Source organism: Papaver somniferum, chromosome 7 (genome assembly GCF_003573695.1).
Source record: "Papaver somniferum cultivar HN1 chromosome 7, ASM357369v1, whole genome shotgun sequence".
Lineage (NCBI taxonomy): Eukaryota > Viridiplantae > Streptophyta > Magnoliopsida > Ranunculales > Papaveraceae > Papaver > Papaver somniferum.
Genome location: NC_039364.1, coordinates 250,983,700 through 251,055,788, shown reverse-complemented (window position 1 = coordinate 251,055,788; position 72,089 = coordinate 250,983,700). Strand labels below are relative to the sequence as shown.

Sequence of the window (72,089 nt, the reverse complement as noted above, 5' to 3'; positions counted from 1 at the left end):
TGATAAGAAGCCACAAAAACAGATAGATAACAAAGAAGAGCAGGAAAAAAAAAATGCTAGGCAGTGGCTGTTTTTGGTTAAATCCTTGTCCCTAATGGAGCTAGGTGGAGGTTCTAGCCTTCCTATGTTCCAGGGCATACATAAATGGAATAGAAGGAGAAGAAGCTTGCTAATGAGCACTAAATTCCTCCATTTCTCAATTAGCTCAATTTACAAGAATTATAACCTAACATTCCACCTCTAGCAGTGACTTAAGGCATGATTAAACACAAAACTAAGCCTAAACAGGCACTAAACATGACTCATTACCCTAAACAGTGAATTAAAACAACATCAAAAAGAAATTACAACATAACTAAACACTAAACACTAAACATAACAGTGATTCAAACATGGAATTAAACCTAAACAGGATACTAACATAACATTTGCAAAAAATCAAAACAATTAAAATTAAACTGACCTAACATATAACATGAAATTAAAATTAAACATTTCTGAAAATTAAATTGATTCTAAAAGAACTTCATTGAAACTTAAAGCAAACAGAAATAACAAAAAACAATTGAGAATTAAAATTAAACTAAACCCTAATTTTACTGAGATAGAAATTGAAGAAACTAGAACTGAAATTAAACCTAATTGGAGACTTGGCTAGTCCAAGCACACCCCTCCATACACACACCTCACTCTCTATTTATAGCAGAAAATACCCAATTTTTATGAACCTTAATTTTGAAATTAGGGTTTTGAAAATCCTAAAATTACTCACCTAATCTTCAAATTGACGTCGACCCATCCTTCTTTTTATCTCTGTGCTCCTTCCCATGCCTTCAATTTCTCTCTAGGCTTACCTAATTCACCAATTTCTCACGCCTAGGGTTTCAAGAAAGAAACGTGAGGGATTGATGGAATAAGTAGCTAGAAGGAAGGGGTAAGTGATGGTGATGTTCGGTGGAGTTGGTGGTTTGGTGGTGGCAGAGTAGGTGGTGGCGGACATGGTGGAGATGGTGGAAGTACGGCGGTTGCAGGTGAAGGAGAAGGTGGTACGGTGGAGTTGGTGGGAATGAAAGAGAAGAAGGAAAGAAAATGTTAGGGTTTCTCTTGTTTTTGGCTTATATATCCTAGGGTTATTTCGGTGTGAGGCGGGTTCATCGAACTTTGATGTCTAGCGAGGAGATGCGTTGGATGTGAAGATGGTAGGTGGATCCAACGGTGGTATGGGGGCATGTATTGAGAGACCGTTAGATGCATAATACATCTAAACCAATGTCTCAGATTAGAACTAGGTGTTGTGGTGTGAAGTAGGACCTTCCAGCTTGATGTACCGGCGTTGAAGCGACCACTGGATGCATATGTGGGTTGATCTGACGGCTAAGAGGGGAAACATGCTTGGGTTGGAGATTGGGCTTGGGATAATTCTGAGCCCATGTCTTCTTTAAGAACAAATTCTTCCTTCTTGAGCCCATTTCTAGCCTTTTGGTCTTGTGCGCAACATTCTTCGCGGCATCCTTGTGTGATTCCTTTTGGCTTCCACCACTTTTCTGCTCTATTCCTCTCCGCAAGTCATCCAGACTTTATTTATTACCTAAAAATGCAAAATTAAGTAAGAAAAATATTTATTCTTGAAAACAATGAAAATACAGAATATGGGATAAAATGTAAAATTAATGCACAAAAGATGAGTTAATTGCCAACAAAAAGGGATAAAAATATACAATATTTGGCACTCATCAAATACCCCCAAACCTGAATTTTACTTGTCCTCAAGTAAAACAAAACTAAGGAAATCCTACCTATACCACTGTCGCTGGTCTCTCGAATGCATTTAGCGTATGCACTAAGCCTTTTAAACCACTAAGTGTCCCTAGTGGACGAGTTGAAGTCTCGTGAAGGTTTGCTTAGAACGTACCTACAAAGTTCTAGGTCAAAATATAAGCTCAGATTCCATCAAATGTGACATGTGCAAAACAGTTTAAGCTCACAGCAAAATGGAGATGTCAATCTAGCTATTAAGGCACAATCCTAGCACTGATAACAAATAAAGACATGTGATAAGAGTGTAAAGTGTATCTACACATGTGTAAAGAAAGATCTGAAGTTATGACTACTAATCACCAAGAGATAGTTTCTCAGGCTAAGAACCGAGGTCGAAATCTAGCTAGTTGTCCGGACTTTACGAGAATTGTGAATGAGTTGGAGGTATTTCACAATTACTCGCGTTGTACATCAATGGCATACACCCTCCTTGCTTATTACAATGAAACAACAAAATGACTATTTACATGACTCTTATTTACATTGACTACTCTCTTTTATTTTTGGAACAAGAGATGATGGAATTGATAAGTACTTGATTTTTTTTTTTTTTTCTGATATTTTTTTTTTTTTTTTGAATTTACATCGTTTTTTTTTTTTTTTTTTTTTTTTTTTTTTGCAGACACTTTTGATACATATACAAAAGGAAACAAAAGATTACATGACACTTTGCAAGAGGTAGCCCTTTTTGATGCACCCAGTTAAATTCGATGGTTGTCTTTCTTAATGTAACCTCCACCTTCTATCCCAACCAACCAAAGAACAAGCTAGTCAAGTTTCGTTCAGTATTCTAAAGTGATTGGCAATCGTAACTTCCTATCAAACACCTTGAAGATCGAGGCCATACATGTATTGGTAGATCGTGCGCGTGCAAATTTCTTATCACTATGTGAATTGTGCTAGAATCAGGGTGCCTAAATATCTAGACTAAGACTCCTAATAATTACATATTTGCATAAGAGTCAACATTTCAAGGTAAATGAGCTCCATTTTTATGATTTTTTTAATTTTTTAATTTTTTATTTTGATTTTTTAATTTTTTTTCAAAAAGAAGGAGTTCTTGTTTTCAATTATGGCAAATTATCAAAGTATCTACTTTTCACCCCCAAACCTAAACTAAACATTGTCCTCAATGTTTCAAAATATGAACAAAATTATAATACAACATATGAAGAGGATCATGTTGAGTAGAGAAAAAGGAAAGAGAATACCCGATTTCGGCGAAAGCAATATTAGAACTCCGTTATTCAAGGCAAGAATCCAACATATGTCAGCCGAGATCATATTGGATTAGCAAAATATATACAAAAGGAACAAAAGGTTTTTAAGAAATTTTATCTACTGGATTATATACAAAAATTCACCATACACCAAAAGTCTAAAGAGTTGAGGATCAACCCAAAAGACAAAGTGTAGACATTTCAACAGCTTCACACATATTAACAGGAAAGAAACGCAAGTGAAACTGTGAAACAAAATGAGCTACCCCCAAACCTGGATTTTTCAACGGATAAAATTTTGGAAACAAAATCTCGCAGTTTTGGGGGTTCATCATGCACAAGGTCTAGCTCGAAATGAACTTTGCTAGGGACGGGCAAACATGCTAATTCCAACTGTGGTTCCTCAGAGATATTATACTTAGATGCAAAATAGTCCAAAAGGACTTGGGAAGCACACAGTTCCAATCCTAGATTAGGAATTTTCAGAAAAATCGGTTTGACAATATGGGTACAAACCAAATCTAGGTTGGGTGGAAGGCCATCAGATTGTGACTTAGGTAGAAGAATAGGCATATCATTATCAATCAAATCAAAATCTCCTAACTCATCTACACATGTCACATCATGCTCACAATCATCAATCAAATTGGCAAGATCACAATCAGAATCATCAACATCATCAACAGATTTATTCTCGTGTATCGGCACATCAGGGGAAACATCACATGGAATACTAGAAGAAATATCATGCATTAAGGTCGGGGCAGAGAAGCCTAATGTATTTGAACCCAAAGGTTCCATAACATTTTCAGTATAGACATGTTCTTCTAACATAACATCATAATCATCATCATCATCATGATAGGGATTTTGCAATCTAGGATAATTTTCAATCCTAAGGTCGGAGCTATTACAAGAATAAAACTCTAATTCATGGGGGTGACTCATATCATGTGGTGTTGTTCCTGTTTCCCTAACGGATTCCCATTGATGGGTTTTCTCTGCAATCTCGGCTAAAAAATTCCATGCATCATCCACAGATTTATCAATAAACTCACCATTACACATAGACTCAACCATGGTTCGAGATTTAAAGTCTAGTCCCTCATAGAGGATGACGACAAGTCTCCACTTCTCAAATCCATGGTGCGGACATTCGCTCAACAAATCATTAAAACGTTCAAAATAGTGAAAAACAGTTTCCTCATCCAATTGGACAAAACAATTGATACTTTGACGAATAGCGATGGTCCTATGATGTGGAAAGAATTTTTTGAAAAATAGATCTGTGAGTTGGTCCCAAGTGTTGATTGATTGTGGTCTCAAACCGTAAAACCATGTTTTGGCCCTTTCCTTTAAAGAAAATGTAAACAAACGCAATTTCAGAGAGTCTTCGGACATATGATCAGGTTGCATAGTCCGACAAATTTGTTCAAACTCTCTTACATGAGTATAGGGGTTCTCAGAATCGAACCCTCGAAATATAGGAAGTATTTGTATCATGCTTGCATTTATTTTAAAAGGGTTATTGGTTTGAGGTAATACAATACATGATAATGGAATTTTTATTGACGGATACATGTATTCATGGAGAGCACGAGGTTGACCCATATTGAAAAGACACAAAGCCCACTATTTGGTTTTAATGGGTTGGGATTTTTGGGAAAATTTTGGTTTTTAGGGAAACATTTGGAAAAGAAAATTTGGTTTTAAAATGGGAGCAAAGTAGAAATTTGGTTTTAAAATTGGGAGCAAAAGAAATTTTTTTTTTTATTTTTTTTTTTTTTTGGTTTTTTTTTTTAAAAAAAGAAAATAAAATTTGGTTTTTGAAATGGGGGCACGCCCACTATTGGTTTTGTGTTTGCTTTGGCTCCGCTTGGTTGAAAACTTTTGGTGGAACTGAGTCCAAAATCTCGGCCTAGAATTTGGGTACTCGGCCCACTAACGAGTTCAACTAGCGTGATCGGTCACAAGCTCAGCTGGGTTTAAACCCAGAATACAAGATACAAGTCATATTTAAACAAGCTCACAAAAATTAAATACACAAGCCCACAAATTAAACAAACAAGCCCACAAATAAATTATTACAAACCCAACAGAAAATAAGAGAAGCCCAAAAATTGGCTTTAATATTACAAGCCCACAATAAAAAAAAATTGGAAGCCCACAATTCGGGTTCTCTTAAATGGGTTACCTTTTAAGCACATCCCAGCTGCTCTGATATTGTTGCAAAAACCCAGTTGGGCTTTGGTTCTTTTCCTTGGTGGCGTCCCAGCAGAGGAAAAACAGGTTCAGAACAGCAGGTCCAACAGCAAATGAAGTGAAGCAGATGCAGATGCAAATGCTATGCAGTGAAATGCAAAAATAGCTAATAAAACAACAAGAAAAACACAGCACCAATCCCCGGCAGCGGCGCCTAAAACTTGGTGGACCCGGGAAAGCATATAAAATTGAAGTGAAATGAAAACGGGCCTACAGTAATACCGCAAGTGCACGGTCGTCGGTTGTAGCTCGTGCAAGTACGGGTCGATCCACAGAGACTGGGTGTGTTTTGTAGTGTTTAGCTATTTTGGGCTCTAAAATGCTATTGGGCCTTGAAATGGACTATGGTCTTAAGGTCGAGAACATGAAAATATGGTCTATTGGTCTCAAAACCTTATGTTGGGCTTATGAACTCTTAGCCTAACCCAAGAAGTAAATGTGGACTGGGCCCTTAACCTACTAAACTTTTAAACAATAAACTGGGCTTGGGCCTCAGTTAATAGAACTCTAGCTGGACCTCAGACTTGGAGTTGGGCTTGACTAGGCTTGGACTGAACTGGGCCTCAGAGGCTTTTGGGAGCTAGGCCATTGGGCTTAGCTGTGGACTGAACTGGATTGAGCTGTGAGCCAAGCTCAGTTGCAGCAGCAGCAGTGGCTGTAGCACAGGGTAAGAGAAGCAAGCTGGAGCAGCAGCAGGAGAAGTTGAAATGGAGGAGAATTGGAGTGGCAGTGAACAAAACAGTGTGAACAAGATAATGAGTAACAAAACAGTGAACAAAAACAAAACAAAATGGAACAAAGTGAAAGTGACACAAAGGCAATTAGCCTAAGGCAAAGAGTGAAGAAAGAACAGGGCACAAAAATGACATGGCAAGATCCTAGGCATACAATTAGAGTGGGAAGAAAACCAGTTTGCTCACAGTCACTAGTGAGCACTAGTTTCTCCCCACTGCTCAATCAAAACAATGCTTCAAAGGCTTTAGCCTAACATTCACACAAAACAGTTATAAAAACAGCTATAAAAACAGTGATAAGAAGCCACAAAAACAGATAGATAACAAAGAAGAGCAGGAAAAAAAAATGCTAGGCAGTGGCTGTTTTTGGTTAAATCCTTGTCCCTAATGGAGCTAGGTGGAGGTTCTAGCCTGCCTATGTTCCAGGGCATACATAAATGGAATAGAAGGAGAAGAAGCTTGCTAATGAGCACTAAATTCCTCCATTTCTCAATTAGCTCAATTTACAAGAATTATAACATAACATTCCACCTCTAACAGTGACTTAAGGCATGATTAAACACAAAACTAAGCCTAAACAGGCACTAAACATGACTCATTACCCTAAACAGTGAATTAAAACAACATCAAAAAGAAATTACAACATAACTAAACACTAAACACTAAACATAACAGTGATTCAAACATGGAATTAAACCTAAACAGGATACTAACATAACATTTGCAAAAAATCAAAACAATTAAAATTAAACTGACCTAACATATAACATGAAATTAAAATTAAACATTTCTGAAAATTAAATTGATTCTAAAAGAACTTCATTGAAACTTAAAGCAAACAGAAATAACAAAAAACAATTGAGAATTAAAATTAAACTAAACCCTAATTTTACTGAGATAGAAATTGAAGAAACTAGAACTGAAATTAAACCTAATTGGAGACTTGGCTAGTCCAAGCACACCCCTCCATACACACACCTCACTCTCTATTTATAGCAGAAAATACCCAATTTTTATGAACCCTAATTTTGAAATTAGGGTTTTGAAAATCCTAAAATTACTCACCTAATCTTCAAATTGACGTCGACCCATCCTTCTTTTTATCTCTGTGCTCCTTCCCATGCCTTCAATTTCTCTCTAGGCTTACCTAATTCACCAATTTCTCACGCCTAGGGTTTCAAGAAAGAAACGTGAGGGATTGATGGAATAAGTAGCTAGAAGGAAGGGGTAAGTGATGGTGATGTTCGGTGGAGTTGGTGGTTTGGTGGTGGCAGAGTAGGTGGTGGCGGACATGGTGGAGATGGTGGAAGTACGGCGGTTGCAGGTGAAGGAGAAGGTGGTACGGTGGAGTTGGTGGGAATGAAAGAGAAGAAGGAAAGAAAATGTTAGGGTTTCTCTTGTTTTTGGCTTATATATCCTAGGGTTATTTCGGTGTGAGTCGGGTTCATCGAACTTTGATGTCTAGCGAGTATATGCGTTGGATGTGAAGATGGTAGGTGGATCCAACGGTGGTATGGGGGCATGTATTGAGAGACCGTTAGATGCATAATACATCTAAACCAATGTCTCAGATTAGAACTAGGTGTTGTGGTGTGAAGTAGGACCTTCCAGATTGATGTACCGGCGTTGAAGCGACCATTGGATGCATCTGTGGGTTGATCTGACGGCTAAGAGGGGAAACAGGCTTGGGTTGGAGATTGGGCTTGGGATAATTCTGAGCCCATGTCTTCTTTAAGAACAAATTCTTCCTTCTTGAGCCCATTTCTAGCCTTTTGGTCTTGTGCGCAACATTCTTCGCGGCATCCTTGTGTGATTCCTTTTGGCTTCCACCACTTTTCTGCTCTATTCCTCTCCGCAAGTCATCCAGACTTTATTTATTACCTAAAAATGCAAAATTAAGTAAGAAAAATATTTATTCTTGAAAACAATGAAAATACAGAATATGGGATAAAATGTAGAATTACTGCACAAAAGATGAGTTAAATGCCAACAAAAAGGGATAAAATTATACAATATTTGGCACTCATCACGTGGCGCATTTAGGGCGACCTGATTGGTCGATGGAAAGGGGGCCGACAAGCATCATGGGGCCGGACTCATTATAAATGCGTGTGGCGCATTTAGAGCGACCTGATTGGTCGATGGAAAGGGGGTCGGCAGTTAGCATGGGTCCGGCCTCATTCTAAATGCGTGTGGTGCATATAGAGCGACCTGATTGGTCGATGGGAGAGGGGGTCGGCAAGAAAAACATGGAGCGTGGCCAATGGCCACAGGCGGCGCCTATTGGAGCGGATTGGCCGGCTATGTGGCGTGGCCGCGCCTCTTTTGTCATTTCTCTTATTTGCCACAATTCCTCTTTTTTTTCTTGTTTTCTGGTAAGGACTTTGCTCCTACTAGATGCATGGAGGATCAGTTTCCTAGTTTACCTAGGTTTGGCCTCGACCAATAGGGTTGAGATATTTGCACAAGGCGCAAAAGACCTAATTTTTTGCAAATAGGTAAAATTAGGTTAGAAAATTGAATTTCATGAGCTGATACAAAATTAAACAGTTTTCGATAAACTATTTGTGCGTTGGCACAAGAAATCTCTTTATCAGAGAGCGGTACAACTTGCGTGTTCCTGAGTATTTTCATGCAGATCTTAATACTGACGTTTCGAGAAATTCATGCTACTCCGCTGCGAGTGTCATACCAATATTAAGAGTTCATCTGGGGAACATAGCATAGGAAAATACTCGACCGACTCTATATTAGTGAATAATGCAAGCGGGAGTTTAATAAAATTTATAGAATATTTGGGATTGTTGCTACATGCACCATTCTGGATAAATTTTATATACATACACTGAATTGCTCAATACATATATAAGTAAAGAGGCTTGGGCACTCATCACTCTTAAATGGCTCGGCTTCTTTGCATAACGACAGCGCGTTTAATACAGGGTTTTACAATCTTAGCCCTGAACTAAAAACCACCATCAACATTAAGTTCCCTGCTTAGCACGTAACAGTGACATTGTTGCGGGGTAAGCACTAGATGGTGACAGTCAAGATTAAAATTGGAAAGATAAAGCAGGTAAATATTACCAGGAAAATTCTAATCGTCCTTCAGCAACGGGACCGCGCGGCCAATGATCTTCGTAGTAGCGTGTTGCTAGCTCGGCTATGGAGCATGAGTGCTATGGGCCCAACTATCTATTCCCATTAATGGAGCAAGAAGGAATCTTTCTTCTGGAAACTCTGTTCATATAAATAGGGGTATCATCCCTTTTCCGTTTTTGTTGATCGTCTGGCTCCATACTTTCGTCTGCGGCAACCGGCTCCTCTTCGTCACTATCAGCAGCTCCATCACGACCGTGCCAATCATCGGCAGCAAGGTAAGTACATCTTGTTCTCTTATTTTAGCTGTGAGTGTAATATCCATGAGTAGTTGATCAAACTTGGATATTTAGCTCAGTGTGAATGACGTTCTTTGTTAGCAGCGGTAGAGCGAGCAACAATGGCAACAGAGCAATCTTCAATAGTTATAATCAGCAGCAAGGCGAGCCAGGAGAACTCAAGGTAGGTGCTCTTTTCTCTTTTGTGCATGTAGCCAACAATACCATCGATCTTCTCCAGAATGTGTAATAAGGTTCTGTCTCCAGAAGAGCGAGTATCTAACCTCTCCAGTGGGTATCAAAATTTACCCAAACTCCACTGCGCTCCTAGGATGGATTGATGAAATATATGTTCGGCAATGATCATGTCAGGGCTAATCTTGGAGAGTGTAGCTGCGTTGTTGATCCGTCCTTGACTTTAAGTTATTTGGTGTCTGGACTGCTGAGCCGGTCTGGAATGCTTATTCTTTCCTTTCTGATTGCGATGATGATATGCTGTGGATGCTTGTATGGTCGAAATCTTCCAGAGCCATTGGGTGAAGTAGGCGAGCTGAGAGGCGTTCCGTTGCCGACGTGCTGCTATCAAGTCTTCAAGAACTTCATTCCAAGCGACATCCTTCAAACCATATTATGCATCTTGGACTATTGTATCGAATGGGATTCGATGATCAGTCCAAAATTACACTTCTGTCTGGTCATAGATCCGATGACGTGGTCGGATATGTGAATATCTCTGCGGCGTGCTTTTGGGAGTCTTTGTTGCACATGTACTGCTTCATGCTGAGAAATTCCTGCGCCTCGTAAAGCTTCAACAGTGACGATGTTAAGATCAGAAATAACCTGGTTGAGGGAAGTGAAGGCATCCCATGCTGGTAATCCCCATGTGTAATTATCCTGAGCTGTGTAATTATCCTGAGCCTATTTTCTCGTGGAAGATGTGCTTCTACTGCATTCGTTGTTAAGGTGGTGAGTGCGTTTAAATTTCTAAACCTGAAAGAGGCTTCAGTCCCCAAGTGTAGCCTACTTTGATTGTATCACCTTGAATCCACGCCTGTGGGATATGATACAAGCTTATTATACTCTCCTGGATGCGATGCTGGGATGCTTGGAACATCACATGGACGAAATATACTGGATAAAGAAGAGGTAGAGGTGAGAGAGTTATGTTGTTAATCGTGGCTCCCCCTGTTTCTTCAAGAAAAATGTTTCAAGCGTGTCTATGGAGTTATCTCATCAATCTTTGATTGTTGTCGGGGATGGACTGCGATGAGCATCCCCCACAATGACACTTCTCTTTAGTTACTGAAGTTGTTTTCTCTTAGTAGGTTTGGGATCCGTCGCGGACTCGTAAAGTGTGCATGCGCCTTCCAGACAGAGAGGTGATGATATCCTTACGCTACACCTTTTAAGAATAGATGACCTTGTCGTGGCTATGACTTTTTGATTGACCGTGTCTTCTGAGATTTGACAGTGAAGGGATTCCTTGTAGAGCCTCAGTCCCCAAGTGTGGTTTACATGTTTCTATCTTGTATGGCTGGTGGGTTGACCATGATAAAGATATCACCATCTTGCATCCGTACTGGTGACCCTATTACTTCTTCCATGTGAAACTAAAATATGGAGAAGTACGGATTACCTTTGTAGTGGTTGTTGCTATGGTGAAGCTCTGGCTGGTATCCACAAACGAGCGGCAAAGGTTCTTGGCAGTAGCTGTGATCAGAAGAGACTACATTGTCGTGGGAACAAAGTAGGTTGTATGGAATTGCATGGGCGTCCATGGAAGCAAAGGGATTGGCTGGATGTGTAAGCGAGTAAAACTATCCATGACCATGAGCTTTTGCGGGATAGGACAAAAAGTGGCCACAACTACGAACCTTGGATGGATGCGATCACGATCCTTGAAAGGGAGGAATGTGTAGGCGACGACACGATCTTTGGCAGGATGGAGTGGCGGCTACGGCACGATCCTTGGAAGGAAGGAGTGGCGGCTACGACATGATCCTTGGCAGGAAGGAGTGGAGGCTATGGGAACGAACCTTGGCAGGAAGGAGTAGCGGCTGCAGGCACGAACCTTGGCAGGAAGGAGTGGCTTCTACGGCACGATCTTTGGAAGGAAGGAGTGACGGCTACAGGCACGAACCTTGGCAGGAAGGAGTGGCAGCTACGGCACGATCCTTGGAATGAGGGAGTGGCGGCTACGGGCACGAACCTGGTAACACGCAAGGATTTGCTCGGACATTATGGCCCAAAAGAAGGATTTCTACTTTTAATATAACTCATGTCCGTGAGGTTATTTCTTCTTATCCTTATCTTTTCTTATTTCGGTGAAGTAGCTCTTCCATGATTCTCTGCGTGCGGCAGCTTGCCTATTGTTGCTTGTGTGCGACCTTGGTGTATTGACTTGATGAAAATTTCATATTCGTGTCTTCTTACCAAAACGACCGCAAAATCTTCGTACGATATCATAATGAGGTGATTGACCTCTCATTCTTTTGCTAAGAGAAAAATCTACTTTTGCATAGAGAATTTATTCATTCGGAGTCCGTTTGGTGGGTGAAAAGTACCTGACACCGAGAATTCAGAACTTTCCAGGAAGAATTATGTAGGTTTTCAACTGTCACGTAGTCGAGAGTTTCAGCTTCTATTTATAGATCATTCATAGGATTGATGTGCCCTTTTATAATGTTGTAGAAGACTTTCATACGAATTGTTTGGTATATGTATCACTCCAAGGTTCTTCACCAATTAGCACCATTTTTAATTTTTCCGGAGGGCAGTGTAAAAACGTTTCTGAGGGAGTTCTTGCAAAACGACCCGTAACCTTTCTAAACCACATGCCATGTCCGTGGGTGACACTGCTGATGAGGTGTATCTCTTTGTGAGTTATCTGTTGATGTGTTGGTACCAGCAGTATACTTGGAAATTGAGGGCTTCAATTTTGGATTTCTTGACGTAGTCATCGAGATGCTTGCTATTTTGCTGGAACATCCCGGTATAGGCTCTTCCGGTAGGCAATTTGGAGAACTCTTCAGCATTACCCGCTTCCCTGGGCAAAAGAAATATGGGAAACGTGGATCCTTTTGGTGCAGCAACTTCTCGAATCTTCCTCTGCGTGAAGTTATCTCGGCTGCGGATTCTTTCCTGACATGATGGTGCGGGCACCGTTATCTTCTTGAGGCTGCTCTCTTGACGTGTCGTCTCCAGTAAATCTGAAGATGTCCTGGGCTTGCTCTTGCTTGGGCCGGAATAATAGGCGAACCCATATGAATGATTTGAAGATGTGTTAAGCCTACTTTATCATTATAGATGTACGAATTCCCAGAATTGCGCCATGGTCTGGATCTATACATTTTGCTGATGAAGTGATAGCGGATACTCCTGACCATAAAATAGTAGTAGTGGTGGAATGGAGATAGACCCTCGCTTTTGTGATCTCTGCAGGTGCCTTTCTAGGACTCCACTGGTGTTGAGATTTTTCGTCGACTATCTCCATACTGGAACAACGACTATGCGAATCTTCCTTTTATCTCCCTGAGTGTGGACCCTGGAGACATTAATATCAGTGATAACTTTGAGGCGATTTCGGCTTGGTCCATATAACACTTATGGTGTTGCAGATGTGGCTGCTCCATTCGGACCTCGAGAGAAGCCATTGTGCCTTCCTAAGTAGTAATCACGTCTTCATGTGTCTTCACGCGGCTTTATGGTCCTTTTATCTGGGAGATTTACTGGTGCTCAGCTATCCAAGGCATTTCCAGTAGCATTGCTTGGAATAACATTTTTGTGAAGCTTCTTACCGAACGGAACACCGAAATTGAAATTGGTTTTTGAACCTAAATTGAGTTTAATGATTGAATTGGATCTAAGATCCACCCTTTTGAAATTGAGAAAATGGAATGAATCTTGAGAAACTGATTTTGCAACCGAGAGATTAATCTCCCAATGTGGTCGTCAGTTGTTTATGGGTAAAAACTGATTCTGCTGGGAATGGTAAATTTGGGTGTGCCGCCGTGAAACGAATTTAAACCCTAAACAAATGCACTGCACGGGAGTAATTTAGATTCGAAAGATCAATCTGTACAATTCTGGCCTAAACCAAGAAATGGTCGTTCTAGACTTGCTTCGGTCACAAAGTGGAGGAGAAGGGTTGATCTTAGGGAGGGAAGCGAAGAAGGTGTTGAGATCAAAATATTGAATTTTGAGGGTGTGTCTATTTTAGGACTTGTATCAGAATTTGGAACTGGCTTGCGGAATGTATGCTATCAGTTCTTGGTGTTTTTTTGGATACTTGTGTTGTTAACCAAAACTCTGTTGTTGGTTGAAATAGGTTGAAAACCTATTTATACAAGTCATTGAACACCCTCGATCTCGTAGGAAGTGGAGACAGTTAAGTAGTGGAGAAGTGGGGTTGTGTAGAAGCGGTTCACCATCACGTTCCCATTGTGAGGGGAAACTGGTCAGCCTTACACCCACTATTCTCTTACTGCTATTTAACAGTTCGCGCTTTCCTGACACTTTCTTGTAATGGGCGCGTTGCACGCCGCACGCTGTAACCGCCAGACCAATACCCTGATGAGTATCCCCCAGTTTGTGACATGTTTGATGTCTCGAGTGTGTCATAGAAAAATGTGCAACAAGTTGCTGAGTGGGTCTAATGTGCAAGACCTAGTTATTCTGACCAATCACACGCAAGCTAGGCGGCATAATGGCATAATGGCGCCTTCATAGTGGCATAGTGGCAAAGTGGCGCCTGCTAGTGGCACAATGGAAAAGTGGCGCCTGCTAGTGGCACAATGGAAAAGTGGCGTCTGCCAGTGGCTAAATGGCGAGGTGGCGCCTTAAAATGGCGTAGTGTCAAGGTGGCAAAGTGGCGCCTGCCAATGGCATAGCGGCAAAGTGGCACCTGCCAGTGACGTAGTGGCGAAGTGGCGCCTACTATATCTTGGCATATTGGTGTTAGATCCAAATATGGCTTAATGATATTAGCTTTAGTTGCCACATCGAACTTAGTGCCTAGGTGATGTTATTTGGCATGGGACTGCATAGCGGTCTTAACCAAATTAGGGTTTGGCATGTCAAAGACCTAATTAGTGTGTGCGGCTATGTTGACGCGACGACCACTAGGTGTTAGCGCGGTTTGGCCTCATTCTAAATGCGTGTGGCATTTAGAGCGACCTGATTGGTCGATGGAAAAGGGGACGACAAGAAGCATGGGGTCGGCCTCATTCTAAATGTGTGTGGCGCATTTAGAGCGACTTGATTGGTCGATGGGAAGGGGGCCGGCAAGCAGCATGGGAACGGACTCATTCTAAATGTGTATGGCGCATTTAGAGTGACATGATTGGTCGATGGAAAGGGGGCTGGAAAGCAGCATGGGGCCGACCTCATTCTAAATGTGTGTGGCGCATTTAGAGCAACCTGATTGGTCGATGGAAAGAGGACCGACAAGCAGCATGGGTCCGACCTCATTCTAAATGAGTGTGGCGCACTTAGAGTGACCTGATTGGTCGATGGAAAGGGGGCCGGCAAGCAGCATGGGACCGACCTCATTCTAAATGCGTGTGGCGCATTTAAAGCGACCTGATTGGTCGATGGAAAGGGGGCCGACAAGCATCATGGGACCGACCTCATTTGTGGCGCATTTAGAGCGACCTGATTGGTCGATGGAAAGGGGGCCGACCTCATTCTAAATGTGTGTAGTGCATTTAAAGCGACCTGATTGGTCGATGGTAGAGGGGGACGGCAAGAGAAACATGGAGCGTGGCCAACGGACACAGGCGACGCCTATTGGAGCGGATTGGCCGTCTATGTGGCGTGGTCGCGCCTCTTTTGTCATTGCTCTTATTTGCCACAATTCCTCTTTTATTTCTTGTTTTCTGGTAGGACTTTTCTCCTACTAGCTCCATGGCGGATCAGTTTCCTAGTTTACCTAGGTCTGTCCTCGTTGAGATATTTGCACAAGGCGCAAAAGACCTAATTTTTGCAAATAGGTAAAATTAGGCTAGAAAATTGAATTTCGCGAGATGACACAAAATTAAACAGTTTTCGATAAACTATTTGTGCGTTGGCACAAGAAATCTCTTTATCAGAGAGCGATACAACTTGCGTGTTCCTGAGTATTTTCATGCGGATCTTAATACTGACACTTCGGAAAATTCATGCCACTCCGCTGCGAGTGAACAGTAATTGTCATGTCATACCAATATTAAGAGTTCAGTTGGGGAACATAGCATAGGAAAATACTCGACCGGTTGTACATTAGTGAATAATGCAAGCGGGAGTTTAATAAAATTTATAGAATATTTTGGATTGTTGCTACATGCACCATTCTGGATTAATTTTATATACATATATACTGAATTGCTTAATACATATGTAAGTAAAAAGGCTTGGGCATTCATCACTCTTAAACGGCTCGGCTTCTTTGCAGAACGAAAACGCATTTAATACAGGGTTTACAATCTTAGCCCTGTACTAAAAACCACCATCAACAACTAGTAAGTGAACCGAGCGCACTGACTTGAAGTGCTAGGATCAAACCTAAATTCATAAAGTCCAAGGCACTCGACTGGGTTACACCTTGAGAGCGTACTTCTTGGTGGATCAAATGGATAAATTATAGAGACTAAGCGAACTTGATGTGTAATGATACACAGAATTTTTGGGATAGCTAGGCACACCCACTATCCTATGTTGGGTGATAATATGTAAAAAAAATGATGAATAAATGAATGTACTAATTTGATGAATGTTTTGTAACGAAGAAGAATTCCTACATCATATTTCTCTCAATTGCTTACAACTCAAATTTTAGTTGATTTCTTATTTATTCTGTTTTAAAAATTGAATAAAAACCCCTTTGGTGACATCTGACAACTAAAACTCACTGCTTTTCGTGGAAAGAAATCCTATTTACTGCTATATTATTCATTAGTACAATACAAGATAAATGAATTAATTTGTTGTATGAATCACGCGTATTATGATACCATACATGGTGGCTAGAAAAAAAGAATTTTGCTGAAGACTGCGTTGTGGATAACAGGAAGAGTGATATTGTTATAGTGGAATTTGTGGGAGTTGATAACAATTTCGCAGTATATGAAGTTTTCAACTATGTGTCGCTTCCCTAGAACCTTGCTCGAGTTGCAACACATAGCAAATTTTATGGTTTTGAAGAGGAGGAAGAGGTTGCTACATCTGAAGTTGAGGTAAGTAGTTTTAAGTCTTCTTCGTCTGAACCAATTTTTGGATCAATTAGAAGCGTAAGCTCAAAATCCAAAACTAGGTGTTTTTTTCCCAGATATGCACCCTAAACTCAAATATGAAAAGTTTGTCGAAAACTTTAAACGATCCTAAAAATATTTCATCAAGTAGTCTTATTGAGTCTCTCTATGTGAAGGGAAAAAAATTTCGTTATTGATCGGCATGATATGCTCAATTTTCTTGCGTATAATTATAAACACCTTAACATAGAGGAAGTGTAACGCGAGTTTTTTTTCCATGTTATTCTTTGTGATCTGCAATGTGCTTTTGTTTTGTGACATTGTTTCCTCTAGTTGGCATGTCCTCTTTATTTTTAGTTTTGAATTTGTTATGTTGTTTTTGCTTTGGCTTTTAGGATCTTCTTAATATGTAATCGCTTCAGGTTTTGGTAGAGTTGCAAAATCAAGGAAGCAGTGAAGAATTTGAAGAACTGCAATAACTCTTAGGCTTCTAAATTCACACTTAAAACTGGTATTCAAGTTGCGGATTGAAAACGCGGGGGTACCAAGTACACAACCAATTTTTCGTGAGCAATCTAAATGGACAAAACCTAATACAATTGCAAGTAGGGAAACTTAATGATCCTTGACAATACATATATAGGGTTTATATCTCTAGCTCTTCTCAATCAGTATATATAAGACAATGAGTCCGGGAACCTGATCGTTAAGAAGAGTACTTGGACGATCTCAAAAATCAATATCAAAGATCAATCTAGTTATATCCAAACAATCCAATCGAAATTCTATCAAGTAATTAAACTTGTTATCTATCTCTCAAGATACGAGTTCTACAAGAACTAGCCTCGTAATAGATCACAATTAGATGGACGTATCTACTTAGATTGAATGCGTACGACTTGCGTAAATCCAATTATAAGGATAAAAAATATAATACGGAAAAGGAAAAACAGAAGGCACTAGAAGTTTTATTAAGGAGGAAACCGCAACTGCAGGAAAAACCCCGGGACTTCGTCCAGATTTGAACACCAAGCTGTATTAACCAACTACATACACTAGCCTATTATCAAACTTCGAACTGAAATGTAGATGAGACCGAATCAACCCTCCAAGAGATTCAGTTACAACCGCGCTCCTTACGTCTCTTGAACCTCGCAAAGTTCTACGCACTTGATTCCCTTAGCTGGCGTCCTTTATAGCCTAAGAGTTGCTTCAGCCGCGGTGAAGACTTTTGATACCAATCTTCCTCTAACAGATAAGCTTATTTGATTTCCGTTTAGATCGAAAGATCAAGGTGTGGAAATCTGTTTGTAATAGACAAGCTAGAAAACCTCACAAATCCGGAACTTACGACCCCCAAAGAGCAGCTTAGATTCTTAACCACCTCTCAAGAACAATCTTCAAAAAATCACTAAAGATCAATTATCAGATATCTATCTTGAGGAATCAAAAAGTCTGAGAGGAATAGAACTTTGTGATTTTATCTATCTTTCCTGAAAAAGATTATGAAAACCTTGATAATAGCAAATCAAGATATACATGAACTACCAAGGTAAAGGATAATCGGACTTGGCTTCACGAATCCCCAAAGCGAAGTCTTTTGTTCGTAAATCTAATTATGTTTCTCAGATGAAACCTAGGTTCGTAGAAGATGAGATCCGTGGGATATCTATAGGATAAAACACATTAGCGCCCCGCTACACTCAAGAGTGATGCTATAGCCCTCACAGGACGGATATCTCCGGGATAAAACACCCTACTACACCTACTACTAGCATATGTAGTCGATGCTCAACTTGAGCTTGGCAACTCCGAAAAAAACCGTAAGGAAAATCCCGAAAGCTTAAGAAAACAATACAAATATTTTCCCTTTGGGGGTCTCTCTAAAATATAGAGAAACCCCTTTCCCCTAGACTTTACAAAAGTAGAGAATTTGTTTATATAATGGAATAATACAACTTAAAAAGAGGAACTCCCTGATGTGGGACTAAAGAGTTTCATTCACAAAAGAAAACAATAAATTATTATTTTTCTTAAAAACTTTAAAAAGCAATTTTCTATTAATTGTTTTCCAACAATCCCTTTGGGGGTCTCTCTAAAATATAAGACATAAAGTGTTAGGGATTGATTTTCCCAGTTGAAAGAGCATCTCTATTAATAAATTTTCAAGACTGAGGGTTGCCTAGAATTCATGCTAAGATAACTTGGGAATCAAGTAAACACTTTAGGTCTTGAAAATACAATAGAAGAATATACATTGTGTACCGTTTCTGGAACCGTGTGTAATGACTTGTTCGGTGCAAATATGTCATGTGAACAATAAGCAATATGATGTTCATAATAACACTTAAGAGTTTAATCATGATGCGCACACACAAGTGTTTTAGAGATAAATGAAGTCTTAGAAGTGTTTAAGAGAGTCATAGAAATGTTGAACATATTTTAAAAAATAAGTCTTTGAGTATCTGCTAAATTTACTAGGACAGTTGGTGAGATGGTTCGTGAACTTTAAGGCTAGTTCACGAGTCAGAGAGCTACGGTTCGTGAACCGGGTTTGCCAACCCTTACTCGGCTCGATAACTCAGATGGACACAGTTTATAATTTGGGTTTGCCAACCGTTCTTGGCTTATGAACTCAGATGGACACAGTTTGCCAACCGGGTTTGCCAATCTTAAGCCTTTTATACCAACATTAAAAAATCAGTTCACCACAGTTTTCCAACTTGGTTCGTGAACTGTTCCCAACTGAACTTGTAGTTTACGAACAGGTTTGCCAACCTTCCTGTATTTCTGAAATCAGATATCAGTAATATGCAAGTGGGTTTGCCAATCTATCCTGAACAGAAATATCATAAGTTCATGAAACTCTCTCTTATGATGTTTGAAATAGTCCCAAATGATAAAGTCAATTGTGTAGGCTATTTTGAATTGATCCACAAATTAATTATCAAACAATAAATTGTTTCTAACAAATATTGTTAAGGACCTTTGAACCTATGCTAGAATCATATTTCAAATTTTTTTACAAGACAAGCATGATTCGAAATTTCTTCTTTGTAAATCCAATAGATAAAGTGGTAAAATAGTGAGTAAAATAGAATGGTTTAATCTTCACTTACCTGATACAGAAGTTCTTCAAATGTCTTCGTCGATCTTCAGTCTTCGAGGGTGATGTCTAATACTCAACTACCAAATTCTAACCTAGTCCGAGACCTGACTTAGTAGACTAGAAATCAAGAAATAGTTTTGATCATCTAACATTGACAACAAGCTTGAGATAGAAAACTTGTGGGTTCAACCGAGCATTGATCTAACACGGATAAACTAGCTATGGAGGCAAGAAAATCGTCACTTTTTAGTACCTGGAGTGACGATATGATAAACTTTCTTGGTTAGGTCATTAAGATTAGAAGTAAGAATGAAAATATCAGGGACTATAGAAGATATTAGGAATGTTGTCTGAAACTCATAACATGGAGCTTGTTCCCGTGTGATAGCAAGGCAACATTCCAGTTTTTTTTGGATTTGTGTTTACTTTCTATTAGCTTGTTTTCTGATTTCCTTTCTGGTAATATATTCTATCTGTAGTAAGGCAAAAACTGATTCTGGAGAAAAAAAAGTAAAAGTGGGTAGGTTGATGAGAAACGAGTCTAAACCCTAAAAAAAATGTACTACACATGATTAATTTTAGATCGAGAGATCAATCTATACGATTCTGGCCTAAACCAAGAAATGGCCGTTCCAGTCTTGCTTCGGTCACAAAATGAAAGAGAATGGTTGATCTTAGGGAGGGAAGCACAGAAGCTGTTGAGATCAGAGAGACATGATCTATAAGATGTGGTTGTTTATGACTTGTATCAGAATGTAAATCTTTCTTGTAAAACGTAAGTTGTGTGTTCTCTTTATTCTATGGATACTTGTGTTAGTTGTTGATCGAATAGAATACAAATCTATTTATATCAAGTCATAGTCGAACACCCTGGTCTCATAGGAAGTGGGGGTTGTGGAATAGTGAAATAGTGGAGATCATGTGAAGGTGGTAGAATCGTGCCCCTACTATGAAGGTAGGATTGGATGGTTGTGTACCCACTTCTCCTTTACTCGTTAACAACTTGCTCTTCATGTCACATTCTCATAATGGGTGTATTGCACACCGCATGTTGTAAACTGCTAGACGAATACCCTGATGAACATCCCCCAATTGTGACATGTTTGATGTCTCGAGTATTTTTGGTAAAGAGTGGCTCTTAGTCGTGATTTTCATGACTAAGGTATGCCTATAAGGCTAAAGCCTACTTGCACGACTAGGCCTACCTATATGGTAAAGTCCATATGATATGGAGCAAGTCGTATAACGACTAATAATTAAGAGTGGAGCAAGTCCTGCATGGTAGTTGCTGAGTGGGCCCACCACCATGACATGCGATAAGTGGTCATGAAGAGTGGAAGAATGAATACATGATTATTCCAGCAACTAACATATATCGTGGGTCTTTTTTATAAAACCTACATGTAAAGAAATATTTCGACCAATCATGTGCAAGCCAGGAAGCAGATGGTCATAAGTGACAAGTCAAGTCGTATGAATGGGACTTGCCGTGAGTAATACTCAAAAAATAGCAGATGGTGCTTGTAGTTAAATAAATAATTAAATTATTTATAAAATCGATACTCCAAAAATATCGTTTGTAAACGATGCATGTAAAGCATCATTTTCAAGCAAGCAACTCAAAAATATTCGATGCATGTAAAACATCTTTGTATAGAGCCGGCTTGAATTAGTCGCAAATTACAAAGCTTTAAAGGTGGAGTGACCGCCCCTCTTTGGACGTCCATTGGTGGTTGTGCATGTATGCCATGGACTACGTGATATGTCCATTGAGAAGAAACACGACTGGTAGCAATCATGGCACCTTATTGGTCGCATAAATTTTAATCTAGGCCAGATAAATTGGTCGGCTAAGTGGGACGGCTGGGATTGAACTGGGACATATAAGGGTCGTCGTTGACCTAATTAAGACACTTCCTATCCGCCCGACCAGCCTACATTGGGTTGGTGATTCAGAGCCGAGCAGGTAGGCTGCGCGCATTCTGATTGGCTGAAATAATAGGGGTGCTAGGTGATCACCATAGAGATTGCTTGATCATTCCAGGAAGGAGCCAAGATTGTTGAATATACCGGTCAAGTCGTGTGGTCGTGATCATTTGGAGGCCGACTTGGACAGCCTAGATTAAATTCTTTATATAAAGAAGCAGCTCGACTAGCCTACTTTGGCCAACGATTTGGAACAGAGCAGGTAGGCTAGGAGTGATGTGATTGGTCGAGGCAATAGATGGGCGACCGCTCATCACAACAACACCCTATTTGCCGAGCATGTAAGGGTTTAGGTTAGTTAGTTGAGCCGGCCAAGTCGTGTGGTCGTGATCAATTTGCGACTGACTTGGGCGGCCAAGATCTATTTCTTAAAAAATTAAACACTTCGACCAGCCGACTTCCATTAACAATTTAAAGCGGAGCTTGTAGCATAGAAGCAATGTGATTGGCCGATAGGAAAGAGGAGCGCGTGGATGCCAACATGGAGCAAGGCCGGTCGGTCATAGAAGGCGCGAGCTAGGGAAAACCGGTCGTCCAAGTGGCGCGGTCGTGCTCCATCCGTGACTGACCTAGTCAGTCACAGCTCTTTGTTTATTTTTCCCACTTCTATTAGGATTTTACTCCTACTGGCTTTATGATGGGCCAATTCCTAGCTTGCCTAGGTTTAATCTCGACCAATAGGGATCAAGATATCGTGCATGCTTCATTTTCAGGGCAAAAATCCAATTTTGTCAGTTGACACAAAATTAGGTCAAAAAATTGAATTTTGTGTATTGACACAAAATTAATCAATTTAGGTGAATTTTGTATGTTAACACAAAATCATTAATTTTTCACTCTTACGAGTAGCGTGGCGATGGTCTTATTGACACAGCTTGCACGCCTCTGATCAAGTACCTTTATGCACACCTTAATTCAGACTTGAGTCCACGTTACTCAGCTAAGAATGAATATGAACGTCAATAGCTCAGCTAAGAGCATATCATTAAATAAATACTCAATTGGCTCTATACTAGTGAGCAATTCATCTAGGAGCGTGAGTTTTCATGATAAAATATTAGAACACCTGGGATTATTACAACATGCACCAATACTGTTCTGATAATTTTACATGTTTATACTACTGAACTACTCAGTGGGTACAGTGAATACTTTATATACATATATGCAAATATTTATTGAGTTCAGCCAGGTGAAGCTTGCAAACACATCCGTATATATATATATATATATATATATATATATATATATATATATATATATATATATATATATATATATATATATATATATATATATATATAAGAAGACATGCATAGGCACTCCCCAGGTTTCCAGTATATCTCCTAAATTCGTTACAGAATGCAGATACATCAAAGTATAATATTTTAAATACCGGAGCAGTAATATCAATTTTACGGTTTTCGCCATAAGCTAAAAACCACCATCAACACTATCTTTAATCGCAAAAAAAAAAAAATGGGAAAGAAAGAAAAAAAAAGTTGTAATTGCTTGCTCACGACTTATATATTTCACAATATATTATCTTTGTCGAGGGAAAAAAATCAATAAGACAATGGTCACTTTTTTCGTAGACGGGAGATTGGCGTTTTTTATGTAGCTTAATAATCCTTATCTAAATCTTCACCGCAACATAATTATAATATTCTATTTTATAGTGTCAAACTTAAACAATAACCACATGTTCCGGATGGACCATGACAAAAATGGAAGCTAAAATTCAAATGAAATACTACTATACTAGTATACATAGCATATGAAATATGTGTCATTGGTACTGATTTTGGGTTTTTGGATCACTGTGCTCTTTGGGAAATCTTAATCATGGGGATGAGACACATACGAGGTTCTTGGAAATTACACTCCAATAAATATTCAAATAAAAACTTTTCCTTGAACCGACAACTCCTATCCTCAGACTGGCTCATTGAAATTCAGATGTTTTCGACAACATTCACAAAAATATTAAGACCTTAAATAACAAAATAGAGAGCATCCATAGATCTGGAAAAATTTCCAGTGACATGGAGAAATTAAAAAATCTCCAAGCGGTACTAGGAAAATGGTATGAAATCGAAAATTATTTCTACCATCAGCTCTCTAGAGATAAACTTTTCAAGGAATATAATCAGAATACTGAATATTTCCATGTATCTGCGTCAAATATAAAAAAATAATGTGATCAATTCTCTTAGAGAAACATCCGATCTTTGGATTTCTAATAGAAACTAAATCAACTCTCTCCTGGTAAATCACTTTACCCAAATAGGCTTATCACAAATCAACAACCATGACATAGATCTATCTAACATCATTAAACCTTGCATCACCGAAGCTGAAAATAATTCCCTCATCGAAATCCATCCAAAAGAAGAAATCTGGAATACCATGTCCAATATGAACCAGTGGGGCGCTCCAGGTCCAGATAGCTTTCAACCAGGATTTTTCAAAGATAATTGGAAAATTCTGGGGCCGAATATTATCTTTTCAGCACATTTTTTTTTAAATCCGGTATTCTTAAGTCGGATTTCAACTATCCTTTCATAACCCTTATTCGGAAAATAACCACTCCTCAAACCCCGGGTGATTTCCGACCTATAAGCTTAAGTAATACAACATACAAGATAATATAATAAAATCCTAGCGAATCGGTTAAAGCCGCTTCTCAGCAAATTAATATCTCATAATCAATCGGCCTTTCATCCTGTGAGACAAATTACATACAATATTATAATTTTCCATGAGCTTATTCACTCGATGAAAATATCTAAAATAAAAAAGGAATATTTAGCAGCTAAAATTAGATCTCTCAAAAGCTTTCGATAGGGTGGAGTGGATTTTCATTAAAAAGGCCCTATTTGTTTTTGGCTTTAATGAAAATTGGATAAATCTCATAATGCAATGTATTTCAATAACCTCATTCTCTATCCTTCTAAATGGCTCACCCGGACCAAAATTCAACACCTCCAGAGGATTAAGGCAAGGTGATCCTCTATTTCCTTACCTTTTCCTCATCTGCATGGAAATCCTATCTAGGCTCCTTGAAAATGCGATAGTAGATAAAAAAAATCCGGGTTTCATATCAACAAAAATGTCCCTAATATCTCACAACTTTCTTAGCAAACGAATGTTTCTTATTCACCAAAGCAGATCTGGGGGAAGCTTAAAATCTTCCAGAAATCTTATCTTTATTTGGAGATATCACTGGTCAAATTGTAAATCTTCAAAAATATAGTGTCTATTTTAGTCCCCGCATTTACCGTAAACATGGAAAAAAATAGCCAAAATTATAAAAGTCCTTTTGATGACTAAAGATGATAGATATCTTGGTACCCCTTTCTTCTTTGATAAGAACATAAAAGCGAATTTTCAGCCTCTTCTCCAAATATATTACTCCACTCTGCAAGGCTGGAAACCTAAACTCCTCTCTCAAGATGGTAGGATAGTTTTAATAAAATCCATTCTCCAAGCCTACCCAACTTATCAAATGCAAGTTTTTGCTCTTCCAAAAGAAACCTTGGATCTACTGGACCGAATTCAAAGAAACTTCTAATGGAACAAAGATGGGCAAAAAAGACAGGGTGGCTTCATCAAAGCTTAGGCTAGTATCTTCAAGCCTATATCTCAAGAAGGTTTAGGCATTAAAAACCATCACCAATTCAATATAGCGCTCCTTACAGAACTTGCCAATAGACTTATTACTGAACAAGATCAATTGTAGGTCCAAATTCTTAAATCTAAATTTTTCCAAATACCTATCTATTAGAATCCTCTAGAACTTCGAACTTATTGTGGATTTGCATGAGTATCCAAAAAGGTTTAGACATGATTAACGGGAATTTCGTATGGCAAGTCAAAAACGGAGATTCTACAAAAATATGGGAGGACCAGTGGATACCTAATGTCAACACAATCTCAAAACCAACTAATTTACAAGAACCAGCACCACAAATGGTTCAAGAGTTGATAACAAAAGAAAATAAATGGGATAAGGAAAAACTGAACAAATAAAATTAAAGAAAAAATCAATAACTCCAAAGAGAAAAATTCAAGCAATAACTCCCAAGAGACAAGAACAAGATAAAACTAGATGCAAGCATCATCATTCAGTAAATTTGTCGGCTAAGAATATCTACAACTTTATGGTAAAGCAATATCAAGATAATGATAACTTAATGGATTTTCCTTAGAATTTCTTTTGGAAAATACAGGTAATTCCAAGAATAAGATTATTTATTTGAAAATTATCGCAAAAATCCCTCGCAACTTCATCTAGACTTGGAGCCCATAATTCAGCTATCGACCCTCAATGTCAGATGTGTAATTCTCAAGAACATGAAACTGAACAACATATCTTCAGATCTTTTCCTTTTGCTAGAGTTGTTTGGTTCGGATCTTCGTTAGAAAATATTAACTCGAGAAGTAATACGGACTCGATTAATTCTTGGGGTTAAAGGTTAGATATCAGACCCATATTTGGCACAGTTCGCGGAAAAATAGCCATCATCTTATGGTTCATTTAGAAACATAGATGTTCGGTTGTATTCGAAAAAACCAACCCATATATGATAAATCTAATTGAACATATCAATAGATAACTGCAATTTAACATATCAATAGATAACTGCAATCTACTCCCCCTAAGATTATCCAAAAGGGAAACCCACATAAAGATACTTTAGTTAGATATAACTGGTTCAACATAAACATAGATTGGATAATCTTTATAGATGCATCCTTTAAGAAAGAAGACTCTTATGTAGGTTACGCTTTTATTCTTTACTCAGTGGACCATGAGACTTTCATGCACATATCAGCGGGGTCGGATTGGGCGTCTTCGAATTTTCGTGCGGAAACAAAAGCCTTGTTAAAAGAAGTTACATTGTTAAAAGAGAACATTTTGTCAAGTGTTTCCATCGTTACCGATTGCAAAGTTCTGCAGACAACACCAATGCAAACACAGAGATCCCTTGGACAGCAGAAAACACTTTGCAGAAAGGCAAGAAATTTTTGAGAAATTTATCCCAAGCCCAGGTGAAATCTAATCCTTTAAAATCCTAAGTCATATGAGGCCCACGTCGCGCGGTAACGAAGACTCCCCTCTACATTAAAAGTAAACACCACCCACCTCACCAAATTGCACCAAAATTCCCTCTCCTCACCAAAATTCAGAGAAATTTTCTCTTTTTCCTTCAAATTTCTATACCCAATTTATATCAAATATTCCGTGAAAAATTAAATAAATAAATAAATAAAAACAGCCGCAAAAAAAAACTGGCAAGATTGGAGTATACCCATTTTATTCCCATCCAAATTAGTATGTTAAGGGATGTCTAAAATGTGTTAAAAGACCAAATTGCCCGTACTAAAAAATCATGCCGACTAAAACATATTTAAAAAAATCAAAATCTTTCTTCAAAACTCTAACTATACATGATGAGATCAAAAAAAAAAAACGAAGAATCAAAACGGATCGAAAGTCGGCAAGGTTTTTTTTGTCGACCTTGCCGACTAAAATATAGTCGGCATGGTATAAGGTTGAATACCGTGCCGAATTTTCATCTATGAAATCAACAGTTACAAGGTCGGCACGATATTCAACCTTATACCCTGCCGACTATATTTTAGTCGGCACGATATTCATCCTTATACCTTGCCGACTATAGTTTAGCCGGCAAGGTTGTGAAATTAAAACCCTGTCGACTAATTATGCATTTGTAATACCTTTCTCCGTATGTCAAAAATCTTATAGTCGGCAGGGTATTTTTTGTCGACCTTGCCGATTTTTCATACTTTCAGAACTGAAAATGTTGATTCCTTCTATAATTTTGAGTATAAAATCTCCCAGTAGATCTACAATCCCATATTTATAAGTGTTTGGGTAGTACGATTTCATTTCCGTTACAAGTAGAAATCTCAAAAAAAAAAAAAATCTGAAAATCTGAAAAATCTACCCATATTCATGAGTTCAATCTAAAGTAAAACCTAATTCCAAAAATTCAATCAACTAATTAACTAACTAAATTAATTACCCTAATCATATTTATTAGTGTTAACTAATCAAGGGTAGATTAGCCATTTTTATAAATATGTGGTTAAGGGGCTTTGTGTTTTACTTCAAAATGACCATATTTTGTCTCATTTGGTATACCCCAATTAATTTGGGTATACCCCAATCAAGCCAGGAAAAAAACAAAACCTAACTCAAACAAAAACGCTAATGGTGGCGCAAACATGAAATTCTCTCCGTCTTTCTGTTCTTCATTGTTCGTTGGTATTTTTTTTTTCTTTTTTTCTGATCGATCATGTGCTCTGATTCTTCGATATAAAGAAGAGATGAATAGCCAAATCCAATTATGTATTGGTAAACCCTAACTATTTTCTGTCTCTTTATTTCTCCGAATCAATGGGGCAGAGAAAACATCTGTTAGGATTTGATACCATAATCTCTTTCCCTTATCTGTTCTCCATTAATCTCTTTATCACTCTCACTCGGTTTCTGTTTTTTACTTTTCCTTGATTTTCACTAAAAAGGTATGAGCTTCGACTACAAAAACCTAACCCTCTTTTCCATTTTTACTGTCACATTCTTTTCTTTTTCATTCACTCGATTTCGTCCATGAGTTCATCATATTTTGATAAGATTATTGATTAATTTTATTTTATCTTATTTTGTAGAAACAATTTTTTACTTCATCTAAGGAAGAAGTCAGGCGCATAGGTTTCATCAGGTAAGATTTTTCATCACATGTCCTACTTTTTTTCTTACTGAAATTACTTTGTGATGGAAATTTATGGTGTTTATGCTCTGATTGTTATGGTGTGCACTATGTTAAGGTGTTTATGCTCTGATTGTTATGGTGTGCACTATGATTTGAGTTTCAATATGTCCACTATGATTTAGGCTTGAATGTATCATGTTAATGTTGAAGTTCTGTTGTGGTTGTGGCATCACTTTTCACGTGCAGTTTTTTTTCTTTCTAACTTTTATCTTTCAAATCCACTAACAGCTGATAAGTGCGGCAAAAGGATTCACAAGTAAAGGTGTGCAAAGGAAGCAAAGCCCCTCCAATATTGTGAATGGTTGTTTTGGAGCTATAGTGATACAACTGCAGATATTCTGCATTATTTTAGGAGGAATCATCTGTTATGAACTTAGCCTGGAGTAGGTTTATTCTTTTCGTTCTATAATTTCTTTATTCTCTTTGGTAATCTAATAATGGATGTATTCAGGAAAACATCATCTTCAGTATCCGAAGAATTGCCCAAGAAGTAACAAAGAGGGAGGAACTTCCTGGACGTCGCCAAGAGGTACAGGCGCACAACTCATCGGTAAACGCTGGCTTTGTCTCATTCTACAGTCATGTAAATATCGATCGCGACTCCCAACACTTATATGTTATTGAATCTGTTTGATTTTATCTCATTTTTGCAGTGGACACTCTTTTTTCTTCTTTTACGGTAAGATCCATCGTTGGCACATGCGACAAAATTGTGGCGTTGGACTGTCTGTTTGTAATCCCGATTTCATCAAGACAGGACATTATTGGGTAGGCATTCGTGCTAGAACATACCACTCATCTTCAGTTTATTCTTAATACACTTCCTATTATTGATACTGCATTATTAGTAGAAGTAAAAGTGAGTCTTAGCATAGTTGTTTTCCCAAATACAATTCCATATTAGTGATATCGATTTTTTACCGAGACATAGTTGTCCCTGAAATTTTACCGAGAACAGTTGTCCCTGAAATAATGGTGCAGTTCTCGATTTGTACATCTGTGAACAAGTCTATTACAATTAAAGAAATATACCATCAAATTAGAAGTTGATTTCAATGTAAATAGAGTATGTATACATGAATTACTTGGAAATACATTATTTAAAAAATTAAGTTTTTTGTTGACGATGCCTCTGTTTGTTTTTGTGATTAATTAGAACAAGTGATGTATATATATTCTATGACGTGAAGTCGGAGCTGATAAACATGTTAAGGGAAAAATTCAAGGTTGAAGCACTCAAACAACATAATGAGCTGCTCTGGTGGTTATTGCTGTTGTACCATCTCCTTCAGCCATCGCTGATGCCTAATTAGAAGTAGAAGAAAGCTGGTGCCTAATTTGAAGCAGAAGAAAGAAATGCTTTGATTTGAAGCAGTTGCCACGTTCAAGCTAAAGCAGACACTAAACTATCCGCTAGTTGCTTCTAATAAAGCTTTTTTTTCAATGATTATTTTCATATTCATGGTAGTTTTAACGTCATAGCGCTGGACACAGAGCCTATTTAAAAAACTATATGTCTTCATAGACATGCTGCTGGTGCGTCTACTTAAACAACCGAACGACTTCGACAGGCTGGTGCTGCTGCTAAGGAAAATAAAGCTTCGCTCTTGGTTGTGTAGAAATTAGTGTGTAAAAGGACTAAATGTAGATCTTGGTTGGATAAACAAAGACGATAATGTAATTAAATTGATAATGTTAATCTAAATTTTGAAAAGTAATTAAAATAAGCACGTACCTATTTTCATGCTTGGAACATTAAGTTGTTTTGTGTAATGAACTAAGGATATGAGTCGGATGACTTATTTTAACGATGACTATTAGCGAAACCCAATTTTATGCAGAAACTTAGTGACATCAAATCTAAATGCATCGGGATCAAATTGGGACGTGGCGAGGCGAAGCAGAGCTTTACCAAATCAAATCGGGACGAGGCGACTTTACCAAATCATATCGGGGCGAGGCGAAGCGAAGCTGAGCTTTACCAAATCATATTGGGACGGGGCGAGGCCAAAGCCGAGCTTTACCAAATCATATCGGGACTGGGAGGCGAAGCCGAGCTTTACCAAATCAAAAATATGGTAAACTATGCCATTCTATTTGTAGTTGTTGATTTAATTGGTGAACCAGGTTTGTGAAGCCTCCCGGGCGTAGCACGGGCATAAAATCTAATATACAAATAGAAAACATAACACATCAGCGGACTACATTGCTACGGAAAGATAAAAAATCTTCGAAATATGTCTACACAATTGCAACAAAGAGTTCAAAAGTATAGCATTTATTTCAATGTATTTGATAAAAATGAAATTGTAAGCTTATTGTACTATGTTTGTTAGTTAACATATTAATAATCTTTTTATTAAAAAAAAAAAACACGAGTCAATATCTCAAATACAAACTTTAGATGGTCGACACGTTTGACCACCGTCAATACCCATGTAAACTTTGGGTGGGGTTGACTTGCGCCAAATGTTAGAGATGGGTTTACTTTAGACGTCTTGGTAGCAAATAGAGCCGCAGGAGAATCTAATCCTTTAAAATCTTAAGTCATGTGAGGTTTCACGTCGCGCGGTGACGGAAACTCCACCCTATGTTAAAAAGTGAACACCACCCACTTCACCAAATTGCTCCAAAAATCTCTCCCCTCACCAAATTGCAGAGAAATTCTCTCTTTTTGCTCCCTTTTTCTCTCTAAGTTAACAAATTTATAGAAAATAATTAAAAAAAATCGCAACAAATATTAATGGAAAAAAAACCTAAAACCAAATCGTTAATGGTGGCACAAACATGGTGATTAGAGAAGTGGAGTGTTTGCACCCAGAAATATTTCCGAGCACTGAACACGATGATTTTGGTGTTGTTGATGAAAACATGGTTAAAAACATGAAATAGCGTATAGATGAGAGACACGAGTTTAACGTGGTTCGGCATGATTTGCCTACATCCACGGACGAATCCCCTTGGGGAGTGATATTTTATTGATATCGGAATTACATGGATCTTTTTTTCTCAGCTCCCCCCCCCCCCCCCCCCCCCCCCCCCCCCCCCCCCTTTCAGAATTACATTCCCTCTATTTATACAATCCTGAACATAAATGGTATTTATTTTCCTTGCATTAGTTCTGCATGAAACTGCCCTCCTCCACTAATTCTCCTGGCCATAAACTCCCCTGCATTAATTCTGCACGAAACTTCCTTGCATGCCTATTGACTTGCCATGCATGCTTCCTGCCATTAATCTGCCTTGCATGCCTCCTTGTATTGATTTTGCATGAAACTGCCATGCATGCCTCCTTGTATTGATTTTGCATGAAACTGCATGAAACCGCCTCATGTATTAATTCCGCATGCTGGAAGACTGGATTGATGGTTGACAGGCATAATGGACTAGCGGTATGGATGGAGGCTGGTTGACAGCGCATCTGGCAACATTGCTGGAAACTGGTTGGCAGCACAACTAGCAGCATGGCTAGAAACTGGATTGCAGTGCGACATAGTACTTGGCTGGAAATTGGTTAGCAGCATTGCTGGGAACATGACTGATAATTGGCTAGAGGTGCGACTTGCAACCTGACTTTGACAGTTGATCGACGGTCGATTTTGACCATTGACCAGACATTGACTTTGACCATTGACCGGTCATTGAATTTATGTAATACTGGGCAGGCTGGTGGGATGCCTCGGTTGACTGGTTAGCGGGCTTGGATGACAACTGAACAGTGGCCCAGGCAATATTCTGGCCCAATATGTGCCAATTTTACTCATGGTACAAACATCGCCCCCTCTTAACCTCCAACTTGTTGCGGGGTGAAGAAGTTAGTTTTCCATTTTGTATTAACCGTCTATGATAAAATTCGCCTTCAAGTATGGATTATTGTTGTTTGAAGTAAATGACAACCTTCCTTGATCGCTTGCGGAAATCAAGACGCCCCCAAGAGTAAATTATTATTACTGAAGCATAAGGCAAGTTGCCTTCGTTGTTCATGGAAATCATAACCAGGTCTCCCCTAGGTGAGGCTGTTGTGACTGGAAGATCGACGGACAACAATTGAGTATGAACCATCGTTGTATGCAAAAATAGACTGAAGGCTGAACTAGTCTGTTACGAAAGTGTGATACTGGAGCGAAGTAGTGTTGAAAGTGAACTGTATTTGTTGATGTAAAACTAGATTGAGGCAGTTGCGTAGAACTATACTGGAAACAGTTGTTGGAAAAGATGAGCTATACTTGAAGTCACTCGGCTGGAATCTGTGTGAGCTGTTGTTGTAAATGAAATTTGAATTTGCAGACTGTCAGTAATTTCCGCTCAAACTAGCCAGTAGTAGCTATTGGTATTAAGCTGTTGTCAATTACGGACTGAGCCGCGGTAATTGCGAGCGAAAGGGTGTGACCCTTTAGTAGTTGAGATGGTAACATACTTTGTGTGTTGTTAGACCTCCAATGGTCTTGGTTGTGCTACTGGATAAGATATCTATCTTTATATGTCGCAATAGTTATATGAATCAGGATGACAACAGCGATGTAGACTAGATTTCCATAGTTTTTACAAAACTGGGATGCAATGATTGCGGTAAACTGGACTGCGACGGCCACAAAAAACTGTCCTCTGCAGTAATGAGCAAAACTGGGTAGTAACAGCATTGAGCAAAGCTGGTCTGCAGCAGATGCGATCAACTGACTGCAAGAGCTGCGAACAGAGATGGACTGCATGAGCTGCGAACATAGCTGGACTGCAGCAGCTGCGATCAGCTGGAATGCAACAACGACGAGAAAAGTTGCACCGCGGCAGCTGCGATCAGATGGACTACAGGAGCTGCGAACATAGCTGGACTGCAACAGCTGCGATCAGCTGGAATGCAGCAGCGACGAGCAAAGCTGCGATCAGCTGGACTGCAGGAGCTGTGAACATAGCTGGACTGCAGCAAATGTGATCAGGTGGAATGCAGCAGCGACGAGCATACTGCAGCAACTGCGATCAGCTGGACTGCAGCAGCGACGATCAAGACTGCACTCCAGCAGCTGCAGCCAGCTGGACTGCAGGAGGAGTGAGAAACTCTGCACTGCAGCAGCTGCGATAAGCTGGACTGCAGGAGAGACAAGCTATGCTGGACTGCAGCATCTTCGATCAGCTAGACTGCAGGAGCAACGATCTATGCTGGACTGCAGCAGCTTCGATCAGCTAGACTGCAGCAGCGACGAGCAAGACTGCACTGCAGCAGCTGCGATCAGCTGGACTGCATGAGCTACGAACAAAGCTGGACTGCATCATCTTCGACCAGCTGGATTGCAGCAGCGACGAGCAAAGATGCACTACAACAGCTTCGATCAGCTGGACTACATGAGTTGCAAACAGAGCTGGTCCGCAGCAGCTTCGATCAGCTGGAATGCAGCAACTGCCGAGGGACTAGACTTAAACAATTCGATAAACCAGAGTGTAACAGTTATAAATAAAACCATATTGCATCAGTTGCGTCCAACTGAGTACATAATTGATGAGCAAAACTGGACTGCATCAGTTGTGTCCAACTGAGTGCAGCAGTTGCTTAAGAACCGGACTACATCAGTTCGATCAACTTAACTGTAGCAGTATAACGTTACTGATTGCAATAATCGCATCGAAATATTAGGGTGTATTCTCGCCCCCTCTTAATCCTGTAACTCGTTGGAGGATTAAGAAGTTTGGGTTACCTTTTGTTTCGATTCCCAGAAGCTGAATTTCAGATTTCATTTAGGTGCTATTTAACTCGCCCCCAAGCGTATGGAGTGCTACGCAGCTCGCCCCAAAAGAGTTATTTTAGACCATGAGGTGTTACATATCTCTCCCCCAAGTGATGGTCATCCACGTTGAAGTGATATGCGACTCATCTCCAGAAGATATTGATTATCATGCTACTCAATGCTCGCACAGGGGCTGCACTTCCTTGCTGCATCTTGCTCGCGCATGGAAAGAAGTTGACTGTGTCTGCTATCTGGAATTCGCGCAGGGGGCCAATCCCACTATTCCAGATGCGTGCAGAATTGAAATGTGTGCATCTCCTCATGAGAAAATTCTCGCCACATTGTAGGTGTCTCATTGAACAAAAGTATGCATGAATATATGAAATGATGCAAAAATATTTAATTGTATTCGTACCTTATGAGATGTGGTGTTGCGACTCTGTGTACATGTGGCAGTTAGGATGTCCACTGGCTATGTTGTTGTTTCTCAGTGGTGATGATTGTCAAACAGTTTGTTGCCCAAAACGTTCCAGACAAAAACTCTTCCGAACTGTAAAATCAATTGAGTTGCTCGAGATCGATCTTGCTGCTGACGAACTTTCGAGGGAAAAATCGCGACGATATTGTTCTTGTGAATGGGGTAACTTCATGACGACGTCATGCTGAAGAAGATGGTTCGAGCATCTCGTCTCTGTAATTGTTGTCTTTTCTGGTGCAGTTGGCTCAGCGTCTCTTCTTGGCTCGACTTAGCCACTAGATTTTCTGCCAGACTGGATGGCACCAGTTGAGTCAAAACTGGACTGCTGCAGTTATATTAGAACTGTACTGCATCCGTTACTGCAGAACTGGAATGCAGCAGTTATGATGAAAATTGGACTGCAGCGGTTACGATCAACTGGACTGCAGGCACTGCTGAGGATAACTGGACTACACTAGTTCGATCAACTGGACTGTAGCAGTTTTAACTAGTATCAAAACATGTGACTCGACGCAACAGCGTTCGCGAACATTGAATATGATATGTAGTTTTCACTTGATGTAGTTTGTGTGATGTCGCCGCTCGAAACCTCAAAAAATATTTTTTTTTCAAACTCATGATTTTTCATCTCCATATTGTAGGGAATTGAAATACGATTCCAACGAGCGAAAAATCACTCCCTTCGGACTTAAAACGAAGAAGTTATCGACAAAACAAGATTCCCCAAAGCGCGCGTGCCGTGATTGATATGGCACCGATGACTGGACCGAATATGCTGACGTGGAACGTTGACCTGGCATTCCAGTGCCGACATGCCACGCCCTTGTTTCTGATGTGGCATTTCATCGATGATGTGGATCTCCCTTTGCTGACGTGGCGCGCTGAATGCCGGTTTACGCTGACATGGCACCCCCTTTGCTGAGATGGCGCCCCTTTGCTTACGTGGCACCCCTTTTTGTTGACATGTCACTCCCATGTGCTGACTAGACATGCTGACGTGACACTACCGTGCTGATTAGGCATGCTGACGTGTCGCTGTTGCAGATAACGTGGGTGAAAATCACCTAGACGTGGGTGATGATAAATTGAAGTAGGTGAATGTACCCTCTGAAGTGGATGACAGAAACTTAATATGGGTGATGGAACTTAATGTGGGTGACAGAATCCCTGACGTGGGTGATCGGATCTGGCCGCCGACAAAGGCAGCAGGGTTTTTTTGTTTTTTTGAAACTTTCCGCGACGCTTTCTCACAACTGTGATCTTTGTCTTCGGACTTTTTGTGACAGATTTTCTGAACTGTTGTCTTTTCCTTTAGAGCTTCTTGCAACGACTTTTCAGCAACAGTTTTCTGCAGATTGTTACTATTTCTTTCAAACCTTCTTTGGACTTTTAGCAACGGTTTTGGATACTGTTGATGTTTCCCATAGACTTTTCCGCCACCGTTTTTGCTATACTTTTGTGGCCTTTTCTGGAACTTTTTGAGATGTTTTTCTGGGGATCTTCCTTAGGGTTTTCCCCTCCCATATCTGTCGTATATGCAGTTGGTGCAGGTAGCTACGGACTTGAAACTCAGACATGGTGGTGGTGATTTTTTCGGGGAACTGATTTTTTCGAACTTTGGATTGTAACATGCTGCAGATCGAACATCCTACAACATTCTTGATGGGGTTTTCACTCCATCTTTTGTCGCGGGCCGAACGTCCTGGCAACAGTTTCAACAGACTTTGTAGTGATGCAGTTTCAGTGGTTTCAGAAGGTAATAGCTTCAGCAAATCTCGAACTATGAATCTGGACTGCAGCAGTTACGATCAACTGGAATGCAGTAACTAGGATTATCTGGTCTGCAGCAGCTGCGATCACTTGGACTGCAGTAATTGCGATCAAACTGGAGTACAGCAGTTACGATCAACTGGACTGCAACAGTGATTTTTCAAGACGTTCAAACTGCTTTTTCACGGACACCATTGTGAAGCATTTTGTTTGTATTACTTTTCTCAATGGGAAAACACGATTCCTTTTCTCGTACTCCCCTTAGTCGGCGCCAATGTTTGCACCCAGAAATATTTCCGAGCACTGAACACGATGATTTTGGTGTTGTTGATGAAAACAGGATTAAAAACATGAAATAACGTATAGATGAGAGACACGAGTTTAACGTGGTTCGGCATGGTTTGCCTCCGTCCACGGACGAATCCCCTTGGGGAGTGATATTTTATTGATATCAGAATTACATGGATCTTTTTTTTCTCTCAGCTCCCCCCCTCCTCTTTTCAGAATTACATTCCCTCTATTTATACAATCCTGAACATAAATGGTATTTATTTTCCTTGCATTAATTCTGCATGAAACTACCCTCCTCCACTAATTCTCCTGGCCACAAACTCCCCTGCATTAATTCTGCACAAAACTGCCCGGCATGCCTACTGGCATTAATCTTCCTTGCATGCCTCCTTGTATTGATTTTGCATGAAAAACTGCCATGCATGCCTCCTTGTATTTATTTTGCATGAAACTGCATGAAACTGCCTCATGTATTAATTATGCATGATGGAAGACTGGATTGATGGTTGACAGGCATAATGAACTGACGGTATGGATGGAGGCTGGCTGACAGCGCATCTGGCAACATGGCTGGAAACTGGTTGGCAGCACAACTGGCAGCATGGCTAGAAACTGAATGGCAGTACGACAGAGTACTTGGATGGAAATTGGTTAGCAGCATTGCTGGCAACATGACTAATAATTGGCTAGAGGTGCGACTTGCAACCTGACTTTGACAGTTGACCGACGGTCGATTTTGACCATTGACCGGGCGCTGACTTTGACCATTGACCGATCATTGAATTTATGTAATACTGGGCAGGCTGGTGGGCTGCCTCGGTTGACTGGTTAGCGGGCTTGGATGACAGCTGAACAGTGGCCCAGGAAACATTCTGGCCCAATATGTGCCAATTTTACTCATGGTACAAACAAGAAGATTTAAGTTGCTTTCGTTTATTTAGAAAGAAGAAATCCAAGGTATTATGAACCAAGGTTTGTGCTTATCGTATTATGGTTTCAATTAGTCAACTGATGTTACGCAGTTGTGCAGGTTCCTCTTTGTTATCTTATTTTTCATGCATGTTCGGATCTTTGCTATATTATTCTTCACGTACAGACGTGATCGATGTAAATTGTGGGTGTACAAAACTACGGCGTTGGGTCGGTTGGGGCTTTATCGTGATCGATGGAAATCATGAGTATTTATTCAAATGGATGGAAACAGATCAATATTTAATTTTTCAGGAGGACTCCTTCACGCAACAATTGATAATAATATCAACTGCAAAACCCTAACCCTAACCCTATTTTTTGTCTTCATGAATTGAGTTGTTCGCGACTTTTACTAGGGGAAGGTTTAGGATGAACGGTAAAATAAAAACTACCGTGAGAGGAAAAAAAAAACATTAATAGTAGCAACAGATTAAACCCTAAAACCATTATTGCCGCCTTCTCTCTTTAGCATCCCCTTTTCCTTTTCTCCACTGATTCCATTCTCTCTCGGGTACGTGTTCTAATGCACAGGTAAGAACTCTTTGAGCCTGTTAAATATACGTTTTTTTACCCGTTCTTCAGATGAACATTATTGTCGCGCCTTGATATCCACATTAGAGGCTGTCGATGTGAATGATTATATCCATAATATTGTGATTAAGGTGCTTACTTCATGCATGGCGCTATCAAAGAGAATCGATATATCTGAATTATGTGATTCAGGTATTTTGATGTCAACATTGGAATTTAACTTCTACAGATTTTTGTTTGGCCAAAGTCGAAGCATATATTACATCCTTAGGACATTGGCTTTGTTTGCGCTGTTAAACATGATATATTGTTTTATTCTTAATCTGGGATATGATGATTCTTTTTCGGATGGTATGGATTGTAGTGTTTTGATTTTGTATTTTACTTTTGTGAGTCGATTCTTGCTATATATTGTTCATTCTTCTCAGAACTTTGGTCCGTGGTTTTATTTTGATTACAGGTTTCTTAATTTGCTTTATTTCAAAGCTGAAGGTACTCTTTTTGACAAGCTTTGGTGCAAGATATTGTGCAGCTGATATCTACAACTGATTTTCGTTTGCAGGAACAGATCGTACTTAGAAGACATTCAATAGAATGTTGTATTAATGCTGAAGTCATATTTAAATGATTCCCACCAGAACCTGATATACTTTGATGCATGTGTACACTTTACAGAAAAAATTGTTTATTTTTTTAAGAATAGAACGCTGATATATGCATGCGAGCAGTGCTATCCCGCTCAAGCGGCTTCTTTATCATTAAACCATGTTAAAATCCAGATCTAACAGCCTTGAACCCTTTAGGGGAAATGATGGGTCATATCCTGAAAGTGATGGGTCCTTTCCTGAATGTGAATCTAACCGTTGATTTAATCATCCAACGGTAAAGAAGCCGCTTTTGTGGGAAGCCATCCCGCAAAGTCATGTGGGATAGCATTTGTCTATGCATAATAGTTCTGCTTGATATTTGACTATGTGGACGTACTATGTGTCTTACATTTGTGTTCTTTACCTCGGAAAATGTGCGTAGGGTTGACAGTTGCTAGAGATCTAATTGGAGATGAAGCTATGACTGCTGGGCAAGCCTATGGAGCCATGAACAACTCAGGGTGCCTTGATTGTAACATAATTGTTGTGTCAAATGACAATAGTCAAATGTCCATACCAGCAACCACACTTGATAACTGGAGTACTCAGTAGTAATGTGTCTGAACTCCAAGCGCGAAGTTGCAAAGTAATTGGGACCTACTACAAGTCAAACTCCCACCGAAAAGTGAGAGAAAATAATCTCTTTTATTATCGGTGTAATTGTGTAAAAATAGTTCGGTATTTGGAAGTAGAGACGAACAAACTTTAGAAAGATAAAAGAGAAAGAACATTCAAGCCGACACCAAATCAAAAATGGATGGCCATAGGGGTGAGGCGAATTCGAACCAAATCAAAAATGGATTGGGATGGTATTTGTAGAGAACGAACCACATTTAAAATTCCAGAATTAACTACTGCGCTACAATTAAGTTTTGTTATTTTTTAAATAAATACTAATTTTTTTTTATTATTAGATAAAGAGTATTACATTAACTACTTAGAAGTCTAACAAGCTAAGCTCCAATAACGTATTATTACATTAATTGAATTGGACAGGTTGCCGTGCTAGCCTACCAGCGAGCCTCATGGGTAACCTAACCAAGGGAGCCGAAGTGGATGGGGGACTGAGCTTGTGTCACAAGGGGGGCAAGCTAACTCTACCTTCCATGTTAATTCCTGCAATATTACGCCATTGGGGGCTCGAACCTAGGACCTTTTGGAACGCATGAAATTTTGGGAAACGGGGATGACCAGCTGAGCTAGGTGCCCGTTTTTAATATAATTATGCTATATTTAAATTTTTCTAAATTGTCTAATTATGTTTTAATACATAATGGTTGTTATTCTGAATCCGTATGATGCTGTTAGAAATGCAACAAATCAAAAATCCTAAGTGACGGGGAAAGGAGAAACCGAGCCACCCTAAGTTAAAAATGCACGACGAGGCAAGGCGACGTCACACCAGACCAAGAATATGGTTAGAGTGATATTCATCTATTCTTCTCAAATCGGGGCGAGGCGTAGCCGAGCCACATCAAATCGGGACGGGGCGAGCCGAAGCCGAGCTTTACCAAATCAAAAATATGGTTAAAAGAAAAAGATGTCATATGCGTAGAAGACATGGACCAAATGATGGTACATAGTTTTGGGGTCCGCCGGGTGCGACTTACCAAATCAAAAATTCTAAGCATACATCGGGACGGGGAGAGGCGTAGCCGAGCCAAGCATGCATTGGGACGGGACGAGGCGAAGCCAAGTCACACCAAATCATAAATCCTAAACCACGGGGCGTGGCGAAGCCCCTCGACACCAAATAAAAATGCACGATGGGACGAGGCGAACTCACATCACACCAAACCAAAAATATGGTTAAAAGTAAATTTTTTTTATGGAAGATGGTTTTCGGATCCGCCCGGGCGTAGCACGGGCACAAAATCTAATTCCTATTAGTTATTCCTTAGACATCCGTGTTCCTCGGAATTGACGCCGCATGTCAAAACAAATTCTAGGGTCCATATACAGAGAACAAATTTAGGGTCCATAACGTGACCACGAGACCGGAACTTTGAACCGACGTTAAACCGCCGATTTCCACAAATGATTTCCTAGGAGCAACTGCAGTGATGCGAGTATAATCAAAGATCAAAGACTAAAAAAAATGACCAAATTTGAGTTTAGTCTGGTGTGTAACGCTACGAGTGGAAGACTAAATTTGGTGGGGCGTACACTATACATTCGCCTGGGATGGGGGGAGATTCCAAAAATGAAAAAAGAAAACAAAAAAAAGCAAAAAAAAAAAAAATGGGACGGAGGTATAAAGCACGCCTGGTGTGGGGCGTGGACTTTATGTACACCTGGTGTGGGGCGTGCACTATACGATCGCTCGACTATATTTGGGTTTAGTCTTGGTCCCAGACCAAATATAGTCTGGGATTTGGTTATAGTCTGGGTTTTAGTCGATAGTCCGTCCCACTGTGTCTTACTTTTTTACCGAATAAGAGCATCCAGAATGGACGACTAAAATCAAAATTTTGGTCCAGTAACCTCACGTAGTCGAACGGATTAAAGATTAAAAACCAGACTAAACCAAATATCAGACTATATTTGATCTGGAACCCATACCAAAACCAAATTTGGTCGAGGGAAGTTTAAAATTTCGTTTGTTGATAGGCGAGCTTTTAAGTTACGTTTCACTTGAAGCGGATGTATAATTCTCGTGCCATTGGTGAGGCGTGCATATAATGAACGCTTCAATTAGGCGTTGATATAATTTACGCCCGAGTAGGCGTTGGTAAAATGTACGCCTGATGACATGCGAGCTTATAATGACCGCCTCATTGAAGCACGCCCATTCACAAACACAAAGTGTAACTGCACTTTCACTAGAGTTTCTCGGCATTATCTCAAAACTCCCACACATCACCACGGCAGTTGTCACTAGCTTATATCTCCGACGTCTATTCCCAATGAACACAGCTCCAGTCAGATGCAGTGGGACACTAGTTAGTAAGACATCATCCCCAAACATAAACTCCAAGCGAACATATAGTGGCCGTCTGCCCATCAGGCGTGAAGAATATAAACGCCCCTTGTCTGGCGTTTGTGAAATGTACGCCCCACTCTGAGCGTGAGTGAAATGTACGCCTCATACAGGCGTGAATTATATGTCCGCGCAACACCACACGAAATTTATGTGTCCGCTTGATCAAATATACTCGGCTACCGTAACGTACCACCACAGACTAAACCCAAAATTTTGACTATTTTTTGGTTTTTGGTCTTTGGTCTTAGTCGCACCATTGCAGTTGCTCTAATGGTCTGAATTATGTACTAAACCCATCGTGAAAAAGAGAAACAAATACAGGTTTGGCCCAGACAATGTCAGGATTGAGCCACCCCATTGTTGTACAAATCGCATTGCCAAACTTCAAAGCTGAATTTTGTGTACTTGACTTGATCATATTACAGTTGCTCACTGGGTAGAAAACTACACACCTCATTGACACCGTTTGAGCTAAATCACAGCAAGGTTGTGCGACCATGCTGTAAAAGACTATGAGAAAAGCCAATAGCTATTTACAAATAATATATTCTCTTCCGGTAATAGAAACAAATGATATATTCTCTGACAGTGACTGTGACAAGCAATCAAAGAAATAAAAACAAGGCAGCACACTTTGTACTTTCTAAGCTACTATCCATTGGGGGAAGAACTCCCTATTCCACAAATTTGAGTAATGCTGTTGTTAATCAGAGAAATGAAAAAACACTCTTAAACCCAAAGAAGGGTTCTTTCTTCTTCTCATCTATCATATCCAATGAGCACAACTGCCTATCTGATCCATTTGAGTACTGCTGCTGTTTGCCGCTATAGTGATCTCCAGAGGTTATAGAATGAGAAGTATGTTTTATTCTGTCAAACATAGAGATATCTCTTAATTCTGCTGAATCAGTTTGGGTGCCTAAAACCTTAGGTAGTATATGTGAGCTCACACTTCTTGCACTGCTCGTGGAAGTATGTTGTTTCACATATGTATTGGTCCCATACACAAGTCTACCCATATCTCCCATTCTGGAATCGGGAATCGTTGTACTGTCTTCCGAGGTAATCTTCGAAATTTCTGCCTCATGCTCTTCTACAGAGATACTTGTTTTGAACTGATCCAGGCAGAAACGTTTTCTTGAAGGGACCACAGGTTCCAATCTCATGGCCTCTATTGTGAGTGCTGGAAAATTCTTAGCTTTCTTCCGTATGTGATCAAAAACAGTTTGTTCTGGGGAAGCAATACCTTTTATATAATCCAAAAAAGAAAAGAAAGAAGGTTAAAACATATCTGAAAAGGCTATAGAAGGGTAAGTAGGAACTGTTTCAGGTTACTACCTATATTCATGTGTTCCTCTAGAAGACCAAAGCTGCTTGAGTGTCGGGTATTGACATGATGTTTCGGAGTTTCATCCTTTCTGAAACCACCGTCAAGCTGCATATCTGGACCATTAATAGGATATGTCTGAATACTTGAATTTGTTTCAGAGTGTCGTGTATTGACATGATGTTTCAGAGTTTCATCCTTTCTGAAACCATCTCCAGGCTCCATATCTGGACCATTAATAGTCGCTCTCCGCATACTTGCGTTTGTTTCTTCCAGCACATGACTTGTACTGTGGGGTTCAACATGGTTTGGAGATTGACTTCTTTTCACCGAGACCAATTTCCCGGATGTTGATGAATCGGCACTACTTGATGTGGCAAAAACTGGAAAGTTCTTAGCTTTTCTTCGGATGTGATCAAATACTGTCTGTTCAGTTATGATTTCACTTTCTTTTTCTTCGGTTTTGATTACGGCCACATCTATAAATGAATAAAATAAGCAAAAAGAATTGGAAACAAAGTTGAAGCAGTGTATTATGCAATAAATCAAACTAGATCAGTGATACCTTCGTCCGATTCTTCCTCTAGCAGATTGAAACTTGGCCTGCGAAAAGAAGTTTAACTTTAAGATAGGGTAAGCTTGAGAACAAGTGGAACAGATATCCGGAAGCAATGACATATTACTAGACAATTGAATGACAAAAGGGATTGAAGGACACACATGGAGAAAACCTCCGTAGACTTGTGTGACACGTGAAGTTCTTTTGTTGAAGTATGAGAGGTGGTTTTCTTGTCATCATCGTCTACGATGTAGATTTCTTGGGGCAGATCATAAGTGGAGGTGGTTCTATAACCTCCACGTTTTCGAATCATATTTGATTCGATTTCCTTCACCAGTAAGACGTTTTTGTGGAGATCAAGACCAACTGCATGAGCATCACCATAAAACAACTCATAACAGTCTTAACATTCATTAAAAAAAGAACAAAAAAAAGAACGAAAAAAAGAAAAAAAGAAAAAGAAAAAGAAATGAATATCATTAATAGTTTGATACATAGCAGTAAGAATATTACTGTATTCTTCGAAAAGCAGATCCGCCCTCACAGTTAACTTTCCTTGCTCAGGTCTTGACACGAGAACTGTTGTACTATAGGGACTGCAATAAACACCACAACCATGGTGTGGGTCACAAAGAAAGTAGAACCTGTGAAATGAGATGAGAAGACCAGCAAAAATTCAAGATTGCGCACCTGGAAAACTCGTCCACTCTGCGATAACCAAACCAAAAGAGAGTCAACCTCGGAAAAATAGGATATCTTATTCTAATCAACACACACGCACACACACACCAGTAGATCTACTGGTCAAATAAGCCCAATAATATGATAAACCATCCACCAACGAGTTGGACAATCTGGATTGATGAGCATATAACACGGGCATAGTACAGACTAGAGAAACATAATAATATATAATGCTATTGTCACAGTAGTCTTTCCACTAATCCAGAAAATTATTGAAATAAGCTGATTCAACCTTATTTTCTCGTGAAACAGGATCAGGTTATCTTCCTCTGAACCAACAACCTGTAAAAAGTTCAGTCACTTGAATATATCATGAAAGAAAATATGGATGAAAATGACAGAGATGAGTACCGTTGGTCAACGTTCATTGACGTTCATAAGTTATGGTTAAATAGCAAATGAAAAGAGAGAGAGTTAAGAAAAGGTACCATATCGGCAAAATGACGCTTTGTCGCTGGAACAGGTTGAGATAACCGAGTCAATGTTACCACTAATTTTGACTTCCCTTGCCTCTGGCATCCAATCTCCTCGATGCTCAACTCAACTTTAGGAGGAAGTGACAATAAGGATTCTTTAATATGGTTCCCAAACGGATATTTGCGATTAGTAACTATTTCTATCCTCCTTGGATCAGCATCTGCTAAAGTTCCGAAAGTATTTATCCCTGCAGAGTTTAATGCCTAACACATTTACGAAAACATAGTTTAGTCTAACTAAACATCATTAATCAGCATAACTGTACTACGAGAATAACATTCTGCAAGAAATGAAGTGGAGAATAAACCTTCGCCGTTACTGTTCCAATGCCAGTAAGTTGTTTCAGCAAGAAAGGACTGTCATCCCACAGTTTCTGATCTAAGCATTTGGCAAGAAGTGTGGAGTTAAAAGCTCCCTTGTAATTCTTTTTGTAAGTAAAGTACTTTTTCATGCACTTAGCAATTCTACTCCCATTTGAGCATATAGAGTTCATGTCCTGTGGTGTAAAAGGAGATTAATAAGGCTTCACTAAGTTAATTTAGTGGAAATTATGATGATACCATTTGTAACAGCATATAAGACCTGGCTGAGGGACAAATCGTGACATGAGGGATCACCAGTCAAGCAGTCATTTGCCAACAGAAAGATCTTCTCCTCTCTTGATTGAATTCGCTTTTTCCGTTTCCCATTTTCACCAAGAATATGGAATCGAAGGCGACCTTCTTTATCAGTGTTTATGTCATTTAGAATCCTCTTCTCATTACGCCTCAGCTGTATCCCTTCATTTTCCAGCATAAAAAATTTAGGCAGTAACCTAATTTGCCTGTTAACAGGTGGAGTTATCTCAGCCTACAGACGCTATACTGATATATACATACAGGATATCTCCTCAGAGCGGCAAACAACATGAAGAGCATCTTCCAAACTGGATTTCTCAGGGGTACCCATTATGTTTTTCATCGTATCGAATTTCAAATAATATTTGGTCATCAGCCTCCCAGGCTCTGAAAATTACAAAGGTGAAAAAGATACAAGTTACAGAACCACTGTCATGCAAACAACCAGAACAAAGTTTTTAGAGATTCGTGGTCATATAAATCTAGGTGCCCTAGTACACGAGGAAAGAAGATACCAAGCGGCTTCAAAAGAAAACCATATTCATCTGTCCAGATCATTCCATGTCCTGATAGCTCGTTTACTTTCTGAACACAAATTTCTGACATTGAAGAATTAATTAGCCAAAAGACAACAATAGACAAGAAACCTTAACAGTTCATGCAAACCCTTACCTTGCATATGCATCTCTAGCCCTCCACCAGGGACCCTTTCTAATGCATAATTCGAGGGGTTCTGATTAGACATATGAGGTATAAGAAATACATTGATGACAAAAAATATTCTCAAACATATAATGAGTTTCGATGAAAACATGCCTTTTTCATTCGCACATACAAATAAGAACATTTTATCCACTCAATTGCCCGAGGTACATCATTGACAGTTAGCTGAACTATTTCTGCAGCTAGATGCTCCGTCACAAATGAAAGTAATCTAATGCAAAAAGTACGAGCAACGTAGTTTAGAGATATACAGGTTACTTACCAAGATAGACGATACTTACTAAGATAGAAGAACAATTTATAAATATGATAAAGGTTAAGAGCATACTGAGACTCAACCGTTTCACATCTGGTCAATAAATTCTCGTACAAGTGGACCTGAGTTTTTGAAAAAAAACTCAACGGTTTACTTTTATAAGAAGAAAAAAAACATCATAAATTTGCGTACGAAGGCACTGGATTCTTTGAAAAAAGAAATTAATCTTTATTGAATGAACTAAGTTTTGAAGACATATATCTGAATTAATAAGGCAGAAATGTACTGTATCTTTTCTTGTCATAATTATCACCGTGCCAGTATCATCAAATGGAGGACGCCCAGCCCTACCACACATCTGCAATTCCAAACTTCAATCACATTGTACAAACTATGCATTGGACAGGGGTATCACGAAGTGCAGAAGAATCAATTACAACAAATAGAATAAAAGATACATGAGCTAGAAGTAGCAAAGTGTACCCTATCCAACTACATAAAGGTGAGTGCCGCTAATTTACATCTTCAGCATTGTACATGAGCTGTCAGCACCAATAAAATACATCCCCATCCTAAATCTATATTATAGGTAAACCGTATAGATTCACTATTTGATTAATGCGGTGAAAATGGACCTTTTCCTTTTAAAAGTAAACAAAAAACAGGAGGCAGTGAGTTACCAAACCTGAAGTATCATTGACCGATCATACTCCATGTAGAGGCCTTTCTCTTTGTTGCTGTACAAAGTATAGTGTTAATGGCGTACATGATGAACTAATTTGATAACTAAAAGATTCATACGACATTTCACCTGAAGAGGAGAAGTTTCACTTACAAGTGTTGTGTCGACTTAACCACAACGGTGTGTGCTGGTAAGTTGATACCATGGGCAAGAGTGTTTGTAGTGCATATAACTTGAAGATCTCCTTTAAGAAAAAGGGCTTCGATAAGGTTGCGGTCCTTTTGGCATAGTCCACCATTGTGGTAACCAACTGTAAACCAAGAGTATACAGTACAATTGTTTTTCGCACAGCACTATCATACAAAGCTGATGACAAAAATGCCACTTAAAAATCCGACAAATATTTAAAATCGAGGCTAATCTGCATTTACCACCAACAAAAATACATGATTGCATTTGCTTATCACTGAATGATAGCGAAGCTTCCTTTAGCCGTTCCTGTTGCTCCCTCGACTTTATGAATGGATTCGAGAGGCCAAATGTTATTGCAGTCTGAGAGAGGCATAGTGCTGCTTCTTGTGCTCCTTTTCTGGTTGAACAGAAAATCAAGGCAGATTTCCCTCTAGAATGTTGCATAAGAATATCTGTAGAGGAGGAAAAAGTAATTGCATGTTACATTGTGTCATGCATTTCAAAATTATATACACTGGCAAAAAAGAATTTACAAAAACGAATAAGCAGTCTTCTGATTCTTGCTTACCGAAAACGTAGTTTTGAAGGCGCTGGATTAATGGATAAGAATAAACAGTCAGAATAACAATAACAAAGAAAATTATCCATCTTTGAGTAGAACATATATGACCCCAAATGATTCAATAGGCAGCGTTTAGTGGATATTTTACAAAAAAAAAAACACAAGAGATACATTACAGTTCCCCAAACACCAAAAAGTACAATCAAATATATGATGGGATTAAGCAATTACCCGTTCAAACAAGAAATCGTTTTTTGCTGGAGCGTAACCTGCACAAAACAAGGGGAAACAAATAAAAATCTTGATTCAGTGCAAAAAGCATAAAGCCTCATAAGACACCGGCATTAAGAGCATAGAAGTGAAGTGGTCGCCTATACCGAATACTCTGGTGGTCAACTTTACAGGTCTCATTTCTTCTCCAAATCTGTGGGGTGAAAGTTAACAAGAAAAAAATAACTTTTGAAGGTCTGGATAATTAAGCAAACAAGAGATTGTATCCACCATAATAGTTTTGTCAAGACAGCACCTTTTAAGTCCTTGAACTGGAACCATAAGCCATTCCCCTGTAGAATTTAGAAAACAGTGACAGAAATCATCAAATTTATGCAAATCATCAAATTATTATCATTGAATGCAAGAGCTTACCGAGGTCCTCAATGTTTGGAATAGTAGCTGAAACAGCAATGAACCGAACATGAGCCAGAGCACTTGATTCCATTTCGGGGCTGCGAGCAAGCATTTTGATTCTACTAACAATTGCCTCCAATGAAGCTCCACGAGGATCATTTAATAAGTGAACCTCGTCAATAAGTACAAGCCCTATGTCGCAGAAAAAACTCAGACCACCATCTTTTATGCGATAGCGGGTGACGGAATCAAACTTCTGTAAAAAGAGTGAAATGTCCAGCAAAAGATACTCACAAGTAAGGTTCAAAACAGTTTCATCAAATAAAAAAGGAGCAAAAACTATTCTTGAGAAGTTGGATGATACTAGACATTTGAACATTCACCTCAGGAGTAGTGAGAATAATATCTGCTTCTTGCATATTCTTTGGGCTGTGAGATTCACTATCACCTGTGAGCTCCAAGCATTTAATACCCAATAAACCAAACTTCTGGTTCCAATCACGAAGCTTCTCCTGTACTAAGGCCTTAGATGGAGCTATGTAGACCTTTTTACCACAAAAGGAAAAGGTAAATACACAAACTACTCAAAAAGTGAAAACAAATAACACTTTTTTTGATCAATTAAAGGAGATTAATCAGTTTGGCTTACTACAGCATATGGGACATAAGTATCCAAAGTATTGCTATCACGAAGAATATGTATTAGCAGTTATATCAGTAAATGGAGAGATCTGTTTTGTGCAAGGCGTATGACATATATGATAGAGAATAAATCGCGTTATCGGTACCAGCAACAGAAGTAGGAAAACTTACTGTTTTCAGTGTACCCTTCATATGAAGGAACCTTCCGTCCTGAGAAAGGAACCTAGAAAGGAGCTTTAAGATGCATAGCTCAAATAACACCGTTTTACCGCTTCCAGTTGGCGCCGAAATGACCATGTTCATGTCAGAGAAGTAACAACCAGCAAAGCACTCACTCTGCAACGAATTGAAATACCTGCATCCGCAATAATAAGATAAACTATTATAACAGCTTACTAGTTCAGATCAAGCAAACAACCGAAGTTGAAAACTCATGAGCCACTTAGTACTTAATTTCTTTTTGGTGCTACTTCCATGCAGTTTAAATGGTAAAACTCAAGAAGCCAGTCAAGAATGGTAGTGATAACATAAACTGGACTACCTTTATATACAAAAGAAAGAATAAATGAGTGATTTTAAGTATAACAGACCAACTGACTCGCAATTTTGAAATTTTCCGAGACGGTAGTCTCACTGGGTACCCTAACCTAACTGCTTGTCAGGAAACATGCAACATAATTTGTTTATCAATCAATGTAATAACCGTAAGAAACATTTTTGTCCAATTTAAGTATGATTTCAAGTGACAATGTCATCTCGAATATGAATGCTCTAACCACATTTGTTACGTAGGAAGCTACTTTATATGCCAAACAGATACTGAATTTAGGACGACATATCTACTGGCGGAAGAATAAATAATACAACAGTCAACAGGAGATCTTCTATTTTGGGTGCACCAACAGATGCAATCAAACTACACATCCCACCTGAATTTGAAAGTTGAGCGAAAAGGCTCAGGCAAATCAAACACTGACTTCAAAGCATATGAATCCACAGGGTAGCTCATGTTTTTGAGCACGGAGGCCAGGTACCAAAATGTATCAGAATCTCCTACGCTTGACCTGTACACAAGGTATCAAAATGTTTCGTCAGTGAAATGAAATCAATAACCAAAATACCAAATAATTCCAAGAAATAGAGATCTGATCCGTTGTTTAAGAAGATCACCATAAAATTTATCATCAGTCAAAATCAAACAATGCTCATTGCACATTATCTAAACTTCAGACAATTCAAACTCTTACTGTCTTGGACACCTGTAGCCACATCTTTTTAAGATACCAAATTACACCTACAGCATGTAAATCTCAAAAGCGAGCTTTAATATAACATTTGTTAATTTAAAAGCCTAAAACGATCATGAACACGCAGTTTTATATAATCAAAAAAATAGGAGTCTGGATTCTCTTACTTTATATTCATATTCACATAACACAAACAAGATCGAATAATTTGAATAAAAAAATGTTCAAAATAACCAAATTTTGATCAATCTACTAAAGTCGACGAGAGTTTAACCAGAACTACATTCCTCACAGATTTTGGACTCTAATAGATGTGACTACACTAATCAACGGAAATAGATGAGACTTTGTTATATGTATCAAAGCAGAATAGAATGTAAGAATCATGAATTTAACCTTTCCTTTTAAATGCAGTACTTCTCGCTCCAGGGGAATTTTGAGACGTAAAACGAAAACCTAGAATTTGAGATAGAATCGGTGATGGAATTCAAATCAACGAATACCTACTTTAGATGAATCACTAGTCAACACACATTCAAATCGGAAATCCAGAGAGAGAGACGATTAACATTTGCGATTGAGTTTGAAACGTACCTTAACGAACGATGGAAGTGTTTCTTCTGCCGATTCGTAATACAAGAAAGAAGCGATAGAATGAATATAAGCGAAGTTATGAAAATGGTGGAAGAGGGATTTTGGCGGGAGAAGCGAGTGAGGCTGGGAGAGAAAGAGAGAAGAACCGTAGAAGAAGAAACTAGAGTGGCTGATAGTGGCGTGACACTGAGAAGAAAGCAGCCAAGGCGTGAATGTGGTAGAACGCTGACTGCTGAGAAGCCAATTAGTCCCGCCCCGGCTACGACGTGGTTGGGCCACATCCATCATTTTGCACGTGACCCCTCTTTATTTGTTTGACACATATTCAACAAAAAAACCTACCCCTCCAAATCTCCTTAACTGTTTCGCTTTTTGAGAAAAAATTGGAAATTGAAAATCGATGCGACTACGATGTGGTCGGGAAGTATGTGGCCCTTCTTTAAATGATGACACCTCATATAAAGTAAGAAAATTTTTAGAAAACTGTTTTATTACCTAATTGTTTTGCTTTTTTATATTTTCAACTTCCAACTTTTTCTCAAAAAGTGAAACAGTTAAGGGGATTTGGAGGGGGTAGGTTTTTTGGTTGAATAGGTATCAAAAAATAAAGAGAGGCCACATACAAAATGGATGTGGCCGGACCACATCGTAGCCGGGGCGGTTCGGTGCGACTACGATGTGGTCGGGCCACATACTTCAAGTATGTGGCCCCTCTTTAAATGCTGACACCTCATATAAAATAAGAAAAAATTTAGAAAATTGTTTTATTACCTAACTGTTTTGCTTTTTTATATTTTCAACTTCCAACTTTTTCTCAAAAAGTGAAACAGTTAAGGGGATTTGAATGGGGTAGGTTTTTTGATTAAATAGGTGTCAAAAAAATAAAAAGGGGCCACATACAAAAAATAGGTTGAAACGATTTTTCAAGAAGGACCTCTTTCTAAAAACGTACAGTTGCCAGCTATAATTTCTTAGACAAAATAAAGTACCCATAATCTGACCGTCCATAAAACCATCCAACGACCTATAACTGATACCTTATTAAGCTTTCCCGCACGGTCGTGCGGGATAGCACTGCTCTTACCATTTTCAAAGGACAAGTTGTATTTACAAAATACAGGGAAGACCCTACAAAACAAAATGTACTCTGATTTCTGTTATGGAGACGAGAAAAATAGGTTTTGTAAAAAGTCTTTGTAATTTGTAAAGACAAAAAGTGTATAATATTAATTAAAATTTAAAACATCTTCTCATTTTTTTATTACCTGTCCAATTGGGATATATCCAGATTAATTCGGGTATACCAAATTTAAACCCATCCAACCTAGTGTGCTAAGGGGTGTCTAAAAGGTATTAATAGACTAAATTGTCCCCCGAAAAAAACCATGCCGACTAAAATCCATCTAAAAAAATTCAAAATCTTTTTCCAAAACTCTAATTATGAAATCAATAAAAAAAACAAATTTGGATTATACTGGATTTGAGATTGGGTATGATTTTGTACCCAATCTCAAATCTTGTATAATCCAAATTTTTATCAACAGTCGACATGGTTTATTTTCGTCGACCTTGCCGACTAGTATAGGTTGAATATCGTGCCGACTTTTCATCTCTGAAATTAGCATTTACAGGGTCGGCACGGTATTCATCCTTATACCTTGTCGACTATAGTTTAGTCGGCAGGTTATGAAATTAATACCTTGCCGACTAATCATGCATTTGTAACACCTTTCTCTGTGTGTCAAAAATGTTATAGTCGGCAGGGTATTCTTTTGTCGACCTTGCCGACTTTTCATAGTCGGCAGGGTATTTTTTTGTCAACCTTGCCAACTTTTCATATTTTCAGAATTGAAAGTGTTGGTTCTGTTATGTACTGAGATGTACAATAACAAGAATTGGATCGAGACTTACGCTGATAAACAGATTGATCAAACGGTCCGCGAGTTATAACCCCAAAGGTGTCACTATCCTTCCACAAAAAACCCATCAAAACAAAAGTAACACAAAAACCCCATCAAAACAAAATTAACACAAAAACCCAAAAGAATTTGATGAAACCAACATAAAATTTGATGAAACCAATTTTAAAATTTGGGGTTTTTGTATCAGTTTTTAAAATTTTGGGGTTTTTGTATCGATTTTGTTTAAGATGGAGTTTTAGTGGTTCCTAACATTTGAGTGGGGTTTTTGTATCACAAGTTTGGTCACCTTGGTTTTTTGTCACTAGTTTTGTTGATCAAAACCTTAATAATAATTCAAATAAACTGTCTCATTCCTGAGAGAACAGTCACTGCCTCATTCCTGAGAGAACAACTCTTTTCTCATCTATTTTCATTCCTGCCCTAACTATTACAGAACTGAGCTTATAAAGCTCAACCTCACTCAATAGATCCTACGGCTAATATGCCCCCAGATGGATACATCCTACCCCCACATTACAATTGAATTAACTGACTAATTACATGATTAAGCTAACTAAACTATCATTAATCACTAATAAAAGCAACCAGCTAACGGCAGACACTGGACTGGCTATGGGGTACCATCCTCCCAAAAGCCCGGTCCATGACAATACCTACTCCTTTTAAACATCCTTGTCCTCAAGTATGAAAAAATGCCGTCCAATGTCTTGTAATCTGTTAGGTGTAGATGGCCAGGCTATAATAGCAGTACCTCTCACCAGAATCCCAGAGGGAATTGATCTTGAGACAGAATTGTTTTTTTTTTCTTCACAACAGCACCAACTTTCCCCTGTAAAAAGCTTATTTGACATTTTGGGAATAGCTTGAGTTTGTAGGCCCCCCAGCAAACCTGCCCATAACCTTCACTACTTCCAGCTTGGTACACACTCATAACGGCCCTTTCAAAAACAGATTTAGTATCCAGTAACTGCACGACAACCTCAGTAAGGATCCCTACAAGAATTTGCACCAGTACAGCACCAAACTGAGCATCACCATCTGTTGTCCACTGCCACCGCAGGAAGACTGCCAACTGGGAAACACCTGAGTTAAGGCCAACCAAGGCAGAAATCTTAATTCCATGTTCACCATTCACAAAGCATCTCTTCGAGCTCCCCACTGTTAAACGCTTTTTAGAAATCATACAAATCTCCCCATAACGGTTCACTTCTGTGTATTTGTAAACAGAAATAGCATTGAAACTTGTCCAATGAGAATTCCATGATGATAGTTGATGCATTCTTCCTCTGTCAAACAACCATCGACTACAGCCCTTAGTATAAGGTGATCCAGGTAACAGAATGAGGACCCATATAGCACCACCATCATCTCGCGCACTCCACAACTCTGCTGAGACTAATCTGAAATTGTACCTCAAGTACTCTACCCCAGTCGAGTGAAGACTCTTCTTTAGTTCATTCCAGGAACCCCATCTCAGGTTGCAGTCAGAAATAAGATGTTTTGAGAGGTAAAACTGAGCTCCAACAGTTAAGAAAATTGAGAAGATAATCATGGGAAGATACTTAGACTCCTTAAGAATGATTTGCAACACAATACCTTCATCCTGTCCAACCTCTTGATTCCTCTCTAAGTGGTCTGACACTAAAAACCCACAACAATTGGCGGCAGCACGCCAGGAAATATATGAAAGTAGGAAAACAATCCAAGGAGGATATCGAATTACCTTAGTACCTCCTTGTTGAACATTAGCCTGAGTAGATTTTTTGAAGTCTTGTGAATTACTTGGACATACCCAGCTCAAAAGATGAACATATCTTCTCACCATTTTGAGAATCCGTGAAAGAAGCATGAATAGATGTTCAACTGTTGTAGAATCCCTTTTCATTCCACAAACATTTCCAACATCCCATAAGACTGTAGGAAACAATTTGAACTCCCATCTCACAATTTGAATCATAGTGTAAATGAGCTGATTTCCCACCATCCTTACAAGGGCGCAGTCAAGACAAATATAATTCTCATTAGTTTGAGATTCCAAACCCCACATATGACTAACACAGATAAGAATACCGACATTCAAACACACCCATCATTTTAAAGTACCAATCTACTATTGAAACTTTCTCATGAATTGTAAAAGTCTCATAGGTTTCAGGTGTGAGTAAAGGAAGGTGCAACAAGAACCCAACTGTTGAAAGATAAAATGGAGTTCTAGCCGTGGTGGAAGCTGAAGATATAGACATTAGAAGAATTTTTAACTCGCTCTGCAGCTCATCACCTCCTTGTCTACTAACTATATCCATTAGTGGCTCCACAAAGAAAACCCTTGCATCAGTAGGAAATAACATATCTCCTTTGCCACCATTCAAACTCCATAAACCAGTTGAAGACAATTTGAATTTCCACTTCAAAAAGACTACTGACATTAACGCATTTGGAATGCAAAGCAAAGGGAGTATGGACTGGGTTCCCATCATCCTTGCGAAGAACCCCAACTTGATAGAACCCCGCATTGGTCGATGGAAGCACACAAATTTATGTAGAGTATATTCAGAAGACAGAAGATCAAACATGAAGAAGTATAGAATTACCATTTTAACTACCTCTAGAATAATATGAACTCCACAGAGATCAGGTGCAAGTATTTGATAATGCAAACATAACCCCCTTCTTAAAAGTCTGAAATCATTTCTCACTAATGAAAGAAGCATCGAATGGGAATGGAACAATTTAAAATTACCAGTTGAAGTCAAGACCGCAATCAGTTGGTAAGACAGCATATAAGATGTAATAAGTTGATCAAAACGAACACCCCCTGGATGCAACAGGTGACGACCCAAATTACTAAGATTTACTTGACAAAACCCATGGGAGAAGATAGTCGAAGTATCAAATGGAGGTTGCTGTATACGTTTAAACCTCTCAATGAAAACTTCATAATAGTAAGAACACACCCCTTGATCACTCTTTCCTTCCCACTCCAAGCACAGTTCACTACTTCTACAGGAAGTCAAGCTAGGTAATCTGAATAGCACAATGATAACCCATTTTGAACTAACTTCCTCTCCCCTACTTTTTAAATCAACTGAAGACACTTTAAATTTCCACTTCAAGTAGTCAAGCAGCATCAGCTTATTTAGAATTCGAAGCAGCATGAGCATGACACAATCTGCATAAGGCAACAACATATGATGCAAGAGATCTTCAGATGACCATTCCAAATGGTGACCAAATTCTAAGACACCCTCATAAAGAACCTCCTCCTCAGATTTACCCATTAGAATCAGCCCATTAGAAACAATCAAACAATAATCAAATAGATCGCAGCAGAACTTAAAACCTCTTTTTAACACCATAAGAACACCTCCCAATAAGTCCAAAACCCTTGCCACGATCAAACCACAGCCGAATATAATCACAAGGAAGAGTAAAACATTCCTTACCATGAGAATTATGTCTACCAGGATTAAACAACTTGCAAGTGTCGCAATATAATTGGTACCCATCTTTACGAACAAGCTCATAAAAAGTAATTGTATAATCATGGAGTTCATAAGAACTGTCAAAACAATAATATACTTCCATCACTTTGATATCTCTCCCACGATCAAATACTCTACTTGTAAATTTGAAATAAGGGTGAGATGATTTCTCACTAGCCTTTTGGTAATTGATAGCATCTTTGCTCTTGAGACATATAATACTCAACTGAAGCATTTTACCAAACAGATTACCCCCACCACCAGTATTACCATTTTTAACCAAAACAGATGCAATTGATTCCATACAAAACAAATTGAGTCGATACCCATGTTTTAAAACATTCTCATAAACAAATTCCTTCTCAAATTTATCCAGTGGAATCAAACATACATTGGGAACCAAAGAACAAGATTATTCATTTGTAACAGAACGGAACACATAATCCCTAACAAAACCAGAAAACCCCTTCTTAATTTCCAACTCTTTACCATGATCAAACAAAACGCGAGAAGAATTGATAATAATGTAAAAACCTTCACTGATTAGTAGGTTGTGGGTAGTAGTTGATGTTACCTGTAAGCTCATCAGTTCCTCACCATTAACCATATCCTTTTTGACCTGACCCCTCCTGGTGAATCCCTTAACATAATTTTTAGCAACTTCTTCAAATAATAAGCTCAACCCAGTAAGAGAATCATCTACTTCTTCTTCCTCCAATGGTATTGAAGAATTTCGGCTGGAATCGGTGACCCACTCGGTGTAAATTGAGTCTTCATCCACCAATTCTTCCCTGTCCGTTTCCTCCTCCATCTTCGTTGTTTCTATAACCTCAGCAACTCTGAAATTGGAGTAATAAGCAGACTCCAGCTTCTTTTCTGCTTCATTGATGAGACCCAACAGCTTCAGGAGATTTTGTTTCTTTTCTGAAGAATTACCAAGTTCTTCAATACTATACTTCAATCGAAGATCACTTAATTCCTCATATGCATAAAGTAATTCCCAATCCACCGAACCCTCCATGGATCGTGGCTGCTCTGATACCAATTGTTATGTACTGAGATGTACAATAACAAGAATTGGATCGAGACTTACACTGATAAACAGATTGATCAAAACCTTAATAATAATTCAAATAAACTGTCTCATTCCTGAGAGAACAGTCGCTGCCTCATTCCTGAGAGAACAACTCTTTTCTTATCTATTTTCATTCCTGCCCTAACTATTACAGAACTGAGCTTATAAAGCTCAACCTCACTCAATAGATCCCACGGCTAATATGCCCCCAGATGGATACATCCTACCCCCCACATTACAATTGAATTAACTGACTAATTACATGATTAAGCTAACTAAACTATCATAAATCACTAATAAAAGCAACCAGCTAACGGCAGACACTAGACTGGCTATGGGGTACCATCCTCCCAAAAGCCGGCAGATTCCTTTTGCAATTTTGAGTATGAAATCACTCAGCATCTTTGCAATCCCCTTTGTAAAAGTGTTTGGGTAGTGTGCTTTCATTTCCGTTGCAAAAGATTTTTTCAAAACAATTTTTTTCATCAAAAATCTTCCCACATAAGTTCAACCAAAAACAAAATTTCATAACTCAAATTCATAATTTGAGAAGTTTTAATCTACTCAATTAATCAAATCTAAACTCAATTAATTAACTTAATCAGATTTTTTTAGTATTAATTAAATAAGGGTATATTAGCCATTTAGAAAATACATGGTTAAGGGGTGGCTTCTTTTACTTCAAAATGACCTAGCTTTTGTCTCATTAGGTATACCCAATTAATTTGGGTATACCCCAATCAAGCCAGGTTTTATTATGCTCGTTATAATGTTATTTTTTAAAAAGAAAAAAAAATTGGGTTTAAAGCCCAAAGGTTATATTAAAGTTTAAACCTCAAAGAGGTCTACTACCTATAATGTTATCAAAAGTACCATAAATACCTAATAAAATATGTGTTCATTGTCAAAATAAATCTCATTGTTGTCCTATGCCTAAGTATACATTCTCTTTATTCCACTCATCCCACATTTTATTTGCTATGATATCTCACCACTGGTTAGCATCTTCTCGGTGTTGTCTCTAAATTTGATTTTGGAAAGAATGGTCCGTGTGGGGAAATGATTAATGAACTCCCCAGGGCTTGGAAAGACGAGCATGCTTTGAAGCGGCAAATAGAAAGCTTGATATACACGAGGGTAATGTATTCAGATGAGGTCGGCTGCATTATAGTGCAAAAGACCCGTCCTTGGTCATCAGCTCAATCAAAAAAAAGAAGAAAGACAATTGGCCCTACTCTCGAAAAAAAATCCCCAAATTTTTAAGTCTCCTGAAATATCACCTCTTGGAGAAAGATTTTTACCATGCCTATTTTCCAAAAAATGTCTTCCCAAATCTCTGGAAATAACAAGTCAATGACTTTCAACTCTCCCTCGAATAACATGGATGTTGGAGTGACTATTATAAAATCATAATCCAATAACATGGAGTTTCAGAGAATTTAAACGACTTCATAAAAGTCTTTAACCACTAACAAGAGATATCAAGAGACTCTTCAAAAATCTCTATAGACTAACAACAGATTTGGAAACTCTCTTAAAGTCATTTGAAATCTCGTTTGACTATCTTTGTTACAGGGGTGTATTGGATTAAGATTTACATAGATAATAATCCTAAAAACCCTTAGGTACAGTTTTCAATTAGGATATGTGGGGAATCATCAAACATCTGTGGTATTCAGTTCAGATATTTTTAGATTCCACAAATATTCTAAGAGCATCTCCAATGATGCTTGGATATATATCATATGTGGAGATAAAATAAAAACAAGTTTTATTAGTGTGGCCCACAGTAATTTTAGATACATATTAATGTTTTAAAAGACATCTCCAATGGAATTTGGATATACATATAATTGTTTTTTTAGATGACCTCTAAGGGAGTTTGGGTATCTAAAAGAACTCACGCCACCCAGAATTTTAGAGATTGTTTTAAAAAATATTCTCTCCAATCATAGTTGTATACGTAAAATTTTATCTTATTTGGCAACTTGAGTTTGGATGAGAGTCTCCAAAATCCTAGGTGGCCAAATAAGATAAAACTTTACTTATACAAATTACGATTTGAGAGAATATTTTTGAAAATAATCTCTAAAATTCTAGGTGACATGAGTTTTTTTAGATATCCAAACTCTGTTGGAGATGCTCTAAGTAAAACAATTAGATGTACATCCAAATTCTATCGGAGATGGTATCTAGAATATAAATACGTATCTAAACTTATTGTCGGCCATACTAATAAAACTTGTTTTTATTTTATGCACATATGATCATACATATCCAAATACCATTGCAGATGCTCTTATAAGTCAGATCACATAAAAGCAATTTTAAAAGTTAAGAAAAATATGGCGTGGGTACCCTCATCCAAACTCAAGTTGCCAGATAAAATAAAATTTTACTTATACAACCACGATAGAAGAGAATATTTTTTAAAATAATCTCTAAAATTCTAGGTGGCATGAGTTTTTTTAAATACCCAAACTCCATTGGAGATGCTCTAAGTATCCAAATTATTTAAAATTTCTTAGGAAGTAGAGGGGCAAGAAATATAAGGATTTCTATGGATGTTTATAGTCAAAATATTATATTATTATCTCATTTTAATCTCACCGCGAACCACAATAATTTCATAGAATTTAATGTGCAATTTTTTTATTTCTTTGGTTTCTTTCATTATCACAACATGCAATGTTTTTCCACCATCCATCACCACCACCACCACTGCACCACCAACCCGCACCAGCACTACCAACACCACCAATAAACACCACCATCACCCACCACCATCACACACACTAACCACCATTGGCCACCACCACCTCCACACACCACCGAGCACCACCTCAACTTGCGGATGAGTTTTTTTTTAAAGGAAAAAAATGACGACCTTGGTTTTTTCAACTATATTACGATTTGTAATCCACTTCTATTTATATAATCTAAATTAGTCATAATTTAATACAATATGATCCAAATTATATATCTATAAGAATCTTATAAGAAACATCATAAATCCACTAAATTCAGGTAAAACTAGTACATCTTGATCCAATATACCCATGTTACATCATGTTTGTTTGTTTTTCATTTTCTGGATCTAACTCGTCTGGATATAGCCTAAATAACCCGATTCATCTGGATCAGACATAATGTATTTGTTTTTTGAGCCAAACTAAAAAATATGTGAGTCGGTAGCTTGGTCCCACGAGTCAGGGGTATTTCCATACCAGACTCAAACATGTGCAAATCGGGAATCAGGTCTGAGTCAGGGGTCGAGTCAGATCTGACTCAAAATTGAAAACAAACGGTATGACATCTAACTCGCGTCGAATCAGGGATTGACTCATATCTAGACCGCGAGTCAGATGCAAACAAACATGATGTTACTGTATTAAGTTCTCCATATTAGTGTTTAATTACATAGTATAAAAAAAAGTTAAAATGGATCTTTATCCATTTTTCCAGGTAATATATTGTATTTAAAACCAGACTTTCATTTTTTAATACAATGTTTATAAGATCTAATCATTTCTCACATGTTCTCACAGAATATAATGTTCTCAAAAGAAAATCGTGTGAGAGAATGAATGAGACTGATAGGTGCATTATATTTGCACTAGTTTGGTGCTCAAATGCTTTGTTTTATTGATAGTTTTCATTTCGTTATGCTTTGATTTTGTTTGGTATTGAGTTTCTTAGGTGTTTAAGGCTATCTTAACCAAAACGAAGTGGAACTCGTCCAAATATGAGATTTCTTCTCACCATCTTGAAGAGGACGAAAAAGATGAAGTTAACAGAAAAAAAATGAGGTCATTCTGACCTCGTATGAAGAAGTTAGGAGCATTGGATGCGGTTCAAAATTGGCAAAAAGGGGTGAAAGCATAGCATTTCTAACAACATTTCCAAGACTGACAGTTGAAATTAGAGTTGTCAAGAGCACCATCTCGATGGTTGAGGGTACCCTGTCTTCTCCCTCTTCCCCAGCAGAATCACGACAGGGAAGAACTTGAAATAGGGAAGTGTTGGGTGATGTTGATAATGACGGTTCAAGGGGGATAGTCAGGTTGAAATAATTCAAGTTCGAGGGCATATCATTGAGCTACTGGAGATGTCAAAATAAATGGGTTTTGTTTGTAATGGACTCCTGGTCTATGGTGAGACGATGATTCGGGAAACAATGAAGTTGGTTTGTTAATTGGGAGTTCAAGCAGAGACCGGAGGTTCGAATCTATAGGTGAAGACTGATATGATGTTGATAACGGAAGTGATGGGGTAGCGTCTGTGGTGGATGGTTTGGTCGGGAATGGCCGAGATTGTCAGTAATGGCGAAACTACTATAAAGCTGGGGTTGGTTTTGATGCCTCTGTTGGAGTCGAGAAGGAATGTGGGGTTGCTTCCATTAATGGTGGATGCACAAATAAGAATCCGAGCCTGGTAACTCGCTGTGGGTGATGGAATGATGATTTTGGATTGACACTAGTGATTATTCTCGAGTTTTTAGCTGCTTCTTGTAGGGTCTAACTAATGTTAGTCCACCTACTGATCGCAGTCGTATGCGTCAAAAATAATTTCACTTTCTTACTTAACTAAAATAAATGAAGTATGTGATAAGAAAGAGTTTGTTTCCACATAGAGGCCTTTGTTAGGAGCATTGGATGCCTTTGTTCTAAAATTCAGTTTCTTAAAGGGGGGAGATTTTTGTTTTAGCAAAACAATAAAAATAATTGGAAGCAAAGTAAATAATTGGAATAATTAATAAAGACAAGATATTGGTCACGGGATAGTATCATTCACAAACATGTATTTTCATCAATGACTAGAATTGGAATTTTAATCTCTCATTTACTAAAAGTCCTAGGATACCTTGATCGCAAGAATATCCCGCTAATTCCCTGATTTCATCACAACCATATTAAAAGATGTATATGTGAATTCTTCCTAGAAAACAACCTAACGTGTAAAAGCACATCAAGTTGAACTCCCTAAAAGCAATAAGTTATATGGAATAAGACTAATCAATGCAAACGAACGTGTAAAAGCACTAATCCGTTTTAACAAAAGTTATGATTCACTTGTGACTAGTAGGATATATCACTACAAGCACTACCCACAATTATGCTACTTAGAATCAGAAATAAACAACTTTTTCGTATTGAAAACCCTAATCTAGCAATAAGGATGAAGGCAAACTCAATCGATTCCGGACTCGACTAAACAAGCATTCAAACTATATAACACTATTAATTGTGAACCATAAATAATAAATTATTGAGACAAAACTAATTCATTAAATCACATTGCATGTTTGATGAAATCAATTTATCATCCCATAACCAATAATAGTTATTTAGCTACTCATAGCTTTTGAGTTCATCATATTCAATAATAAAATGAAGAAGATGAAAAACAAAAATGAAAGCAAACCCTCGTCGCCGCTCTCCAAAGCTCCAAGTAGAAAAATACGTGATACAAAGAAAGTAGAAAACTTTCCTTTTTGTAGATCTTCTTAGATCAAGTCTTCAAAAGCCCATCACCAAGAAGTCCACCAACCCCATATAAGAGAAACACCCACGTAAAAATTCTGTCAAAAATATGTTGCCGGAGAACTGGTGTCGGCGCCGGAAATTGGCCGGAAAACATCTCAGGTGACCGGCAAAGTCCACCCGGTCACCGGTCAACGAGTCAGTTATGTCGGGTCAACTGAGTTATCTCGGTCAAACTCAGTGAGTCACACTGAGTCAAGTATGAGTCAGATTCTGGATCATCTGTCTGACTTGCCAATCCCTGTAATCTCAGCACTGCCGAAGCCATTGCAGAACCATCACACACAGCTGCAATGTCTCCATACATTCACAATTTAACAGCATCATTCAAGTCCATTGTGCAGTCACAACTATTCTTTCATTGTTGTATCTTCATCTCCTACAATGAAATCTTCCCAACTCAGCATATGCTTTGCAACTGCACCTGATTCATTTCATCTATTCCATTACCACCAGAACAGCCAACACCTGCAGCTCAGTTTCAGCTACATCACAGTTACAAGCCTCTCTTCATCACATCCATAAACCAGTGGCAGCAACCACTTCTCACTGTCAATATCAACTTCTAACACCTGCAATTTGAATTTGAAACCTAGGCATTCATCTAAACATTCTTGAGCCAACACAAGATCACTACCATGAGCATCTGTAACACCACCTGCAATCTCATTCAAGCACAGACCAGCAAGATCTCTATCTAACAACATCAATCACCATCTCTTACTTTTACTGCTCTAAACCAACATCAACAACTGCCGTTTTTCTCTACTTCCGATCATAATCCATAGCTCAGAAACCCCATCAACACAGCAACATCATTATCTTCTCAAAATTATAATTCAAAACCCTAATTCCAACTATTCTTCTCAATCCTCCAACCAACCACGAATTCAAGGCCAACCCATTTCGATTCTTGCTCTAATTCTTCAGTATCTGAACTGGAAACACTCGGATTCCTTCTCAGCCTATCTCCTCCACCAGTACCCATTCTCAGTTTCAGTTCATTTGTTCTTCTCTCGATCTGAACCCTAACATCCACACAAACCCCTACAGCCTTCATTTACTCAAGCATCAACATCATAACTTCGATTTGAGTTCAAATCTGAGATAACCCATTTTCGATTCATCACCAATTCTTCAAAATCAAGCCATTAATAGACCCCATCGATCTCAATCTTCTTAGAATAGCCTCAGCTGCTTGAATAGTTTCTCACCAGCAGCAGAATCGAACCCAGAATCACATCATTCCTCCTGTTAATTCCTCTCCATGAAAACCACTGGAGCCACCGCACTTCTCTTAATATCTGGCAAAGAAGACAATGATGAGAAAAATTACAACTTCTCTGAATTTTAGGTTGTGTAGGAGGTGGAATTGATATTGACATCCCATGGGTTAGGACAAGGGTTGCCCAGTACTATTTTGCCTATTAGTTTCACACAACCAACAATTCATCCTTCACTCCTCCTGCGAACATTATCCTGCTCCAATTGTCGTCTGGGAATCGATCTTTTTGCCATTTCCACTCCAAATGGACGTTTTCTCCTTCTTTTGCTCCCAAGGACTCCATTGCACCTAATAAATTCAAAACCAAACATAAGAGATGATATTCACAAGGATAATAGAAAAGAAAGCATAAATACTAGATATAAAATTAGGTGTTTTAGACACCTATCAAATTCCCCCACACTTAGACTTTTCTAGTCCTCGAGAAAATCAAACAAAACTTCTTCTAAAGTATACACACAACTCACGTGAGGGTTTACTAGAGATATACCTACAAAACCTACATTTCCAACTTACTAGTTCTCTGTAATGATAGCATCCAACGCGCTAAGAAGACATAGAGATTCTGCACACTATTCATAAGAAGTTAGACACATAAATTAACACAATCTCATCCTTAAAAGTTGAGAGAGAAATAACCATCCCTTATCGAAAGAAATTCGGGCTCGGAGTGATCGAAAGTCTCGACTCTGCCTCACAAGAAAGGGTTTTATGATATTGCTCTCAATAATAAACAGTTTTTTATGAGTCACACATGTGGCCATGTAGGAATGTAGAGAGAATCCTGCGATACGTTGAGTGGTAGGAAGGCAAAAACCCTCCGAATTGTTTTGAAAACCCACATCTTTTATTCATTTTGAAAACCCATATTTTTGACGATCTCTAAGAAAGGAAATAAACCACTTAACGAAGGTGGGAATATGCTTACTTACCTCGTTATCCGTTCGGCGTGCAGTTAGCACCACTCTCACAACATCCATAGAAACGTCTTCGGTCTTCAATCCTTGTCTTCATCTTCGTCTTCGGTCTTCAACTCTTGATGATAACTCTTGAACTTCGTAGAATCTTGACAATGTGATTCTTTCCTCTAATTCCTGGTTGCTTGAAACTTCATTACGGATATTTCTTCTTCCATTGGCTTTATTGAATGAATACAAAACCAAAAACGAGCTAAACAAACCAAAATATGATGCAATGAAAAAAAAATTCTTTTTCTTTTTTTTCTTGACAAGATAAATAAAGTAAAAACAAAAACAAACAAAAAAATTAAAACTAATGATGGACCTACTAAACTTTTCTCTTGTTTTTTTTTTAACAAGGGACCTAGTATAATGATGACCATGTCCCAAGTTTTTTTTTTTTTAGACAAGAGAAAATAAAATACAATTTAACAAATAAAAATAAAGATAAAATAAAATACAAAGGCCACGGTGTAAGTACTTTACCGCTCGATTCTTCACAACTTGTATGTCTCGATATCATAAACTTCTTGAATTCTCATCTTGATAATATTCGCTCTTGTATAATAGTCTTCAAATTGTAAAAATTCTGCTCCTTGTCTTGTTGCTATACTTGAATCTGAAATATGCTCATTTTTGTATTGTTGCTTGTAAACCTTGAACGTCTTCAACTTTCCTTCGAATTTGTGATGCTCCTCTTGTTGATGATGATGGTGTTTCTATGGACATGTTGGTGTAGAGAGAGATAAAGTGGATGGTGCTAACTGCGAACAAGATTACAAGTGGTATGTAAGTTAGCAATTCGATGTCACCATTCATGATTGATAAAATAGCACTCAAGAGATCAAAATAGTGCTTCTATTGGTGGGAGGTTGGGTAGCTCACCATTCTACCCGGAGTTTACGTACGGTGACACACACTCTAAAAGCACATATTTAGACAGGTACAAAGAATTGAAGGTCGGTGCCTCACATGATGTAACAATGGGTAGTCTCCACTATAGGGTATCACAACTCTAATACCGAATTCAGTCTGCACCTAATTTGCCACTGGCATGGTTAAATCCAACTTTAACTCTCATACAAGTAAGAAACCCGATCATGTTCTCTGTCATCTCTAAGTTCAGTCACTCTTATGAGAATCTCTATGTAATCTTAGCGACACGTATACTATGTGACTCTAAACTAACCACAAGTTGGAGTTTTTTATTCACTATTTTACACAAAAGTTGAAAATTTCATGAAAATTTTACAATGCAAATGCTTAACCACTCCCCCACACTTAAACTTTACATTTTCCTCAATCTAAAATTGAGTCATCCAAAGTAAGTCAAGGTGGGAAATTCTAACATGACATGTGACAAGAAATCAGAAAAAAAAAACAAAAAAAACAAGACAAGAAAATCTAAAAACAAGACAAGAAATAAATACAAGACAAGAAATACTCATCCTTTGGGTTGCCTCCCAATTAGCGTTTGGTTTAAAGTCGTCAGCCCGACTATCTCCTTGATTTCTACGCCTCCTCCAGAGGGAGTGCATCCACAAAATTAGCTCCTTCCACCACTTTGGAAGTGAAATTCTCATAATATGGTTTCAACCGGTGCCCATTAACTTTAAGTTCCTTGCCTGTAGCTATGCTACGAATTTCTACTGCACCATGAGAAATCACATTAGTAACAATAAAAGGTCCAATCCAACGTGACCTTAATTTACCCGGAAATAAATGCAAACGAGAATTAAACAAAAGCACTTTCTTCCCAATGCAAAATTGTTCCTAGAAATCATGTTATCATGAAATGCTTTCGTCTTTTCCTTGTAAATGCGCGAGCTTTCAAATGCATCACTGCGAAGCTCCTCTAGCTCTTGGAGTTGTAACTTCCTTTGCTTTCCAGCCCCATCCATCTCCATATTGCATTGCTTAATAGCCCAAAACGCCTTATGCTCAATTTCAACGGGTAAGTGACAAGGTTTACCATACACAAGCCTAAAGGGAGACATCCCGATAGGTGTCTTGTATGCGGTTCCATAAGCCCACAAAGCATCATTAAGTCGCATGCTCCAATCTTTCCTTGTTGGATTCACCGTCTTCTCTAGAATGGATTTCATCTACCGGTTAGAAACCTCGGTTTGTCCATTTGTTTGGGGATGATAAGGTGTTGCAATCTTGTGCGACACATTGTACTTCTTCAACAAGGTTTGTAAGATCCTGTTTTTGAAGTGAGAACCCACATCGCTAATTACGGCTCTTGGAATTCAAAACCTTGCAAAGATATTAGTTTGAACAAAATCTGAAACCACTTTAAAATCATTAGTTGGGATGGCCTTAGCTTCCACCCATTTGGAGACATAATCAACAGAGAGTAAGATATAAAAATTCCCATGACAGTTGACAAAAGGACCCATAAAATCAATACCCCATACATCGAAAACTTCAATAAATTGAATAAAAGTTTGTGGCATTTGATTTCGGGCACCTAGATTGCCTGTTCTTTGGCACCTATCACAAGTTGTACAAAATATATATGCATCCTTGAACAAGGTTGGCCAATGGAAACCGCTTTCAAGTACCTTGTGAGCGGCTCTCTTACTCCCAAAATGTCCTCCGCAAGCATAGGAGTGACAAAAAGACAAGACAGAATTAAATTCAGATTCGGGAATGCACCTTCGTAATACTTGGTCACTACCTTGTTTCCATAAGTATGGATCATCCCATATGGATTGGTTCCCTAACCTCTTAAGTTTGTCCATCTCAGCACGAGACAAGTTCTTTGGGATTTGTTTAGACATCAAGTAATTGACAATATCGGCATACCATGGTTCTCCAAAGGCAATTGAGAATAGTTGCTCATCCGGAAAACTTTCACGCAATGGGATAGCTTCCTTGTCCACAGCAAGAAGGCTCAAATGATCCGCAACGGTGTTCTCAATTCCTTTCTTGTCCTTGATTTCAATATCAAACTCTTGCAAGAGTAAGATCCATCGTATAAGCCTCGGTTTCGCTTCTTTCTTCATTAGCAAGTACCTAAGTGCTGCATGATCAGAAAATACAACAACTTTTGTACCAATTAGGTAAGAGTGAAACTTTTCCAAAGCAAAAACAATAGCTAACAACTCTTTTTCAGTGGTTGTGTAGTTTTGTTGGGCCTCAATTAACGTTCTAGAAGCATAATAAATAACATGAGGTATCTTCCCCACATGTTTCCCAAGCACCGCACCAACCGCATAGGCACTTGCATCACACATGAGCTCAAAAGGCTTGCTCCAATCTGGTGGTTTAATGATAGGGGCTGAAGTCAAAAGTCCTTTCAAACGATTGAATGCCGTCATACACTTTTCATCAAAGTTAAAAACTACATCTTTTTGCAATAAGTTGCAAAGTGTTGATGCTATCTTGGAAAAATCCTTGATAAATCTACGATAAAAACCTGCATGACCAAGAAAATAGCGTATCTCCCTCACCGTAGTGGGAGGGGTTAAAGCACGAATAAGGTCTATTTTAGATTTATCGATTTCCAAGCCTTTAGAAGATATTATATGGCCTAAAACTATGCCATGAGTTACCATGAAATGTCACTTCTCCCAACTCAACACAAGGTTTGTTTCAACACATCGTTCAAGGATTAGTGACAAATTGTGCAAGCAAAGGTCAAATGAATCACCAAAGACACTAAAGCCATCCATAAACACTTTGATTATGTTTTCAACATATTATGAGAAGATACTAACCATACACATTTGAAAGGTAGTTGGAGCATTGCACAATCCAAAAGGCATCCTTCTATAAGCAAAAGTACCGAATGGACAAGTGAAAGTGGTTTTCTCTTGATCCTCCGACGCTATCATAATCTGATTGTAACCTGAATAGCCATCAAGGAAGCAATAATAAGAGTGTCCAGCTAAACGTTAAAGCATTTGGTCAATAAATGGCAAAGGAAAGTGATCTTTTCTAGTAGTGGTATTCAATTTTATGTAATCTATACAAACCCTCCAACCGGTTTGCACACGAGTTGGGAGAAGTTCATTCTTATCATTCTCCACCACTGTCACACCTGATTTCTTTGGTACTACTTGTACCGGGCTCACCCACTTACTATCGGATATGGGGTAGATAACACCCACGTCCAAAAGCTTTAGTATCTCCTTTTTCACAATTTCCATCATGGGAGGGTTCAAACGACGTTGCGCTTCCCTTGTAGGCTTTGCTTCGTCCTCCAAACAGATTTTGTGCATACAAACGGCAGGGCTTATACTCTTGATATCAGCAATTGTTCATCCTATGGCCCGTCTTGTACTTCCTTAACACCCTTAGAAGTTTTTTCTCATGTAATTCACTAAGCTTGTTAGAAACAACCACATGTAAATCTTCCTTGTCACCCAAGTATAAGTACTTTAAGTGATAGGAAAGAGGTTTCAATTCTAATTTTGAAGATTTAACAATGGAAGGTACAAACTTTTCATCACTGCATGGTAAGGAAATAAAATAGATATTGTGAGTTTCCGGGCATCCTTGTAGTGAATTAAGATCACCAAGGGCTTCCGTGACTTCATTACCACACTCTACACCATTATCCATGGATGTAGTTAAAACGGTTTCCAAAGCATCAGCACCATTCATTTCAAACACTTGTTGTGCCAAAGTATCCATAACATCAATGGAGAAACAAGAATGGACATCACTAGGATATCTCATCGTCTCGAAAATATTGAAACGTATTGTTTCTTCATCAAACTCCATAGTTAGCATTCCCTTGTCCACATCAATAATGGTTTTCGCCGTTTTCATGAAGGGACGCCCAAGTAACAATGGAAGAGACGAGTCCGGTGAACCTTCATTCATCTCTAATACACAAAAGTCAGCTGGAAATACTAATTGATTAACCTGCACAAGAACATCCTCAACAATACCCATTGGGTAAACATTAGAGTGATCGTCTAATTACAATACAATTCCAGCCATTTTAAGAGGACCTAACTCAAGTGAATTGTACATAGATGCAGACATAACATTAATGGATGCACCTAAATCCAACATAGCTTTGTTAAATGTGGTGTTACCAATTGTGACTGGAATGTCAAAGCTACCGGGATCCTTACATTTCAGTGAGAGTTTGTGTTGTAAGATTGTCGAAGCATTCTCCCCCACACTTAGCACTTCATTATCTTTGAGTCGTTGCTTATTGGTATACAAGTCCTTCAACACTTTTGCATACTTGGGAACTTGCTTGATAGCATCAATGAGTGGTATGTTCACATGGATCTTTTTAAGAACGTCTAAAATCTCTCTTTCTAGTTCCGCCTTCTTGGAACTTGCAAATCTGCGAGGGAAAGGTAAAGGAGGAACATAAGTAGAAACCGAAGTTTTAGAGCTAGGAATAGGTACCTCAGAAGTTTGGGGAGAATCATCACTCTTCTCCTCCAAAAAAAAATCCTTTGGTGTTTCCACCTTGCCCGAATCAGTAACTTCGGGTTGCACAATTTGTGTACCGCTCCTCAACTTAATAGCATTGACACCCTCTTTTAGGTTAATAGGTTGAGAAGGGAGTTTCCCACTATTTTGTGCCTTCAATTTGTTTATATCAACCTCCATGGAGCCCATTTGTGTCTGCAACTCCTTGATAGCACTCTTAGTTTCTTGTTGACTTTCCTTAAACATGGTAGAAATGCCTTGCATAAAAGTTTGAAGCTTTGCATCGATATCGGAACCTTGATTTTGCATCGTTGTTGTGGTTGCTGAAATTGTTGTTGTTGCGGTGGAATTGTTGTTGTTGTGGTTGAAATCCACCGAACGGTTGAAAGTAGGTTGTTGAACCGCGCCTTGCTTGTTGCATAGCTAAAGTTGGGGTGATCTCTCCATCCCGGATTGTAAGTGTTGGAGTAGGGATCATACCGTCTTTGTATTTGGAAAGACCGCACTAGCTTGCTCCAACTCTTCACCATATGAAGGTAAAATAACTGCAGCCATCTTTTCCATCATTTGCTCCATAATATCCATCCTTTGATCACGGTGTGATGATGAATCCGTAACTTCATGCACTCGCCTAACCATTGGTTCACCTCTTGTGTAGAATTGTTGCGAGTTTGCAGCCATGCTTTCAATCAACTCGGTAGCTTGGGCCACCGTCTTGTTCACTAGCTCCACCACCCGCTGCATCAAGAAGATATCTATCACTTGTTTGGAGACCTTCGTAAAGTATTGATTATCATACGTCACTGAATTGGTGGTGTGGACAGCTTGCCACCAATCTCTTGTATCGCTCCCAACATTCATACAAAGATTCTCCTACGTGTTGCTTTATCCCACAAATGTCTTTGCGAATTTGAGTAGCCTTTGACGCAGGAAAATACCTCTCTAGAAAGAGTTTCTTCAACCCGTTCCATGTAGTGACACTTCCGGATGGTAAATAATACAACCATTCCTTAGCATTGTCCGCCAAAGAGAATGGAAAAGCTTTCAACATTGCCATCGCATTAGTCTCCGGTGGTAGCATGGCCGTGACTATGGTATGGAAATCCATGAGATGCTTGTTTGGATCTCATTCGCCATGCCATGAAACTTCGGTAACTCTCTAATCAACCCCGACTTGATCTTGAAGGTTGAATTTGTTTGGATACACCATCGTTGTGTATCAAGCCTATGAGAAGCCAAGTCCT

General features: G+C 38.7%; 1 protein-coding gene and 1 long non-coding RNA gene across 3 annotated transcripts; one reads left to right on the top strand and one right to left on the bottom strand.

Annotated features, from left to right (window-relative positions):
* The first annotated feature begins 27,964 nt into the window (after positions 1-27,964).
* LOC113300126 lies at positions 27,965-30,259 on the top strand. 2 transcript variants are annotated; one of them, XR_003335451.1, is made up of 6 exons: positions 27,965-28,287; positions 28,432-28,484; positions 28,764-28,797; positions 28,987-29,085; positions 29,189-29,303; positions 29,692-30,259. It is a non-coding gene; the product is annotated as an uncharacterized LOC113300126 (long non-coding RNA). The 2 variants fall into 2 exon arrangements; XR_003335452.1 differs by having other exon boundaries at positions 28,764-28,918.
* Positions 30,260-42,446: 12,187 nt separating this feature from the next.
* Positions 42,447-51,454, bottom strand: LOC113296327 (DExH-box ATP-dependent RNA helicase DExH17). The gene is made up of 28 exons (XM_026544635.1): positions 51,174-51,454; positions 50,262-50,396; positions 49,504-49,687; positions 49,074-49,235; positions 48,709-48,946; positions 48,590-48,626; positions 48,441-48,487; positions 48,295-48,332; positions 48,070-48,091; positions 47,741-47,953; positions 47,463-47,619; positions 47,313-47,364; positions 46,914-46,985; positions 46,700-46,749; positions 46,465-46,582; positions 46,321-46,381; positions 46,164-46,247; positions 45,910-46,035; positions 45,614-45,810; positions 45,339-45,527; positions 44,983-45,234; positions 44,787-44,836; positions 44,501-44,518; positions 44,324-44,406; positions 43,972-44,176; positions 43,817-43,854; positions 43,263-43,730; positions 42,447-43,170 (listed from the first exon to the last, which is right to left on the bottom strand). Exons 1-28 carry the CDS (start codon positions 51,452-51,454, stop codon positions 42,632-42,634), a joined length of 4,116 nt encoding a protein of 1,371 aa, XP_026400420.1. The 3' UTR covers positions 42,447-42,631.
* Positions 51,455-72,089: the final 20,635 nt, after the last annotated feature.

Bases quoted from the DNA above. Each gene is read 5' to 3' on its own strand.
- LOC113296327 (XM_026544635.1), bottom strand. From the start codon at position 51,454: ATGTGGCCCAACCACGTCGTAGCCGGGGCGGGACTAATTGGCTTCTCA. The intron at 46,583-46,699 runs GTATGCTCTTAA...TTTTTGCATTAG, and splicing joins TGTGAAACGGTTGAGTCTCA to ATTACTTTCATTTGTGACGG. The intron at 43,855-43,971 runs GTGTGTCCTTCA...TTCTTTTCGCAG, and splicing joins TCTACGGAGGTTTTCTCCAT to GCCAAGTTTCAATCTGCTAG.